The sequence below is a fragment of the Saccostrea cucullata genome, unplaced genomic scaffold (genome assembly GCF_032062105.1).
Source record: "Saccostrea cucullata isolate Sc308-1 unplaced genomic scaffold, CSIRO_AGI_Scuc_v1 ctg12913, whole genome shotgun sequence".
Classification (NCBI taxonomy): Eukaryota; Metazoa; Mollusca; class Bivalvia; order Ostreida; family Ostreidae; genus Saccostrea; species Saccostrea cuccullata.
The window spans coordinates 1-59,216 of record NW_026933630.1 but is presented as its reverse complement, the minus strand read 5'-3'; the positions used below and the strand labels follow the sequence as shown (position 1 = coordinate 59,216).

Sequence of the window (59,216 nt, the reverse complement as noted above, 5' to 3'; positions counted from 1 at the left end):
TTCAATTCATAATATAATCTAAATTATCGAAAATATGTTTTGTCATATTGCTTCCCTAACATATTCGATAGAAATACTTGGAGGGAAACATGCATATTGCGAATTCGCTGTAATGGTTATACGAATTCGTTATACGGATATAACGAATTACAGATATAGCGAAGTAAATTCACAGGATCCCAGGACTTCCCTATAACCGAGTTTTACTGTATTGATTACAATGTTTATACTTAAAGGATATTGAAATGTCTCTCTTTTTTACGTTCATTTTAATCCATTAAAAAAAATTTCAAGTTAAGAAAACTACACAATTCACTCATTTATGCATATCTTTATGAACATTTTTTTTACCTGTAGAACACCTCTCATCTCAAAGTAAGTAGTCTTCATCATCTTAGTCCAGCTTTTGTCTGTCCTAGCGAACCTCTTGGCCTCCAGTTGGAGTTCCTTGGCCGTCACAGAGTTACTCTAGATACTGCCACAGATCCTGAACCTGTAGCCACAGCTCCAACACCTCCATTACGTCCTTCAGCCTCTTGGTCCACAGCGCCGTGTCGTTCCTGAGGGGGGTGATGTATTTAGAGGTCAGCATGCTTGCCAGAAGAGCCTGGGCATCTTCCAGCTGTTCCAGTAAACGCTCTGTGGAGACCTTATCTAAAAACATGGGACACTCGTCTTCTGTGACGCGCTGTTTGATTTCCAGTTCCAGTTCTCGACTAGCACTCAGACAGATGTCCTCTATGTCAGCCTTGTGTCTATAAAAGTTTTTTTTGATTTACATTGTGTTATGAAATTATCATATAAGTATTTAATTTACTTCGTTGCCTATAAAATTGTATACATATGATTTTATTACTAATATGCTACTGTTTCTCAAACATTTAACATCTCATTTGAGGTCATCAAAGTAATATATAGTTTAAAAGTTAGACTGAGATCAAAAGTGAGCTCATCTAAGTTTTATGCCCCCCAGGCCAGAGCGACCATAAAGTGGAATTGCTCTGACATGATCTTAAATGGTTTAAGAAGTGGTGGCGGGTCTGGGACAGCAAATTTAATTTTGAATTGTACTTTTACAATGACTGGGTTCTCAAATATAATTACATTTGAGAAGCATTTCTGACGGTTCAAGCTATTTTAGTGAGAGTTTTAGAGAAGAAGATTGAAAACACTGCATGATTTTTAGAAGAAATATTACCTAAATTCAGATCTGATGCGGAGGAGATCAGTTTCACAAACGGTAGGGGGAATAGTTACGAGGACTAGGAGGAAACCTTCCATTGACGTCACACAAACCTAGAACTGTGAACGGTGTCAGGGGGGATCCAGTGGGGTGTGGAACTGTGTGAATTACTCATAGGATACATATGGAAACTCTTCATTGATTTCACACAAACCTAGAACTGTGTTCAGTGTGTGGAGGGAAATCCAGGTGTGGAACTGTGTGAATTACTCGTAGGTTACATTTTGAATATCTCCATTGACATCACATAAGCCTAAGTAGATATAAGACAGAGGAGCTAATCCGAGCTATGTCAGGTGAAATCCAGTGTGGTGTGAAACTGTGAGAATGTACTGGGGTATATGTAGAAATCGTATGGGAATTCTTGTGTTAAGAGGGATATACTCAGGACCAAAAATGTTAGAGAAAAGTGTCATATTCAAGTTCACAACGTGAAAGATTTTTTTTTTTTTTTTTACAAAAATCATTTTCATTAAAAAATATAGTGATACATGTGTATAATTATTGAAGAAAAGAAAATATTTATTTTGTAGATATATGTAATTTAATGAATTTGACCAATTTCTTTTCTTTCAAAATTCCTCATGTTTCCATGAAAGTTATCTCGTTACAGACTAATATGATCTACTGGTATGTGAATCAGGCAGAATTTTAATGTGTGTTTTGCAATCATAGAACGCGAGACAAGTCTTAAAATGACTATTTCTGATTTTTAGCTATACTGGTCAGAGACCAGAAGAACTTATGCAAAAGTAATGCGTCCAGCGTCCGTCCATCTATCTGTCTAGCTGTCCGTCCGTCTGTAAAACAATTTTTCAAAATGCTACTCCTCCTACAGTTTTGGTCTGTCTTCAATATTACTTGGCACACAAGGAGACTACACGAAGATACATTATTCTGTATATCGGTTTTTGATTCTGATGAATGGTGTTGCCGTGGTTACTAAAAATAGAATTTTCTGTGAAATTCAAAATGCAACTCGTCCTACAGTTTTGGTCTGATTTCAATATAACTTTGCACACAAGTGGACCCCACTAAGATACACAAATTCTGCATATTGGTTTTTGAATTGGATGAACATTACTGCTTTGGTTACTAAAAATAGAAATTCCTGTTAAATACTCTCAAAATGTTACTCCAAATACCGTTTTAGTTTGATTATGATATAATGTGGCATGCAAGTAGACTACACTAAGAACATTAACAGACCTAATCAAGGATCAATTTTCTATTTATTGCTGTTGTACAAGCAATTTGCTTTAAGTTGCTATATGTACAAACCAGTAGAGCTTCAGTCTCGACAGAAACTTCTGGTTTTTTCATTTGTTGTGTATTTATTATCTGCCCTATCATATATTTTGTTTTTAATAGTATATGTACATCAATTTAGAAAAAAGTTCTGATCATTCAGTGCAATTGATATCCAAGTTAACATGCAGCTTGCCATTGTTGTCTAGTATTCATTGATTTTTTTTTCAGAAAGTTTGATAAATGGTATTTCAAAATTTGCAAGTTATGAATGGAAAGAGAGTTACTATTTCAATGTATATGAGAAACACTTATAAATTTATTGAGCTCCAGACATAATGCAGGTCTATTGAACTTGAAAATATGTTAAAAAAAATTTATATTCTTTTCAAACAATGTTTTACATGTTGCCAGATACTGTGATATTGTGCATACAGGAATTCGTAAGATGTCAAATGATTTATATCACTAAGTTTAGGGGTTTAAATCTTTAGTTTTTATTCTGGGGTTTCTTTCTGAGCTAGTTTTTTTTAAAGGGGAGCAGTACCGGTTTGACCTACTTAATTGTTTTTTGTTTTGTTTTGATTGGATATTATTTGTTTATTTTTAGAGATAAGGAAGTTTCTGTATAGAGTACTGGAGTAACGTGATTTTTTAAAACAATTTCAAGACTTACTTGTAAAATAATTGGTTACATATTAATGACTAAAGTACCTAAACTTGGAAACTATCTTGAAAATGAATACATGCAGACCATATCTGATTCAATACGCTTTTGTTTATTGACTTTGAGAAGCTTTTAATGTTCACATAATTCAAGAAGAAGGCAAATGTTTAAATTAAGAGTTTACAAAGTATTGATCTTTTAACTAAAAATGTGACCAACAGATCTAAGAAATCCAGAAAATACTTCATAGTTTAATTAATGAAACATCATAGAATATTTTTGTGTTTACAGAAGAAGGCTGTAGATTTAGATATATCATTGACAGATGAACATCTCTTGATTATGACTACTCTAGAATTAAAAAAAATAATGATATGAGATATATTTATTGATTGAATTTTATTTGTTTTATACATATATCATATTTAGTTTTCAGGAGTTGATAGTTAAAATATTTATATCTGATAAAATACTTAATAAAATCTGATTTATTCCTTTATCAGATACTTAATGTGTTAAATAACTTAGGTTGCCGATGCATTGTTTCTGTGCTTTTCATTGTTTTCATCTTTTTATTATAATTAATAAAATTATTCTTCGTTTAAATTGGTATCTATCTTTCATGATATATCAAAGCATTAAAGCACTGACAACTAACCATTGACATCACAAGCTGATACACAACCATATTAATTTTCTTATTTTATATTCATTCATTCAATATTTTAGAACTTGTGCAGAATTGAAAATTTTTAACTTAGCATCATGTTGAAAATTGTAAAGTTACAAATAATATTTGTTTACTTTTTGGGGTATATGTTTTTAAAAATGATATTGATATCAAGAGACACAAAACTGTTATCAATTTGTGTTAATTAGAATTTGAAAATAAATTATTTTTAAATATTTGTCCTTTTTCTTATTTAAAGTTAATGCAGATTTGGATTAATAATTGAATAGATATGCTTTTATTGAAAGCAGAAATAAAGCTCAAAGATAATGAAGATCAATGTATCTGGAGGAAAATGAGCGAAGGCAACTAATTAAAACTACCAAAATAAAATACTTGTATGGAAAGTTACATGTACAAATATTGAAAACCAATACTTGTCCTCTCCAGAGGGATTGTAGAGGCCCAGGGATAGCAGTTCATTTTTTTTCTTTTGGGGGGGGGGGCAAACATTTTCAGTTAGGGAAAGGGGACACTACCTTGATAAGCAAAAGGAAATGATTGATTGATTGTATACTGTCTTACGTCCCGCTCCAGAATATTTCACTGATATGGAGACGTCACCATTGCCGGTGAAGGGCTGCAAATTTAGGCCTATGCAAAAGGAAATAATCGAACTTCTAAGCTATTGAGGGGCTATGATAAAGCAACTATGTGTTCTATAATGTATATATTTATTGAATACTATATATATATAAGAAAATCATTGAGGGAGATTGGCAATGCACACTTGTTCCTACGGACAGTTACGTTTATCAGCTTTATTCACCAATCAAGGGCCCTCAGGGAACTTGTACAATAGTTACAATATCACTGCAGTTAGATAATGTAAAAAATTTATTGTACATTTGTATATGAAATATTAATTAAATTTGTTATGGAGTTATAGGCCTACATGTCATACATGTACAGTTAAATTAAGGAATGAAAAGAGAAGGCAATGTGTGTAAAGAGAAATCACGGTATCTATAATTTAATTTTAAAGGACAGGCAATAAAATATGTGTTTTTAAAATATCAATGATACACTTAATTTTTTTTAATATTGAAAAAAAAAGAAAATTGTCAGAGTTCCTTTATTTTCAGAAACATAATTTCGGGATAAATAAGTCAAAACTTGTCTTATACATGTAGGCATATTTCCTTTAAATTGTACATGTATATTATTTGAAACTTAACGTGATATTTGGTGTTTATTTTACTTTCCAAATAAAAATCGCAATGTGCATTATAAAAGGGCTTAGCGATTGAAAGGGGGTAACAAGTATTTGAGTTAAAAAGGATATAAATACCGTATTGTCAGCCGTGAGTAACAAAACACTGATTTAAAACGCAGTGACGCTGCATCGATTTTGAAAGGAGGGGCAGCCAGAAAAAAATTGCTTACCTGAAAGAAGTTGAGAAGCAAAATAAAACAAACAAACCAAAAATGCCCCAAAACATCTTTCAGTATCAAATTTTCTCCTAACAATTACTACATTGTACCCTTCATTACTTTACTTTAGCCAAAAGTGGGTGCCTACCAGCCTTTCAATGAATATTTCAATAGTAAAAGTTATGATTGAAAAAAAGAAGGCAGTTCCCCTCCCCCTGTCAACAACCCCCCCCCCCCCCCCCAGTTGCTACTTGCCTGAAACTTTTGTTAAAGATATTTTGAGTTTGAGTCTTTTGATAGAGTTAACCAAAATTTCATTTCATTAGTTTATATCTATGATGATAAATAACAGGCATGGGTATTTAAATCTATATTTATCCCCAATTTATCAGGAAGTAATATTACAGATCTCGTTCAAGTCTCAACTAAAATCTCATCGTGACATTCCAAAATCTGTCAACAAAGACATCTGTAGGTCAATCATAAAGGTTGTAAGTACATGTACAATTAAGGACTTTTACGTATTTTAAAATCAACTTTTATGTGAACTAGTGAATTATGGAATAAAAACCAAGAATTGATTATTGATGTACTAGAATAGCAAATTGAATGCATAATATGATATCACTGTTGACATGTTTTCAAATAATTAATATCTGTTTTCCCCTAATTCTAGAAAAAAATATGGATAAGAACATATGTTTAAAACCAAGAATTGATTATTGATATACTAGAACAGCAAACTGAATGCATAATATGATATCACTGTTGACATGTTTTCAAATAATTAATATCTGTTTTCCCCTAATTCTAGAAAAAAATATGGATAAGAACATATGTATAAAACATACATTCCTGTTTTCTAATATTGTCAGATGGCGTTATCTAAAATTGATATTCCCCGCCGAGCCCAGCACTTTTTAGAATGTGGAATTGAAGACTGTGAAAGAAACTGTGAGTTCTATTGCAACCCTTGTCATCAAAGATTTTGTAAACATTGCAGTGAGGAACATCTGAAAAGTCCAGAAAACAAGAACCATGAGGTGGTCCTTTACCAGCAACGCAAACGACAACTTCCTGTGGAGAAATGCAAGATCCACCCCACTAAAGATGTGGACATGCTCTGTGAAGATTGCCAGGTTCCAGTATGTTCCAAATGTGCTACAAGGGGAGACCACCAGAAACATAAATTTGTTGATCTTGAAGAAGTCTATGCAGAAAAATTTGCACTCTTCCAACAGGAAATCTCCAAAATTCACGAGTATTTTCTCCCCACATCACAAGATTTACAGAAAGAAATTAAAAAAGATTCCTCAGAAATCAAACACATTATGGACAACATAAGAACATGCATGATGACTGAAGGTGAGTCCCTGAAAAGTCTGGTGGACACAGTCATATCTGAGAACATGAAGCAGTTAGACCAGATAGAGCATTCACTGTTAGAAGATCTAAACACCCAAGACAAGACCATGGATGATTACATCACTTATCTTAATAACCTTGTCAAAGAGCTCCACAGATGCCTGTCCTCTACAGAAACCCAGAAATTAATGTCTGAGAAGAAACCAAAGATCCGATCCATACCAGAGACAACAAAACCAGTCACACCAGGATTTACTGTGGGTCAATACAATAAAAGTGATGTCACCAAATTACTTGGTAAAATACAGGTCCCCAACACTAAAGCAGAGAAGAGAGAAATAAGGCCATTTGAAAGTGTCTACAATACAGAAATGAAACCCACACATAAACAGATGAAAGAAGATAGAAAGAAATCTGACAAGAAACAAACAATGTCTCTATCTGCCTCTGTCACCAAGGTCAGGGAGTTCACTGTACCAGGTGTTAATGATGTATACCATGTATCACTAGATCAATCAGACAGACTCTGGATCAGTGATGAGGAGGGTAATCTTGTCCAAACAGATCTACAGGGGAATGTGATACAGAAGATTAAAACTAGGGGTGAATCTGAAGGTTACCACACAGTCACACAGGACAGGGGTCTGATCTTTACAGACAGAAACAAGAAAGTCATCAATAGGATAACACAGGATAATAAAATCACTGAATTCATTAAAACTGGAGACTGGAAACCACTCAGCATATACTCCTCCCACATCAACGGGGACTTACTGGTGGGAATGAAAACATATACAGAGGATAAAGTTCAAGTCACCAGGTACAACAAGTCAGGAAAAAAACTGCAGAACATACAGAGGGATAACAAAGGACAGGGCCTGTATAGTATACCACTTTACATCACTGAAAACATCAATGGAGATATCTGCACATCAGACTTTTATAAAGGAGTAGTGGCGGTGAATAAATCAGGACAACACAGGTTCTCCTACACAGGTCAGGGGTCAGGGTTCCGTCCCTTTGGAATCTGTACTGATGTCCTCGGTCACATCCTGGTGTGTGATGATTACCTTGACACTGTTCACCTCCTTGATCAGGACGGTCAGTTTTTGTCTTTATTACTCACACGAAAACAAGGGGTAAACTGTCCCCGTAGTGTGTGTGTGGATGATGAGAACAATCTCTATGTGGGACAAGGTCACACAAACACACTGACAGTGTACAAGTATATAAACTGATTATTATTCTGCCATTTTGTCACAAAATCAGTTAATTGAATTAAACTTTTTAAAAACAAGAATATTGATTGTGATTATATATAGTCATCATTTTTGTATCTATTTCATTGTTCTAATTTTAAATAAAATGATGATGTTTATATTATATATTCATTCTGTAAAATAATAATCAATAGAAACATTAAATTAACTGTTATATATATATATATATATATATATATATATATATATATATATATATATATATATATATATATATATATATATATATATATATATATATATATATATATATATATATATATATATATATATATATAAGTAAATCATTGAGGGAGATTGCCAATGTACACTTGTTCCTACGGACAGTTACGTTTATCAGCTTTATTCACCAATCAAGGGCCCTCAGGGAACTTGTACAATAATTACAATATCACTACAGTTAGATAATGTAAAAAAATATTGTACATTTGTATATGAAATATTAATTAAATTTGTTATGGAGTTATACAAGTCATGCATGTACAGTTAAATTAAGGAATGAAAAGAGAAGGCAATGTGTGTAAAGAGAAGTAGTTTGAAATGATATGAAATCACGGTATCTATAATTTAATTTTAAAGGACAGGCAATGATATATGTGTTTTTAAAATATCAATGAAACACTTAAATTTTTTTTAATATTGAAAAAAAGAAAATTGTTAGAGTTCCTTTATTTTCAGAAACATAATTTCGGGATGAATAAGTCAAAACTTGTCTAATACATGTATGCATATTTCCTTTAAATTGTACATGTACATGTATATTATTTGAAATTTAACGTGATATTTGGTGTATATAAATACCGTATTGTCAGCCTTGAGTAACAAAACACTGATTTAAAACGCAGTGACGCAGCATCGATTTTGAAAGGAGGGGCAGCCAGAAAAAAATTTACTTACCTGAAATAAGTAGAGAAGCAAAATAAAACAAACAAACAAAAAATGCCCAAACTCCAAAATCCTAATTCGGGAGGGGGGGGCAAACATCTTTCAGTATCAAATTTTCTCCAAACAATTACTACATTGTACCTTTCATTACTTTAAAATAGCCAAAAGTGGGCGCCTACCAGCCTTTCAATGAACATTTCAATAGTTCCCCTCCCCCTGTCAACAACAACCCCCCCCCCCCCCGTTGCTACTTGCCTGAAACTTTTATTAAAAATATTTTGAGTTTGAGTCTTTTTATAGAGTTTACCAAAAATTTCATTTCATTAGTTTATATCTATGATGATAAATAACAGGTATGGGTATTTAAATCTATATTTATCTCCATATATCCAGGAAGTAATATTACAGATCTCGTTCAAGTCTCAACTAAAATCTCATCGTGACATTCCAAAATCTGTCAACAAAGTCATCTCTAGGTCAATCATAAAGACTGTAAGTACATGTACAATTAAGGACATTTACGTATTTTGAAATCAACTTTTATGTGAATTATGGAATAAAAACCAAGAATTGATAATTGATATTGTTATAGAATAGCAAATTGAGAATGCATAATATGATATCACTGTTGACATGTTTTCAAACAATTAATATCTGTTTTCCCCTAATTCTAGAAGAAAAATATGGATAAGAACATATGTTTAAAACCAAGAATTGATTATTGATATACTAGAACAGCAAACTGAATGCATAATATGATATCACTGTTGACATGTTTTCAAATAATTAATATCTGTTTTCCCCTAATTCTAGAAAAAAATATGGATAAGAAAATATGTATAAAACATACATTCCTGTTTTCTTATTTTTTCAGATGGCGTTATCTAAAATTGATATTCCCCGCCGAGCCCAGCACTTTTTAGAATGTGGCAATGAAGACTGTGAAAGAAACTGTGAGTTCTATTGCAACCCTTGTCATCAAAGACTGTGCGAACCATGCAGCAAGGAACATCTGAAAAGTCCTGAAAACAAGAACCATGAGGTGGTCCTTTACCAGCAACGCAAACGACAACTTCCTGTGAAGAAATGCAAGATCCACCCCACAAAAGATGTGGACATGCTCTGTGAAGAATGTCAGGTTCCGTTATGTTCTAAATGTGCTACAAGGGGAGACCATCAGAAACATACATTTGTTGATCTTGAAGCAGTCTACGCAGAAAAATTTGCACTCATCCAACAGGGAATCTCCAAAATTCACGAGTATTTTCTCCCCACATCACAAGATTTACAGAAGGAAATTAAAAAAGATTCCTCACAAATCAAACAAATTATGGACACCATTAGAACATCCATGAAGACTGAAGGTGAGTCCCTGAAAAGTCTGGTGGACACAGTCATATCTGAGAACATGAAGCAGTTAGACCAGATAGAGCATTCACTGTTAGAAGATCTAAACGTCCAAGACAAAACCATGGAGGATTACATCACTTATCTTAATGACCTTGTCAAAGGGCTCCACAGATGCATGTCCTCTACAGAAGCCCAGAAATTAATATCTGAGAAGAAACCAAAGATCCGATCCATACCAGAGACAACAAAACCTGTCACACCAGGATTTAATGCTGGTCAATACAACAAAAGTGATGTCACCAAATTACTTGGTAAAATACATGTCCCCAACACTAAAGCAGAGAAGAGAGAAATAAGGCCCATTGAAAGTGTCTACAATACAGCAATGAAACCTACACATAAACAGATGAAAGAAGACAGAAAGAAATCTGACAAGAAACAAACAATGTCTCTATCTGCCTCTGTCACCAAGGTCAGGGAGTTCAAGGTACCGGGTGTTAATAATGAAGTATACCATGTATCACTAGATCAGTCAGACATACTCTGGATCAGTGACTGTAAGGGTAATCTTGTCCAAATAGATCTACAGGGGAATGTGATACAGAAGATAGAAACCAGTGGTGGATTTGGTTACCACACAGTCATCCAGGACAGGGATCTGATCTTTACAGACAGATACAAGAAAGTCATCAATAGGATAACACAGGATAATAAAATCACTGAATTCATTAAAACTGAAGACTGGAGTCCACTCAGCATACACTCCTCCCACATCAACGGGGACTTACTGGTGGGGATGATTGGTAAAGTCACCAGGTACAACAAGACAGGAAAAGAACTACAGAACATACAGAGGGATGGCGAAGGACAGAAACTGTATAATGCACCACTCTATATCACAGAAAACATCAATGGAGATATCTGTGCATCAGACATTAATAAAAAGGCAGTAGTGGTGGTGAATAAATCAGGACAACACAGGTTCTCCTACAAAGGTCAGGAGTCAGAGTTACGTCCCTATGGACTCTGTACTGATGTCCTCGGTCACATCCTGGTGTGTGATCAGTACAGTAACACTGTTCACCTCCTTGATCAGGACGGTCAGTTCTTGTCTCTATTACTCACACGACAACAAGGGGTACAGTGTCCCTATAGTGTGTGTGTGGATGATGAGAACAATCTCTATGTTGGACAATATCTCACCAACACACTGACAGTGTACAAGTATCTACAGTGATTATTATTCTGTCACAAAATCAGTTACATGTACTTGCATGAATGAAACTTTTTAAAAACAAAAATATTTATGGTTGTTCAATTATAAGAACTTATTATTTGTATGATTACTTTATGTAAAGATAGAACTTTTCCGCAAATTACAAAATCTAAGTTAGTTGCGTAATAAAGATATCACAATGTAATTTGGATTCTCGGAATTTTCTCGGAAGAAAACACAAAAGATTTAAATAACATATTATAGAGAAGATAAAATTGTATTATTAGGTGAGACGAGGTGTTCTCCGTGTTCAGAATTGTATGAAAATCTTTAATTTAAATGTATTATCTATATTTCTTTAATTAATTTTGTATTTTTCAAAAATATAATTTTTTGATCAGTTACGCCATATATAGCTTTAAATATAGATTCACATGTTTGTAGTAATCTATTGTGTATCTGAAAGTAAATATTGCAGTTAAATGTTCTCTATCTCTAAGGATCAAGATCATTGTTAAGGTATCTTCTTACCATGTAGAGAACTGTAAAATCTTACTCATCTGCAGTGGAAAAAAGTTTCTACAGATGTTGTTTATATAGAAGAGAAAAGTGTGTAGACATTGATTTGATTTGAATATCAAAGGTCAACTGTATCAGTTTATACATATGTAGTAGAAAAAGAGAGATACACACAGAATATATGGCTGATCCAGGAATTGAACATGGGACCCCTGCATTATTTAATCAGGTGCTCTATCACTAAGCTTCCCAAGATCCATATAGCCTGAATGGCTACATTCCTCCCTCCTTAAGCAGTCTTTGACTGTGAAGACACAAGTTCATGGGTCTTGTCAGAATTACTTATCATCAAACCCAGGACCCTTGCATTATTAGTCGGTTGCTCTAACCACTGAGTTACCCAGATTGACACCATCAATCCATATAGACCATCTGCTTGAGTTGCAAAGAGCCAATATTAAAATAGTAATTACAGGGTCAAAAGGCCAAAGACATACAACTACACCTTAATATCAAGGGTGAATGGTAATTGCAACAAGGCCAGCTAGTGTAGGAATATTCAATATTGACTCAAAGGTTAGATGGTCTAAGGACACCTGTGTTTCTCACCATATAACCTATGAATTACAAATAGAAATGAGAAGTGATTCAACAAACACTGTGCCGAATTTTTCACATTTTTTTGAGTCAAGTTTTAAGACAATGGCAAAAACATTACAACAACAATCAAGCTTCAATCAAACTCAGCAGCATACAATATTTTGACTCATATGCATGAAAATCTTTAGAATAGAAATAAATTATATATATATTTCAATATAAACTCAATATCAACAAAAGTATAAACAAATACTTAAAGCATCACTGTCACAGAGAAACAAACCATAATAATTTAAATCTACTCTGTACACAACAAATGTAATCAAAGATTTAATGTGATGAGGACGGAATAATACTTGCCTTCAGCAAAAAAATACCTCTTTGCATTTTTGTCTATGTAATGCATTATGTCATACAGTGAAACTTCAATAAATCACAAGGTCAGGAAAAAAATATCAGATCTTATTCAAGAAATCACTCCTAAAAGTCATTATTTTGGATTTTTTAATACAACACAAGAAAATGTCTTTGGCAGTTTCTTAAATTAATAAGGCCATATTGTGGCTGTGAGCCCACGTAGTGCCCATCTCATGGGCGGGATACCCTCCTTTTTGATGTCGATTTCCATGATGGGGTCCCGTGGGGCTATTCTGGAGGGATAGAGGGGGCACTGGAAGGAGGGTTCCTGTAGGGCGGGTTTCTCGTTAATGGGGTAGCACTGTAGATGGAGGACAGGAAGGGGGGCATAACCCTGTCTGGAGGCCTGGTCCTGGAATTCATTGGTCGTCTTCTCAATGGAACATCCCCAGAGGTGGATTACATGGATGTACACGCCCTCAGGTAGAGGCTGAAGTAACTAAAGAAGGAAACGAAAATTTATCCATGAATGATACAATTAATATCAAATTCTGTTTCAGTCTATTGTTAGCTTTGGTAGCAAAAGGCAAGATTTGTACAATAAAAGGATTAGAGAGAAGGTATTGTTCTCACATGTCCAAAGTCTCTGAATGTTGTGTCTGTCTGGAAGGTGAATTGTTCAAAATTGCCGGACCTATCTCCACAGTAACTCTTGATGGCTTCCTGTTTCAGCAAGGCAAGAAGTCCTCTAGGATTGAAGAATGCTCCTAACCAAGAGGCTGGCACGGCCTTCCTTCCCTGTAACATGCAAAAAAAAAATTATAACGATTTGCAAGAAAAAAATCTTTTTATATCATAAATTTTTTAAGAAGAACGAAAGTAGGTTTGAAAGTTATTTTTTCTAATTCCGAAAAAAATGAATTCCAAAAAGGATATCCACTCCCCATGGATCCCCCACATTTTTTATTGATACAATACACACCATGCTGAGGATCTTCTCAAAGTGTTTCCAGCGGTCCTCTAGATCCCGGAGCCACTGAGCGGCGTTTTAGGTGTAGGGTGGTGCGGTTGTACCAGTCATCTTACACCAGATCCTGGGGATCCTTAAGTGGTAGAGGTCATCGGCCGCAGACAGGTAGTGGTCACTCAGCTGGTCACCCATCACATTGTTCTCACAGGCGTTCCTTATAACTGTAATGAAGGAAATGTATTGGTACCAAGATCAGCAAAAAGAAGTTGACGCCAGAATACAATACCTAGGACAGAGTTTCAGTAAAGTTAAGAAAATGACCTATTGAAATCTTAATCGAATATACGCTTCAACAATTTATACATGTGTAAATTTTTCAGATTATTCGGACAAGGAATTTATTTGGTAAATACAAAATAAGTGAAGACTTACAGTGAGTGTATTTCGGACTTCTGTTAACAGTACTAGTTGGTGAAGAATCTCATACTCTTTCATTATGAAGCCATTAAAGAGTAGTCTCCAGATAGTTTACGGATTTTCTCCACAACAACTTCACGGAATGACTAAAATCATCAAAGTTGGGATTTAATTACAAAATAATATAGTTCTACTTTCTAAAGTTATTAATCTGATAATTTACAAACAAATTTCAACTTATCCATGCCATTGACTCTGACATTGTATTGACAATACAACTGAATTTCACATTACTGACATCTGTTATACATTAAAGTTTTAAATGTAACAATTGTACTTACTGAGTATTTTTCCTATAGATGGTTTGACTTCCTCAATAAGTTTTAAGTAGTTTTGATAATTCTAAATATGCAGGTCACGCCAGTATGGAATGATGTCAACAAAATCAAATATTTAACAAAATTCAACGTTCAAGGAGAAATCATATGACTGTCATATCTGCCGGCGTTGCACCAGCCCAGATAGCATGACTACGTTGGGATAATGTTGGCCCAATGTAACACACTTTGTTGGGCCGACGTTGGCAGCCAACGTTGGCGCAATGTCTAGGTGCACTGTGGCCCTTTGTTGGCCCAACATGTTGGGGCGATGTTGGGCCAACGTTCTAATGTATTTTTGTAATCGTAGGGCCAACATTAGACCAACATTGTACATGGCATGTTATAGAAGGGCCAATGTTGGGCCAATACCAGTAATGTCACGTTAATATATTATCGCAATACCAACATTATGCCAACATACTTTATAGCATTTAAGTGAAGGGCCAACGTTGGGCCAACAATAAATAGCTGCGTAAGTATAGAGGCCTACATTTAGCCAACAATAAACATCTTACGGAGAAAGTGTAGGGCCAACATTGGGCCAACAATAAATGGCTAGGAAAGTGTAGGGCCTACAATGGTCCAACACGGTGGAAAAATTAAATTGATGACACAATGCATGACTAACATTTGATTTATAAAGAATAAAAAAATGCCATTTGCGGACAATCAGGGTAAAATACATGTATATTCATGTCATCCACAACATGGTTCGCATTATTCTAGTAAACTCCATTTTATGTGAATTTCGGATTGACATTCAAAATATTCTTTCTTGAATAATATGATTTTTTCAGGAATATTCTGATAAGAAAATAAAAAAAAATCCATGTATTGGCTATTGAATTTAATAGTTGATGATTTTATATTTTTAAATATGTCAAGCAATCCTTCATATTATTAATTTAAACAAAGTTTTCATTCTTTTTCTTTTATTTACTCAGTGTCATTTGCACTTTCTCCTCCTTTTTCATTCTCTTTCCTTTTCTCTTCATCTATCCTCTTCCTCTTTTCCCTTTTTCCATCCCCTTCCCGGTAACTGGCAGAGTGAAACCAATCTTTAACAATGGCGCAAATTTCGCTGCCTGTCGCTGCCGCTGTTAGCCTGTTTTTCGGACAGTCCTTCGAAGTAACAAATTTGTGGACATATTGATGACATACTTAATTTTATAGGCTTTAAGTTCTTAAATTTGTGGCCTACTGTTCATTTTGATCAGTTTATTTATACACCTACAACTGAGAGATGAAAAACAATATTTCCAGCTTTTTAAATGGGACAAAATTACAATTTATACGTTTAAATTTACTAATTAAAAATTTAAAACACTAAATAATTAAATAATGGGGGATTTTTTCACCCCTTCAGAATAAAGTAAATAAAATAATTCTTACTGGTTACTATATATCCTTGATTCCAATTGATCCGAAAGGCAGGGTCATTGGCAAAAAGGTAGGATACGAGTATTCTCACAGTGGACTTTACATTTTCTCCTCCAGTTGTGCATAAATTCTTTACCTAAAAGTAAATGCTAACACATTAATTGTGTATACATATAACTTAAAAGTTTTAAGACAAAACTTTCACCTTGAAATATTTGATCACCCTAATTATAATGAACCAGATCTTTTGTGTTTAAACTTAAACATTAATGTGCATATGTGTACGATGTCTGTACAAAAAGGCAGATTGCAAACACTGGACTGGAAAGTTTGACGAAATCAAAGCAAATTATAGAATATACTTACATATATTGTTAAGCGAAGCAGTATATCCAAATTCCTTTGTTCTCACAGTTCTCACAAATGCAATACGTGTGCACCAAGCTGCTCATATGCCAAATTGTGAAATGGTTACACGTGCTGGAACCATCCTAATATATCAGATTTCGCAGTCACCGAGGAAACTGGTCAGTCTCCTGCTGTGAGATGGAACCATCCTAATATATCAGATTTCGCAGTCACCGAGGAAACTGGTCAGTCTCCTGCTGTGAAAAGCAACGATGATGTCGACCTAATTATTTAAGCAGTGAATTTTGCTCTAATCTCAGAATATGCCCCCCCTAAAACCAGCACTTTAGCGCAGTTATGTAATAGATGTTCCTAAGATTTTATACAAGTCTGTAAATTGTTGATTGAACATTAACTAGTAAAAAACGAACACAAACTAAAAACAAACACAAAAATGAAAACAAAATAAAAAAAACAAAAAGAGAGAAAGAAAATTTTAAAAAAAATCATGTACTTGATAATTGCTCCCAACTGCAGTTTTAGCTAGGGTAAATATAAATTCAATAACGCTTAAAATCCTAGCTATAGATCATAGACCCCCTCCCTGGCTGGATCAGACTACCGGCTGGGCTAACACTTAATATTTTCTACATTCTTTTATTTCATATTAACGTTGGGCCAACGTTGGTAAATAGTATTATTCCAATGTCAGAATAGAAACTGTAGTAAAGCGCTAAATGCATAGTAGGGCTAATAATGGGCCAACGTTATATTTTAACTATTTTTTAAACACCATCATTTAGATATATTACATATACGTTGCGCCAACATTGGTACAGTGTGGTGAGCCCAACATGCAGAAAACTTAATTATAGCATATTCTGCACATGAAGGGTCGTCGTTGGACAATGGTTGTATACCCAATGATCTTGGTCACTATGGATAAGGGGACATTTAAAATGTTGGGCCAACGTTGGTTCAATGCAGTTATTCCCAACGTTAAAAAATACAGGAAAGCTCAGATTTATTATATAGCGCCATTGTTGGGCCAACATTGTCTTCCCAACTTACATTTGATCAAAATAGAAAAGCACCCTATTGGCAATGGCCCAACGTTGGGCCAACGTTAAATGCCCAACGCCAACCACCAGCCAACAATACAACCATTTACCAACGTTGGCCCAACATAGTCATGCTATCTGGGAGGACAAGGACTAATAAGTGTGGTATTCTGTTTCTCATCAGTTTGTTTATTAACATTAGCCCATGTGAATGCATCTATCTCCATCTAGTAAACAAACTACAGATAACTTTTACGTGTTCGACTTAGTCAAACTACTAAATCCAGAAATATTTGGATAAAAGTTTCTGTAGGCCATGAACATATATTGTAAGTATTAAAGAATACCATGTACATTATTTATCTAAAGCTTATTACTTTATATAATACAACACATATATAACAATGAAATTATGCCATATTATGTGTATCTTTCGTAAAACTCTTTATACCGGTATTTATGGAAACTTTTTACTTACTGTGAGAGATCATTTGTGGGATTTTAAGATCCAATTGTATAATTATTTTTCTTTATGGAATAAAACTTTATTAAATCAAACGATACAATTATATTTCCAGTACTTACTTAAACCGATGTCAAAGATGTACTAGTAAACTAGTTGATGTTTGACTATTAATCAATATTCTTCTTAAAACTAAAAAAAGCTTTTGGTATTACTTCAATAAAGTTATTCACTGCGAAAATGAGATATCCTTATTACTATATAGGAACATCATGATTTTCAGATGTCATTATCTAAAACAGCTTGCACTGTCCAGCTCTTTTTAGAGTGTGGCACTGAAGAATGTGATAGAAAATGTGAGTTTTATTGCAACCCTTGTCATCAAAAATTGTGCACACAATGCAGAGATGAACATATGAAAAGTCCAGAAAACAAGAACCATGAGGTGGTCCTCTACCAGCAACAGATGACAGAAGACAGAGAGAAACAGACACAGCCTCTATCTGTCACCAAAGTCAGGGACTTCAATGTACCAGATCTCCTTGGCATAATACATATAACATCATATCAATCAGACAGACTCTGGATCAGTGACAAATATGGCAATCTTGTCCAAACAGATCTACAGGGAAATGTGATACAGAAGATAAAAACCAGTGGTGGAGAAGAAGGTCACCACACCGTGACACAAGACGGGAATCTGATCTTTACAGACATAGTCAATAAAGTCATCAATAGGATAACACAGGATAACAATATCACTGAGTTCATTAAAACTGGAGTCTGGGTCCCACTCAGCATACACTCCTCCCACATCAACGAAGACTTACTGGTGGGAATGACTGGTTATAGAGAGGCTAGAGTCACCAGGTACAACAAGACAGGAAAAGAACTACAGAACATACAAAAAGATAACAGGGGGCGAAAACTATATAGTAAACCACACTACATCACAGAAAACATCAATGGAGATATCTGTACATCAGACTATACTAAGGGAGTAGTGGTGGTAAATAAATCAGGACAACACAGGTTCTCCTACAAAGGTCAGAAATCAAAGTTCCGTCCCTATGGAATTTGTACTGATGTCTTCGATCACATCCTGGTGTGTGATTATCACACTAACTCTGTTCACCTCCTTGATCAGGACGGTCAGTTCTTGTCTCTATTACTCACACACGAACAAGGGATATACGGTCCCTATAGTGTTTGTGCAAATGAAGAGAAAAATCTTTATGTGGGACAACTACAGGGCACACTGACCGTGTTTAAGTTTCTCCAGTGAGAAAAAAAAACAATTATACACTCTTTGAGTTCACATGAGAATATTCTTAATATAACTATATTTCAATCTTTAAAGATTAGACATTTTAAATCCTGCGTATGAATAATACTAGAGATACATTCTGAATATCACACTGTATAAAGTTTTAAAATTATCTATTTATCAAATGTGAATTCTTCAGCATACTGAATACCTACTTGTACGTGACATGGTGAAGGCAACAAACAGAGATCGATAACATATTGACAAACAATACAAATCTATGAATAGGGCAAAAAAACTCAGAACCTTAGAAGTTCCAGAGCTAGGATTAGATGTAACGTGCCAAAGAGGAGAAAACATTTAATGTTGACTAGACGCTGTAACAGGAAACCCTATGCATTATTCAGGCAAATGTTAACATTACAGTAGGGGTTGATGTTAAAGGGATGAAAGTCTTTTAAAGCGGAAATTATTTAAAGATATGTATGCCGTGTTAAACATTATTTTCGCACAGCTGAAGCCAAACAAAAATTTCTGAAGTATGAAAAGCTATAAAAAATGAAGCATTCTTGCAAATTCGACGAAATATTATTCAGTATTTACAAAAACACTGGTCGGGAAAAGAACACGGTGTTCTCATGCATATTTATAAAGGACTGACGTTTATGCTGGATCTGCGCATGTGCGCGGGAAAAGCATCGCAAGAATCATCAGGTCTAGAAACCATGTTTTGTGACGTCTGTTCGGTGAGGAACCAACATGACTTACAAATCGAGCAATCAGCTCAATGAGTTGCATTTAATGCATTTATGGTTACTACATAAAATACTACATGTGTTATACATGCATACACGTTATACGTGCTGCACTCAAGTAACTATAATTCCTTGGTACAAAAAGCTGTGCTCAAGTATTGACAATGTTTACAACGTGTACAACTTCGAAACATACAGTATGGTACCTTGCAATTATAGCAAAAGCCTTTTACACTATGTATTATAGAATACATGACAGAAATAGAAGATAAAAAATACCAATTAAGTATAAAAATCAAGGCAGTTTCTCTGAATGCCTGGATACCTATCGTTTTTCAAACCTAAAATATATATTTGATCAATTTGCAATCAGAAAATGTTTTGCTGATATTCAAATTCTCTTTTCCTGCAGAAATATTAAAGATATGACATATATTATGATTAACTATAATCTTTAACTTAAAAGAAATACTGTGGATAAATTTACATAACATTGTGGATTCAGAGATACTTTTATGAGTAGTTTTGATTTTTTAACTGCTAATGTTACAAACCTAATAATCTGACTACCTTAAATTAACATATAAAAAATTTGCTAGTTTGTAAATTCAAATATTTTCATTCATTTTTTTATTCTGAAAAATTTATTTAACAGAGTTGATGAATGTATACAAGTCTACTGGGTTTTGTTGGGTTAAGATGTTGATGTATATAATTTGGGAGCAATATTTATAATATAATGTTATAGTGTATATATACTGTACATCTAAACCTGTTCTCTTGGTTAATTTCCAAACATGCACATTGTCATATAGTTGTATTTGTTATGTAATGTGCATTGTTTCTAGTACCATATTTATGAGAATAAAGTATTGTCATGGCATAACATGGTACAATTTTGAAGTAGTGTGATGATGTTGTAATAAAACTAGATTATACTTTACATGTAAGGATAAAAGCAAATCCATGTTGTCTAATTTTAAGTTGGAGGTGGGGGTTGAAAGATTTAGGATATGATAATTGCGCATTAAATTTCGAAAATATGGTTAAATATGAACTATACTCACCGCCAATGGAAACGCAACACCCTAATTTTAGGATTAAAATTATATACAGGTTATAACTATGTACCAAAAAAGTTAGGACATCTTTTACTTTGCCAAATCAGTTATTTAACGGTTGAATGAATTTCTTTCCATTACTGGAAGTTGTTATTTAGCCCTCTTAACAGAATTCAAAATTTTCCATTTTTAATAAAATTTTAACAATATTTTGGGTTTCCAAGGTTTTGAAACTGTTAATCATAAGTATTGCACTAAAAGGCTGGGAAAAAATCCTTCTTTCTTTACCTAATGAGATGCTTATATTTCCTCAAAATGACTGATTTTCATTGCTTATACTAGAAATTCTCAAAATAAATAAAAAAAGAGCTGCATATGCAAATATACACTATATAACGGTCCATCAGGTTCATGTGTTTCAATAGCATAAATGGCAGTTTCTTGACCGAAAGTCAAAAAGTTGCTACACTACGCCAGGTTAGAGAAAATTCGACCGCAATATCTGAAAAACATGTATTTAAAATTGCCCAAGAATATTAATTTCGCTTAGATTAAAACATTAATAAACTTAATGCATGGTTGAAATCGGGCTGCATTTGTTGTATATGGCGGACTAGTACGTTTTCATTAAATGGTCGGAAGGGGGGATGTTTTAAGATTTAACGGGTATTTGTTTCTTTCTAAGATCTAAAAATAACATTTAATGTTTAAATGGAGCATTATTTTTTTGTAAATTTACTTTTTACCCAAATATATTCATTTTTTATGTTATCATTAAACTTTTGAAGGTAACATAAAACTCATAAATCATCCCCCCTTCTTGCTATCAGTCATTTTGAGGAAATATAGGCAGAACGCCCGGTAAAGAAAGAAGGATTTTTTCCCGGCCTTTTAGTACAATACTTATGATTAACAGTTTCAAAACCTTGGAAACCCAAAATATTGTTAAAATTTTATTAAAAATGGAAAATTTTGAATTCTGTTAAGAGGGCTAAAAGGCAACTTCCGGTAATGGAAAGAAATTCATTCTACCGTTAAATAACTGATTTGGCAAAGTAAAAGATGTCCTAACTTTTTTGGTACATAGTTATAACCTGTATATAATTTTCAATCCTAAAATTAGGTTGTTGCGTTTCCATTGGCGGTGAGTATATATTCCTTTCAGTCTGTTGTTATCGGTATTAGATATCAAAGTTGACATATCTGATGTTGTGACATGGCTCAGTCGTATCCACACATAAATTGAAAAAAAAAACTTGAATCTTATAGAGATTATACTTGTCTTTAATAATATTGACTTTTGTAGCTACTTAAGTTGGAATTTTTTTCAGGATCAGAATTAACGATTTTGTTGTTGTGGTTAGTGTTGTAGACTTGTGTGAAAATTTTACTTAAAACCTTGCTAGACAGGTTGTAGATGACAAGAAGCCAAAATCTACTCACTTGAGGATCAAAGTTTGAGATCATTGTCAGAATATGTTCCTACTCATGTCCTCAAAAAGATATATAGCATATATTATGTATACTTAAAAATTTGACTCAGTCTATAGCAACTTTAATTAAAGTGCTATAGATTTTGCATATTTAGAAGAAAAATTGAAAAGAGCCCATGCATTTGATGTTCAAATATCAGAAATGAGCAGTATCAATTCAAACATGCAGAATTTGCAAGGTGGCCAGTGTTATAAAAATACATAAGAATAGTTATAACAGTGTCAAAAGGTCAAGGACAATCAGATGGTCAAAAGTGAATGGTACATATATCACTGGATTGCTAGCAGGGCAGAATTGGAATATTGAATCCAAGGCAAAAGGTCAAAGATATATAAAATACATGGTAACTGTCTTGAAATATAAGCGATATTTGGGCGAGGGTTAGAAAACGTGATAGAGGGCAAGGCTTGCTGAGCCCTCTTCCGTTTTCGACCCGAGCCCAAATAATGCTTACATTTCAAGACAGTTTTCATGTATTTTGTTTATCCTGCAACATATTCTTTACATTTGAACGTCCAAAACTAGCTATTTTCGACAGATTTAGGCACGTCTTTGCCGTTGAAACTATGACTCAATGGCATAAACATTGCAATATACATGACGTCACAATGCTTTTAGAACGTCAGAATACATGCACGAGGCTTTATTAGGACAGTGACCGGATAAAGCTTTGGTTTATTAGGTTACCTTTATTGGGTCAATGCAAGGGGTAGTTGCAGGATAAACATCAGTATATCACTATAGAAGCCATTATTTACGAAATGAATATTTGTGTGAATAATTCACATTTCAGAGTTGCATGCTCTCTAACGGCAAGTGCTGGTGTCTCCATATGAGTAAAACATTCTCAAGAAGGACGTTAAAAATGTACAATCAAATAATCATGTAAACACAATGACAAAAAAAGATTACAACATTCAAGTTTTAATCAAACTCAGCAGTATACAATATTGACACATATGCATGAAAAGTCTTTAAAATAGAAATAAATATATATATATTTTAAAATAAAAAAAACAATATCAACAAGAGTATAAACAAATACTTAATGCATCACTGTCACAGAGAAACACAACCATAATAATACAAATCTACTCTGTACACAACCATTGTAATCACAGATTGAACGTGATGAGGACGGAATAAGGTTTGCATTCAGCAAAAAATACCTATTTATCTATATAATGCAATATGTCATACAGTAAAAATTTCAATAAATCACAAGGTCAGAGAAAAAAAATGTCAGATCTTATTTAAGAAATCACTCCTAAAAGTCATTATTTTGGATTTTTTAATACAACACAAGAAAACGTCTTTGGCAGTTTCTTTCATTAATAAGGCCAGATGGTAGCAGTGAGCCCACGTAGTGCCCATCTCATGGGCGGGATACCCTCCTTCTTGATGTCGATTTCCATGATGGGGTCCCGTGGGGCTATTCTGGAGGGATAGAGTGGGCACTGGAAGGATGGTTCCTGTAGGGCGGGTTTCTCGTTAATTGGGTAGCACTGTAGATGGAGGACAGGAAGGGGGGCATAACCCTGTCTGGAGGCCTGGTCCTGGAATTCATTGGTTGTCTTCTCAATGGAACACCCCCAGAGGGGTATTCAGTTGATATACACGTTCTCTGGTGGAGGTTGAAGTAACTAAAGAAGGAAATGAAAATACCAAAATCAATTTGTTCATGAATTATATAATTAATACCAAATTCTGTTTCAGTCTTCAGTCTATTGTTAGCTTTGGTAGCAAAATACTCTTGAGGGCTACCTGTTTCAGCAAGGCAAGAAGTCTTCTAGGATTGAAGAATGCTCCTAACCAATAGGCTGGCATGGCCTTTCTTCCCCGTAACATGCAAAAAATAATCCTTATTTAAAACATTAATTTTTTTTAACTAAAGATGAAAGACTTAGTAGGATAAAGTGTTAGTTATTTCTAAATCTGCATAAAAGGATTTCCACTCCCAATGGATCCCCCACATCTTTAAATGTACAATACCCACCATGCTGAGGATCTTTTCAAAGTGTTTCCTGCGGTCCTCCAGATCCCGAAGCCACTGAGCGGCCTTATAGGTGTAGGCTGGGGCGGTGGTGCCGGTCATCTTACACCAGATCCTAGGGATCCTTAAGTGGTAGAGGTCATCGGCCGCAGACAGGTAGTGGTCACTCAGCTGGTCACCCATCACATTGTTCTCACAGACGTTCCTTATCAACTGTTACCAAGTTCAGCAAAAGACGTTGACGTCAGAATACAATGTGTCAGACAGTGTTTCCGTAAAGTTTAGGAAATAACCTGCTGGTACCTGTATGTTAACCATCTTTACACTTCAACAATTTCATTGTTCATGAAGTTTCTTGGAGTATTCTGACAGGAAATGTGTTTGGTAGACACAAGGAAAAACTCACAGTGAGTGTATGCCGGTGTTGTAGCATAGACTTTCCCCCCGCATAGACTTTCCCCCCGGAAAAACGGGCCCGGGTTAGAGTTTCCCGCCAGAAAAACGGGCCTAGCACAGAATTTCCCCTTCGGAAGAAACAACCCGGGCCCGATTTTCCCCCCTAGGAAAAACCGCCCCAGTATAGAATTTCCCCCTGAATGCCAGTACGCTTTTTCCCCCTCCTTGCATTTTTTTTACTTTAAAAACCGTGTTTGGTTCGGCTATTAGATTTCTGTATTGTCCGTATTCTTAATAACTTATCAAATGTGCAGTATAAAATCACATATTTTCATTACTAGCATTGTTAATTTATAGTATAAAAAATAAATGAGTGTCATAAAAAGGAATGTTTGAACACTATATGAATTCATATTAGATTCTATTTCCATGACTAAAGCAAACATTTTGGATTATGCATGCACTTAAAGGGGCATAGACAGATTCAACTGAATTTTCAAAACTAATTTAAATGCTCACAATTTCAAATTAAGGCATCGTCTAATGATTAGCAAAAATTTGAACATCCTTTTTTGATTAACAAATGAGATACAAAACTAAAAGTTCTTCAAAACGTAAACAAGGTTCGCGCCCCGTTATTGTTTACATATTGGAAATGTCATGTTAATAACAAAATGAAATTCATTAAATTACTAGAAACTGTCTGAAAGTATTTATAATTGACCTCTTTATTGAAATTATCTACTTTAAACAAATATATTTTAGTATTTTAATCCATGTAATCAAAACATGACACAGGCCCTGTTTACATAACATATTTTTGGAGCTCTAAATCTTGTATTTTTACAACTGATTTTTAAAATTTAATGATCACTCAAATAATCATAAAAATTATGAGAGATAATTTTTTTTATTTTTTGTTTTGTTGATTGTTTTTTTTTTTTTTTTTTTTTTTTTTTTTGGCAAATCATATATTATATATATGATATCCTAAAATGATGAAAAACAAATCTGTATTACATTTATTTTTGGCATAAAAAAAATTGGTATATTAATTGTTAGAAATGAATTGGTCTTTCAAAGAACACGCACTTAAACGCACGTACAAGTACACCATGTTTTTACGTTGATTTTTGTTTCCGTTAAACAAAGCAACTATATAGTTTTCACAACAAGGCCAGTTTTTATAAATTATGCTCTTGATACTTTTATTCTTAATTAAACGCAGTGCTTGAAGATTGTAACATCATCTGCCTTAACTGAATTTAAACTAAAGCTTAAAAAATAAAGAGGAAGCAGATGAATTTATGATTTTTTTTCTCGCAAATAAAACAATGTTAAAGTCGGTAAATCATATCATTTGTAAAAAAAAAAAAATGACAGAAATAAAGGAATATCAAAATTTATTAGATTACTGATTACTTATCAGCATCGCAAATACAATTCACAGCAAGTAAAGCATTTTTAACACACTTGCTAGAACAAAACTGTAATAAAATGCAAAGTCCAAACAGTGCAAAACTGATAACAAAAACTATCAAATTCAATTGCGATATATGTATTAAAAGAAACATAAATTGATATTCATAGTTCTTCAATTCTGAAAATAATTCAGCCACTTTTATGTGTGTCTGTGTTCTCAACTAAATTCTATGTCTTTGTCGGGAATTTTAATTGTTATTTAAATATCTTCTACATAGTTGAAATGAACTCCACTTTCGTTGGTTAAGTATATACACATATTTGTGAATTTGAAGTTTCCAAGGGTTTCGCTTGAATATTTTACCCATCGCATAGATTTGTTACTATTCGACCTTCCCTACCATGGTTTACAGAAGAATCGCGTCTCCTTAAAGCACGTTGCAGGTCAGCGGAACGAAGATGGAGAGGAAACAAGACCCCGGATAATGACCACGCCTTCCGATGTGCTAAACGAGCCTACAGGAAAAATCTCAGATACAATAGGTATCAGCATATTAACTCAAACATAGCCGAATGTGGAAATGATTCTTCAAAAATGTATAAATTGATATTTGGATTGATTGGCAGAAAAAACAGCAATCCTATGCCGCCTAACGCCAGCGATGCATCACTGGCGGAGGAATTCAGTTCCTTCTTTATGGATAAAATTTTAGCCATTCGCAAAAGTTTAGACGATTTTGAAAAATTTGACCCAATCTTCGGACTTAAATGTACACAAGAGTTTAATACCTTTGATCCTGTTTCAGATGAGGATGTTTTACGTGTGATTAAAAGTTCTAAGCCCACTACCTGCCCAACTGACCCAATCCCGTCAAAATTAATAAAACAATATTCTGATGTGATATTGCCAACAATTGTTTTCATAGTTAATAAATCACTAACATCTGGTTTATTCGTTCGACCCCTGTTGAAAAAAAGCGGTTTAGATGTGATTTTGAAAAACTACCGTCCTGTAAGTAATTTAAGTTTTATATCGAAAATTGTGGAAAAATGTGCTCTGAACCAATTTATGAAATATCTGGAATCAAATAGATTACTACCTAGCTATCAAAGTGCATATAGAAGAGGGTTCAGTACCGAAACAGCTCTCCTGAAACTGTCATCAGACATTCTGTGGAAAATGGAAAAACAGGAGGTTACTGCCTTGGTCGCATTGGATCTCTCTGCTGCATTCGACACAGTCGACCATGCCATACTTAGCAACGTGTTAGAAACTACTTTCGGAGTATCTGAAGTGGCTCTTCATTGGTTTCAATCATACCTTTCGTTCAGGAAAGCCGAAGTGCATATCAACGCGTCTAAATCACAGCCTAGATGTCTGAACTTCTCGGTACCGCAAGGCAGCATATGCGGACCTGTGTTATATACCGTGTACGCGAGTACGCTACAACATTACATCAAAGATTCGGGTGTGTCATTATTAGGTTACGCAGATGACCACTCTGCATACGACAGTTTTAATCCGAAGAGTTTCGCTGATGAGAAACGTGTAACAACAAATTTAGAAAAAGTGTTGGTTACCATCAATGACTGGATGAATCTGAACAAACTAAAACTTAACCCTAGTAAAACTGAATTTGTACTATTTGGCAGTCAACAAATGTTATCTCTATCATCTTCCATTTCCCTTAATGTAGTGGATACGGTTGTTAATTCATCTCCTTGTATCAAATATCTTGGATGTTATCTGGACGAAAATTTAACTTTCAAAAAATTTGTCAGTGAAAAATGCAAAACAATTTCATTGAATTTGTTCTTGATTAAACAAATTCGCCAATATCTTAGTGATGATTCGTGTAAACAAATTGTACAGTCCCTTGTCACTAGCCATTTAGATTATGCAAATAGTGTCTTGTATGGATTGCCAGAGTGTACCATTAAAAGACTACAGTTGTTGCAAAATCGTGCTGCAAAGCTTGTGTTGAAGCTGAGGTCTACGGATAGTTCTACTGAAGCACTCAAACGACTAAACTGGCTACCGGTACACTACCGCATTAAATACAAACTTGCATGCATTGTCTTCAAGTGCATTAACGACAGTGACAGCCCACAGTATCTTAAAGAAATGCTCAGTTTACGAACATCATCATATGGCATTCGATCCGTAAATCCTGCAGCGAAAACATTGAACGTCCCGTCCGTAAGACGCAAAACTTTTGCCTCTAGGTCTTTCACGGTAGCTGGACCTTCGATTTGGAATGAGTTGCCAACAAACGTTCGAATGTTAACTGATTACTATATTTTTAAACGACATCTCAAGGCGTTCTACTACACCTGTGCTTTTAAATAACATTTATTGTGAACACTAGTATATTTTATTTAAACAGCCAGTGAACATTTAGACTTTATTTGATATTTTAACATATGCATTGTTTTTTTATCATATGTATATATGCTATTGTATGTACAGCGCCATTGATTGCATACTATATGTAAAATTGAGCGCTTTAACAAATTTTAATAATTATAATAATAATTTAATAAATAGATTTGCCGTACTGACAATAGATTTGAATGTCAGTATTCAACAAAGCTGCTATCGCTAGAATTTCAGCTTCTGTTGCCCATGTTCCGTTTATAATCATGTTAGAGCAGTCAATATAGCGGGTAACAAAGTGCCGTTCCACCTTCTCCGAATTGGTTTTCATCCATTTCACGACAGAGTTTCGTATGGCTTTATGCTGGGCCTGGCATCCTGTAAGAGCATAACTAATACATCTGAAAAAAACAGTTGCCGTCTCCTCTGACTTCCATAACTTTTAATGGACAATGGTTTGCTAAAGGTTTTTTTTTATTTTTCCACGGTGTCTTTTTCTCAAAGACACATTAACGTTATGCTTTGAAATTTGGTTTTCTTGCCAAGTAGCATCAACTGGAAAAAACGTATTTTTTAATTCAAAGCTTCCAGATACAAGTACCTCCTCCTCAACCCTTTTGCCATTCCCAGAAACATCATCAGCAGCAACATCAGCATCTGCTTCCTTGACACTTTCGTCATCCTTAGAAACCTCTTCGTCATCATCATCTGTTTTCTCCTCCTCTTCCTCCTCCTCATAGTCATCAACTCTTTCGTCATCCCTAGGAACCTCATCATCAGCAGCATCAGCATCTGCTTCCATGACACTGTCGTCATCCCCAGAAGCCTCTTTGTCACCATCATCTGTTTTCTTTTCATCAACATCAATGATTTCTTCAACAGCATTTGTGACTTTGTCATTAGCGTCACGTTCTATCCCTCCGATACTGTTTGATATCTTCTGATCAATGTCTGCATGGTTGTTAGCATTAAGACGAAGTTTTTCTTTTCTGTCAACACACTTCTTCAGAAGTTTCACATTGTAAGAACGCTTAATGAGAGAACCTTTAAGATTTCTCAATTTAACGCACCCTTTGCTTAGAACACTGGTAACAATGTACGGTCCTAACCATTTTTTTTCCTTTTTACCACCCTTTCTTGTTGATTTGTGGGTGTTAAATACAAATACCTTTGTTCCTTCATGGAATTGTCTGAGCGGTACTCGTTTGTCTTTGTAGTACTTTTTTTGCTTTGCTTGGGATAGTTCAACATTTTCTTTTATCTGTTCGTTAATGCTGTCTCTTGTGTTTTGGAGCTTTTCGATCACCTCTTCAAAAGCTGGTTCTGTATTATCCGTAGTATACTCGCTTTCAGATTGTTGTTTTCTTTGTGGAAATGCATTCCGTCCAAATATTGCCTCAAATGGCGAATATTTTGTCGTTTTGTGCTATAAACAATAAAATAAAATATGTAGATTAATTTGCTTTAATATTGTTAAAAAGCACAGTTCCAAAGCTTAAATCAAAGTACTGAAAGTACTGACAGTTGGTAAAATTATTTAAACATTCTGAAAGTAAACAGTCTTCTAAAATTTGTCGCCCCCTAGGTTTAAGCCGAAATTACATTAAAAGCATATTTGACTTTGGAGTGCTTATAAGTGCAGCCGAACAAATTATAGGAAACCATTTTGTTCCATGTATTCTTTGATCTTCATCTATTCGAATGAGTTATATCACTAGTCTAGTAAAATTATAAACAAAATTTAAATGTAAATTTAAAATGATACCTTGGTTGATCTGTAGGCAAACAAAACATCATCAATATGTTCGTCCCAATCACACAGATCTGCGCTGCTAATTTTAACTAGCGACTCCTGCAGAGTCCTGTTGAATTTCTCAACTAAACCATTAGTCTGGGGATGGTAAGCCGACGACAATCTTTGTGATCCAGAGTACTGGTTGATTAGTTTTTGTAATGTTAGATTAACAAATTCTCTCCCCTGGTCACTAGAGTAGACTGTGGGAAACCCCGTTCTTTTGCAAATCTTTAAGAGTTCAAATGCTATAGTTTCTGCTCGTTTATTTGAAATTGCGGCTGTTTCGGGCCATTTTGTAAAATAGTCCATTAATGTTAGGATGTAACAATTTCCGGATGACGACTTTGGCATGGTTATGAGGTCCATTCCTACGTGATACCAAGGTTTAACAATCGAAATGGGGAAAAGTTCTGCATCCGACTTTTTAAAAGCTCCTCCCTCTTGACATTCCAAGCATGAATTGACATATTCTTCAACGTCTCCTGACAAATTTTTCCAAAAGTACATCTCTGATATGGCCCACAGTGTTTTTTCCCGGCCAAAATGGCCGTTTTTGTCATGCTTGTCTTCCAAGATCCTTTTTCTCTCTGACAAATTAATGACCACTTGTCTTAACTCCCCCTTCTGGTTTTTCCAGTACAATATTTCATTTTTTATTTCGTATGCTTTACTCCTCGATCTGATTTTTCGTTTTGTGTCCTTACATACATTTGGAGGGTATACTTTACATTTTAGGTAATTGAAGACATTTGTCATGTCTTCGTCCATTTTTACTCCGTTGAGGGGGCATCCGAAAAACGTCCGAGGTTTCCTAGTCCATATAAACCATGTAGGAGTCGAAACTTTGACACACAGATAAAATATTCAGTTGGAATATATATTTGATCAATTGTGTAGTCTAAAAGTTTTTCTTCTACCTCACTGAACAAGTCAAGCAAAAAATCTGGGGCATCAACACATTCTACTGACCCTACCAATAACGTCTGTACAACATCGTAGAGTATAACACTAAAATGAATGTTAGTTTTCAGAATATCTTCAATTTCATACATATACTCCTTTATCTGTAACTTATACTGATCAGTTCCCGTAATGCGCAAAATATTATTCAATACTTGTATCAAGGCGTTACTTTTTGGGAGCAAACCTGTAATTTCTCGCTTTTGAATCATGTTGAAAAGCATGCTTTTATCAGAACTGGAAGTTTTCGTTTAAAAAGTAAACCAAAACCAAAATGCATAACAAAACGAATTCCGGAAAAACGCAATCCGGAATTATAAGGGGGGGAAGTCTATACTGGGGCGGTTTTTTCCCCCCAAGGGGGAAAGTCTATACTGATTTTGTTCAAAGGGGGAAATTCTATACTGGGGCGCTTTTTCCGCCCAGGGGGGGGGGAGTCTAACCCGGGCCCGTTTTTCCGGGGGGAAAGTCTATGCGGGGGGAAAGTCTATGCTACAACACCGGAATTCTGTCAACAGTTGATGAAGAATCACACATTCTTTCATGATGAAGTCATTGAAGATAGCGTAGTCCCCAGGTAGTTTACGGATTTTCTCCACAACAAACTCACGGAATGACTGAAATCACCAATGTCGGGATTTAATTACAAAATAATACATCTCTACTTTCTCAAGTTAAAAACTTAATACGTCACAAACAAATTTAATCTTATCCATTCCATTGACTCTGACATTGTATCGACAACACAACTGACATTACTGACATCTGTGATACATTAAAGTTTAAATGTAACAATTGTACTTATTTTTCAAAGAGGGTTTGACTTTCTCAATAAGTTTTAAGAAGTTTTGATAATTCTAAATATGCAGGTCACGCCAGTATGGAATGATATCAACAAAATCAAATATTTAACAAAATTCAACGTTCAAGGAGAAATCATATGACTGTCATATCTGCCGGCGTTGCACCAGGACAAGGACTAATAAGTGTGGTATTCTGTTTCTCAACAGTTTGTTTATTAACATTAGCCCATGTGATTTCATTTTTCTCCATCTAGTAAACAAACTACAGATAACTTTTACGTGTTCGACTAAGTCAAACTACCACATCCAGAAATATTTGGTTAAAGTTTCTGTAGGCCATGAACATATATTGTAAGTATTAAAGAATATCATGTCCATCATTTATCTAAAGCTTATTACTTTATATAATATATAACATATATACAATGAAATTATGCTATATTATGTATATCTTTCGTAAAAATCTTTATACCGGTATTTATGGAAACTTTTTACTTACTGTGAGAGATCATTTGTGGGATTTTAAGATCCAATTGTATAATTATTTTTCTTTATGGAATAAAACTTTATTAAATCAAACGATACAATTATATTTCCAGTACGTACTTAAACCGATGTCAAAGATGTACTAGTAAATAGTTGATATTTGACTATTAATCAATATTCTTCTTAAAAATAAAAAAAGCTTTTGGTATAACTTCAATAAAGTTATTCACTGCGAAAATGAGAAATCCTTATTACTATATAGGAACATCATGATTTTCAGATGTCATTATCTAAAACAGCTTGCACTGTCCAGCTCTTTTTAGAGTGTGGCACTGAAGAATGTGATAGAAAATGTGAGTTTTATTGCAACCCTTGTCATCAAAAATTGTGCACACAATGCAGAGATGAACATATGAAAAGTCTAGAAAACAAGAACCATGAGGTGGTCCTCTACCAGCAACAGATGACAGAAGATAGAGAGAAACAGACACAGCCTCTATCACTCAAAAAAGTCAGGGAGTTCAATGTACCAGATCTCCTTGGCATATTACATATAACATCATATCGATCAGACAGACTCTGGATCAGTGACAAATATGGCAATCTTGTCCAAACAGATCTACAGGGAAATGTGATACAGAAGATAAAAACCAGTGGTGGAGAAGAAGGTCACCACACCGTGACACAAGACGGGAATCTGATCTTTACAGACATAGTCAATAAAGTCATCAATAGGATAACACAGGATAACAATATCACTGAGTTCATTAAAACTGGAGTCTGGGTCCCACTCAGCATACACTCCTCCCACATCAACGAAGACTTACTGGTGGGAATGACTGGTTATAGAGAGGCTAGAGTCACCAGGTACAACAAGACAGGAAAAGAACTACAGAACATACAAAAAGATAACAGGGGGCGAAAACTATATAGTAAACCACACTACATCACAGAAAACATCAATGGAGATATCTGTACATCAGACTATACTAAGGGAGTAGTGGTGGTAAATAAATCAGGACAACACAGGTTCTCCTACAAAGGTCAGAAATCAAAGTTCCGTCCATATGGAATCTGTATTGATGTCTTCGGTCACATCCTGGTGTGTGATTATCACACTAACTCTGTTCACCTCCTTGATCAGGACGGTCAGTTCTTGTCTCTATTACTCACACACGAACAAGGGATATACGGTCCCTATAGTGTTTGTGCAGATGAAAATCTTTATGTTGGACAACTACAGGGCACACTGACCGTGTTTAAGTTTCTCCAGTGAGAAAAAAAAAACAATTGCCTTTTTCATTATACACTCTTTGAGTGTACATGAGAATATTTTAAATATAACTATATTTCAATCTTTATAGATTAGACATTTTAAATCCTGCGTATGAATAATACTAGAGATACATTCTGAATATCACACTGAATAAAGTTTGAAAATTATCTATTTATCAAATGTGAATTCTTCAGCATACTGAATACCTACTTGTACCTGAAATGGTGAAGACAACAAACAGAGATCGATAACATATTGACAAACAATACAAATCTGTGAATAGGGCAAAAAACTCAGAACCTTAGAAGTTCCAGAGCTAGGATTAGATGTAACGTGCCAAACAGGAGAAAACATTTAATGTTGACTAGACGCTCTAACAGGAAACCCTATGCATTATTCAGGCAAATGTTAACATTACAGTCGGGGTTGATGTTAAAGGGATGAGTTCCTCATTGACAGCATTCATGTTGTCTTTAGAGAGACAGTCATTTAAAGCTGAAATTATTTAAAGATATGTATTCCGTGTTAAACATTATTTTTGCACAGCTGAAGCCAAACAACAATTTCTGAAGTATGAAAAGCTATCAAAAATGAAGCATTCTTGCCAATTCGACGAAATATTATTCAGTATTAACAAAAGTACTGGTCGGGAAAAGAACACGATGTTCTCATGCATATTTATAAAGGACTGACGTTTATGCTGGATCTGCGCATGTGCGCGGGAAAAGCATCGCGAGAATCATCAGGTCAGGAAAACTATGTTTTGTGACGTCTGTTCAGTGAGGAAACAACATGACTTACAAATCGAGCAATCAGCTCAATAAGTTGCATTTAATGCATTTATGGGTTACTACATAAAATACTACATGTGTTATATACGTGCTGCACTCAAGTAACTATTCCTTGGTACAAAAGCTGTGCTCAAGTATTGACAATGTTTACAACGTGTACAACTTCGAAACATACAGTATGCTCAATACACGTTCTCTTATTAGCATGATATGAAATAAGAAGTGATTTGTGGTGCCTTGCAATTATAGCAAAAGCCTTTTACACTATGTATTATAGAATACATGACAGAAATAGAAGATAAAAAATACCAATTAAGTATAAAAATCAAGGCAGTTTCTCTGAATGCCCGGATACCTATCATATTTGTTGATCAATTTGCAATCAGAAAATGTATTGCTGATATTCAAATTCTCTTTTCCAGCAAAAATATTGGAGATTTGACATATATAATATGATTAACTATAATCTTTAACTTTAAAGAAATACTGTGGATAAATTTACATAACATTGTGGATTCAGAGATACTTTCATGAGTAGTTTTGATTATTTAACTGCTAATTTTACAAACCTGGTGATCATACTACCTTAAATTAACATATAAAAACTTTGCTAGTTTGTAAATTCAAATATTTTCAGTCATTTTTTATTCTGAATAATTTTAACAGAGTTGATGAATGTATACAAGTCCACTGGGTTTTGTTGGGTGAACATGTTGATGACATTGTATATAATTTGGGAGCAATATTTATAATATAATATTATAGTGTATATATAATGTACATCTTAACATGTTCTCTTGGTTAATTTTCAAACATGCACATTGTCATATAGTTGTATTTGTTAAGTAATGTGCATTGTTTCTAGCACCATATTTATGAGAATAAAGTATTGTCATGGCATTACATGGTACAATTTTGAAGTAGTGTGATTCTGATGAGATATGTTGTAATAAAACTAAATTATACATTACATGTAAGGATAGAAGCAAATCCATGTTGTCTAGATTTAAGTTGGAGGTGGGGGTGAAAAGATTTAGGATATGATAATTGCGCATTAAATTTCGAAAATAAGGTAAAATATGAACTATATTCCTTTCAGTCTGTTGTAGTCGATATTGGATATCAAAGTTGATATATCTGATGTTGTGACATGGCTCAGCCGTATGGACACATAAATTGAAAAAAATTAAAATTGAAAAAAGTTGAATCTTCGTTAGATTATACTTGTCTTTAATAATATTGACTTTTGTAGCTCCATAAGTTGGAATTTTTTTCAGGATCAGAATTAACGATTTTGTTGTTGTGGTTAGTGTTGTAGACTTGTGTGAAAATTTTACTTAAAAACATGCTAGAGAGGTTGTGGATGACAGGAAACCAAAATCTACTCACTTGAGGATCAAAGTTTGAGATCATTGAAAGAATATGTTCTTACTCATGTTCTCAAAAAGACATATAGCAACTTTAACTAAAAAGCTACAGATGTTGCATATGCAGAAGAATACTTAAAAAGAGCCCATGCATTTGATGTTCAACCCGTACCAAACATTCTAACAAATGCTCATGAGCAGCTCATGAGACTCACATGAGAATTAAGTAAGAATTGCATGCAAATTAGGTAGAACTGGATTTTGCTCATGTGCAGATTGTTAGTCTTTGTTAGGGAGGAAAATACTAACCAAAATGCACATGTGCAAAATTATGCTCACCTCAATGCTCATGAGCAAAAGTCTATTCAATTTGCTCACCTAAGAACAGCCTTACATTGGTAGTGATTATTCTAATTTCAGTTTCCTCACATGAGCAATAGGTGAGCAAGAGGTGTATATGCATTTGATTTTTCTATATTGACTGGTTTTTCATGACCAATGGACCATGACCAATGGAACTTTGAAAATATACTAACTTAAACTTCAATTTTTTTGCAGATAAAAGTTGGAATCAAAAGATCTGCAGATTAATAACGGACCCTAGCTGCATGAGCTAATTGCATGTATACATGACGGAGTTCTGATGTCCAGGCACTCATTTAAAGGAAATGCAAGGAAAAAGATTGGAACAGGATGAATTGATTATGATTCTTATGACCACTGGATTATTTTACACCCAAGTATGACTGCATGCCACTCATAAATTCAGCAAGGCAGAAACATCTGCTTTAAGCCTCCAAGACAACTTTAATCCATCTAGTACTCATTTAAGTGCAGTCAAAAATTTTGACTAGACATTTACATTGGATGTATGTTCTACTGGAAATGGAACTATTGGATAATAATACTATGATTGATGTGTACTGTACATAATTATAATTAAGTTAAATTTTTTGTGTCATTTTAAGTTTAAAATAGGATGTTCACTGAAAATAATTATGCATGCATCTATTTACATGTACATGTTGCTCAAGAGTATTTAAAATGAAATTGATTGAATCAAATTCAAAACTACATGTATAATTATATAATGTTTGTAATCTGAATTTTGTTCTATTTTTGCTTGTTCAAGTTAGCAATTGTTGCACATGAGTTTCATGAGCCTCACGTGAGCAATATTCTAGGTGAGCAAAATGATTCCTCACATGAGCAAAAAATGCTAAAGTGCAGAACCCTGCTCACGTGAGCATTTCACCTAATTTGCATGTTAAATTGCACATGAGACTCACGTGAGCAACTCAGGTGAAGAAATCTGGTTAGTCCTAACGTGAGCTGCTCATGAGCAAATTGTGAGAATGGTTAAGTATGGGAAATATCAGACATGAGCAGTATCAATTCAAACATGCAGAATTTGCAAGGTGGCCAGTGTAATAAAAATACATAAGAATAGTTATAACAGTGTCAAAAGGTCAAGGACAATAAGATGGTCAAAATGAATGGTACATTTATCACTGAATTGCAAACAGGCTACTATTGGAATATTGAATCCAGGGCAAAAGGTCAAAAGACACATCTGTGTTTATCACTACAGAAGCCATGATTTACGAAATGAATATTTATATGAATAATTCACATTTCAGAGTTGCTGGCGTTTCCACATGAGTGAACAATTCTCAAGAGGGACGTCAAAAATATACAAATGATCAAGTTAACACAATGACAATAAAGATTACAACATTCAAGTTTTAATCAAACTCAGCAGTATACAATATTTTGACACATATGCATGAAAAGTCTTTAAAATAGAAATAAATATATATATTTTAAAATAAAAACAGTATCAACAAGAGTATAAACAAATACATGTTCATCACTGTCACAGAGAAACACAACCATAATAATATAATGCATCGGTGTCACAGAAACACAACCATAATAATACAAAATTAATCTACTCTGTACACAACCATTGTTATCACAGATTGAACGTGATGAGGACGGAATAAGGTTTGCATTCAGCAAAAAATACCTATTTATCTATGTAATGCATTATGTCATACAGTAAAAATTTCAATAAATCACAAGGTCAGAAAAAAAATGTTCGATCTTATTTAATAAATCACTCCTTAAAGTCATTATTTTGGATTTTTTAATGCAACACAAGAAAACGTCTTTGGCAGTTTCTTAAATTAATAAGGCCAGATAGTAGCAGTGAGCCCACGTAGTGCCCATCTCATGGGCGGGATTCCCTCCTTTTTGAAGTCGATTTCTATGATGGGGTCCCGTGGGGCTATTCTGGAGGGATAGAGTGGGCACTGGAAGGAGGGTTCCTGTATAATATTTCTCGTTAATCGGGTAGCACTGTAGATGGAGGACAGGGAGGGGGGCGTAACCCTGTCTGGAGGCCTGGTCCTGGAATTCATTGGTTGTCTTCTCAATGGAACACCCCCAGAGGTGGATTCCATGAATGTACACGCCCTCTGGTGGAGGTTGAAGTTACTAAGAAGGAAACAAAAGTACCAAATCAATTTTATCCATGAATTATACAATTAATATCAAATTCTGTTTCAGTCTATTGTTAGCTTTGGTAGCAAAAAGCAAGATTTGTACAATACAAGGATTAGAGAGAAGGTATTGTTCTCACATGTCCAAAATCTCTGAATGTTGTGTCTGTCTGGAAGGTGAATTGTTCAAAATTGCCGGACCTATCTCCACAGTAACTCTTGATGGCTTCCTGTTTCAGTAAGGCAAGAAGTCCTCTAGAATTGAAGAATGCTCCTAACCAATAGGCTGGCATGGCCTTCCTTCCCTGTAACATGCAAAAAATAATCCCTATTTAAAACATCAATTCTTTTACTAGAAACAAAAGACTTAGCAGGATAAAGTGTCAGCTATTTCTAACAATGAAAAAATATCAAATCTGCATAAAAAGGATATCCACTCCCAATGGATCCCCCCATCTTTAATTATACAATACACACCATGCTGAGGATCTTCTCAAAGTGTTTCCAGCGGTCCTCTAGATCTCGGAGCCACTGAGCGGCGTTGTAGGTGTAGGGTGGGGGCGGTGGTGCCGGTCATCTTACACCAGATCCTGGGGATCCTTAAGTGGTAGAGGTCATCGGCCGCAGACAGGTAGTGGTCACTCAGCTGGTCACCCATCACATTGTTCTCACAGGCATTCCTTATCAACTGTAACGGAAAAAAAATGAATTTTTTACCAAGTTCAGTACAAAAAAGTTGTCAGAATCTATTCATATACAATGTGTCAGAAAGCAGTTCAATCAAAATTCATATTTAAATGGCTTCATCAAAGTCAAAATTTAATTACAAAATAATATAGTTCTACTTCCTCAAGTTAAAACCCTAATACTTCTTATGCATGCCATTGACTCTGACATTGTATCGACAATAAAACTGAGATTTACATTACAGTTTTAAATGTTACAATTGTACTTATTTTTATAGATGTTTTAACTTTCTCAATAAGTTTTAAGTAGTTTTAACAATTCTAAATATGCAGGTCACACCAGTATGGAATGATATCAATAAAATCAAATATTTAACAAAATTCATCGTTCAAGGAGAATTTACATGACTGTCATATCTGCCGGCGTTGCATCAAGACAAGGACTGATAAGTGTTGTATTCTATTTCTCAACATTTTGTTTATTAACATTAACCCATATGATAGCATTTATCTCCATCTAGTAAGCAAATTAAAGATAACTTTAACGTGTTATCGTAATTCTAACTCCCACATTCAGAAGTCGTTTGGATCAAAGTTTCTCTAGGCCATAAACCTATCATTGTAAGTATTAATGAATACCATGTCAATTATTTATATATATCATGTATAATACGATGAAATTATTCTTTATGTTTCTTAAAAATCTTCAAACCGGTATATGGAAAACTTTTTAATAACTGCGAGAGATCATTTGAAGATTTTAAATGCAATTCTGTAATCTTTTTTATTGAATAAAATTTTAATAGATCAAATGATACAAATTACATTAATTTCAAGTACTTGCTTAATTTCAACAAATGTCAAAGATATACTGGACAGCTACATGTAGTTGATGCTTGAATATTAATCAATGGTCCTCTTAAAAATCAAAATCTTTGGCAATCAACTTCAATAAAGATATTCACTGTGTAAATGAGCAAAAAAATTATAAGAATTATATAAGAATTTCATGATTTTCAGATGTCATTATGTAAAGCAGCTTGCTCAGACCGACTTTTTTTAAAGTATGGTATTGAAGAATGTGAAAGAAATTGTGAGTTTTATTGCAATCCTTGTCTTCAAAGATTGTGCAAACAATGCAGAGATGAACATCTGAAAAGTCCAGAAAACAAGAACCATGAGGTGGTCCTTTACCAGCAACGTAAACGACAGATGAAAGAAGACAGAGAGAAACAAACACAGCCTCTATCTGTCACTATAAGGTCAGGGAGTTCAATATACCAGATGTCAAGGGTATATTACATATAACCATCATATCAATCAGACAGACTCTGGATCAGTGACAAAAATGGCAATCTCGTCCAAACAGATCTACAGGGGAATGTGATAGAGAAGATAAAAACCAGCGGCGGATCTGATGGTTACCACACAGTGACACAGAATGGGGATCTTATCTTTACAGACATAGTCGATAAAGTTATCAATAAAATAACACAGGATAATAATATCACTGAATTCATAAAAACAGGAGTCTGGGTCCCACTCAGCATACACTCCTCCCACATCAACGGGGACTTACTAGTGGGGATGACGGGTTATAGAGAGGCTAGAGTCACCAGGTACAACAAGACAGGAAAAGAACTACAGAACATACAAAGAGATAACAGGGGGCGAAAACTATATACTTAACCACACTACATCACAGAAAATATCAATGGAGATATCTGTACATCAGACTATACTAAGGGAGTAGTGGTGGTGAATAAATCAGGACAACACAGGTTCTCCTACAAAGGTCAGAAATCAAAGTTCCGTCCCTATGGAATCTGTATTGATGTCTTCGGTCACATCCTGGTGTGTGATTATCACACTAACTCTGTTCACCTCCTTGATCGGGACGGTCAGTTCTTGTCTCTATTACTCACACACGAACAAGGGATATACGGTCCCTATAGTGTTTGTGCAGATGAAGAGAAAAATCTTTATGTTGGACAACTACAGGGCACACTGACCGTGTTTAAGTTTCTCCAGTGAGAAAAAAAAACAATAATTTATGCATAAAATTATCACACAAGCCAATCCATTGATCACCTTCATGAATTTGAAAAATCTGACAGTTATTCCTTATATTTACATGCTTTGATTCTGTCAATCCACGGACTCCAAGACTGCTTCTCTCTAGGTGTTGTCCCGTGTCGCATAATATTCGTTCCGGGTGTTTCGCGTTCCGGCCGGAACCTTAAAATCATAATATTGGTTCCGGATTTTACTGTAATATAGGTTCCGGCCATGAGTTCAATCTTTGAATCGCGGTATCTGTCCAGATTTCATTCCACATTGAGTCATGGAAGTAGTGGGGTTTTTTCTTGAGGTTTTAGCATGACGCAGCGACATTCTATTTTCGTGCATCGCGCAATGTTTTGTACTTACCAATTTTAAAAAAATAGATGAATATTAAATAGTACTCTTTCTGATACATATGACTTTGGTCGTATTATAAGGCTTTGTTTATCTTATGTATACAAATCGGTTATCTACAACTCAATTCCTTTTGTTTATTTAGTGCATGCCAGGTGTGAATCTCTCGCTTCAATGCACGCAAACCCGTAAAGACAGGTTAAGAGAATGGTTAGGAGATAAACAATTTAAGACTGGGTTTACGAAAGACTAACATTTAAAGAAACACAATGTCAAAGAATTAATTAATTGATAATTTTTTTTTCATTTCAGAATTCGATAAAAGTAAAGAACAAATATTGATAATTATATATTTACGGAATTAAATTCTCTGTTTAAATGATATTACACGTGTTGACATTTCACCAAGTCGAGGCTCAATCACGGCTTCCATTCCTAATAATTAAAGATTTTTTTTTTCATAATTAGATATTATTGATGAAATGGCATGATAATATGGTTTATATTCCATTTGAAATATGTATATGATAATTCACTGTTGAAGAATGCTACGTATATGGTTTATTTTCTTCTAAATTAATCTTCATACTACCGTACATGTAGGTACAGTACATGTATTTCATGATGATGTGATTTATTCTGTAATGAAATAAACATAAGAATACGGGTATGGTTTATTCCCTTTAATACCACAAGCACGTGTAATTAATGAAAATGATATTTTTTTGTAGTCGTCGGAAGAAAAAAAATAGTAATTGAGATATGAAAAGTCAAGACAATATATGTTAACTGGCTCGGCTTTTTATTTAATACGATCAAGTTAAAAAAAAAATCATTTTTTTTTCTTTTACTTTTCTTTCGTCCTTTTTTTTTTTTTTTTTTGCTATTTGTTTGTTTTAAAGGAATTAGAATGCACATTAGTGTTACCTCGAGGAATGTCCTAACCACCAACCGCTTAAGATATGTGGTAAAAAAAAATTATTTCTGCATGGGTGTTTGAATACATAAAACACGATGAAGTTGATAAAAATATGATCGTTTTATACATGCCATTCATAGGCGTGGGAACCGGAGGGGGTGGGGGTAGGGAGGTTTAGCCCGCACTTTTTTTTGCAAAAAGACATAATATAGACATCGTACATTGGGGCGTAGGTTTACCATCCCCCCCCCCCCCACACACACACACTTTTTCAACCGACACATTGCAGTTGAGTTTAAAAAGGGGAAATGGTAGTGTTTGGAAAAAATACTGGCACTGGAAGAAGTTCTATCATAACCCCCCAACCCCAACCCCCACGAAATAGAATTTTCGTGTTTAGACAATTGACACATTTTCTTTTTTTGCTTGTCAAGAATTTTTTTGTAGGTTTGATTTTTTCTTTCACTTAAGCCCCCCCCCCCTTTCAATTTGCTTCTGACGCCAATGTCATTATGTTGAAATAATCTCAACTGCTTCGGAGAAAAATATTAAATAAATACACGAAGGTTAAAAAATGCACGTTTACACAGGTACATGTAGGTTAAAGGTAAACTGCAATAATGTTCATGTAGCTGCGCTACGTGTTTTAAAAATCTCACCCCTTCTCCAATTTAAAAGAAAATGGAGATTTTTTTCAACGTCCCCACAAAATGAAAAGTTGTTAATATTTTAACATTTTGTTATGGGGGAGTTTCAATTATAACAGTTGCAAAAATGTAAAAGTTTTATTTAATTTTAAATTATTAATTTGCAAAACATGGAATAGAGTTCTATTTATTTTTTCTGGAGCATCTCTGTTGTAGAAAAGAAGAAAATTACGTAGCACGATCATGGCATCATGGATCATGATATTGTAGATGCTAGTCTGCACAAATCGTGGCAATTGAAGGTAAGACGGGACCACAATTTATAGGGAATAAAATTATATTTTTTAATAAAAATATTATACGTGCAGAACAAAATGGATCCGTAGAACCAACTGGGATAGCGGAAACAAGTGTCTAAGGGGAGTGATTTTTGGGAAAACTGAAGCTAACATGAAAATACAAGTGTAAAGAAAGAAAGGTCATGCAAACATGATTTATAAAACAAGCTAATTCAGAGAATCTATGTCCCCCGCATTACGGAAAAGAAGAGCATGCACGAACCGAAGGGGGGGGGGGGGGGTTAAGACGGGTGTGTTTTAGGGAGTTATGGTATGACATTTCAATGCAAAATCGTAAACGCTTCTTGAGATATCGTCCATGGCCAGAAATGAAAGTTTTACACCCAGAAAGAATATACAAATACATGTATATGAATTAACGATGTTGACCTTTGAAATTTTGACCTCAAAACCAATAGTTTAGAGGTCTTCCTCATAACTAGGACATAGGAAGTTGTGGTATAAAATTCCGCTCAAAAGCTTCTCTCCATATATATCGCGTGGAAACGAAAATGTTAAAAATAATTTATGAATTCATTACCTTGACCTTTGACCTCAAAATCTTTAGTGCTTTCTTTAGGCCATAGGTGGTTTTTAAAATTTCTTTCCTATAGCTCAAAGGTTTTTTGTCTGTATACCTGTATTTCGGGCTGTCTGTCTGTCTTTTCCAATCTTTGACTAAGTATGATAACTCAGACTGGAACCAAAATTATGGTCATATTTCTGGATGACTATTACTTAGAGTTATTTTTAAAATCTTTTGCTATTTTGAAGTTTCTTTTTTGTGTCGAAGATAAGTTAGCCCATAACCAAAATTATGATCATATTTAACGTTCCGGGTTAGCATTACTGGGTGCATTTTCAACTATTTTTTTTGCTACTTTGATTTTTCTTTTCCACTTAATGATGAAAACAAGTTAGCCCGGAACCAAAATTATTATCATATTTAACGTTTCGGGTTAGCGTTACTGGGCGCATTTTCAACTATTTATGCTACTTTGAAGTTCTTTTTCCTTTTCATGACGAAGTAAGTTAGCCCGGAACCAAAATTATTATCATATTGAAAGTTCCGGGTTAGCATCACTGGGCGCATTTTCAACTATTTTTGCTTCTTTAAAGTTCTCTTTCCTTTTTATGACGAAGATAAGTTAGCACGGAACCAAAATTATATCCTCATAATAAACGTTCCGGGTTGCATTTACTGAAAGATATTTCATATCTATTTGCTACTTAGTTGTTTCATTTCCAGTTTTTGACGAAGCTAAGTTAGTCCGGAACCAAAAATTATGTTCATAATAAACGTTCCGAGTTGCAATTGCTGAAAGATATTTCATACATTTTAGCTACTTAGTTGTTTCTTTTCCATTTTGTTACGAAGCTAAGATAGCCCGGAACCAAAAATTATGCTCATAATAAACGTTCCGGGTTGCAATTACTGAAAGATATTTCATATATTTTTGCTACCTAGTTGTTTCTTTTCCAGTTTTTGATGAAGCTAAGTTAGCCCGGAACCAAAAATTATGCTCATAATAAACGTTCCGGGTTGCAATTACTGAAAGATATTTCATATATTTTAGCTACTTAGTTGTTTCTTTTCCAGTTTTTGACGAAGTTAAGTTAGCCCGGAACCAAAAATTATGGTCATAATAAACGTTCTGGGTTGCAATTACTGAAAGATATTTCCTATATATTTGCTACTTAGTTGTTTCTTTTCCCTTTTTTACGAAGCTAAGTTAGTCCGGAACTAAAAATTATGCTCATAATAAACGTTCCGGGTTGCAATTACTGAACTTCCTATTTCAAGTTACCATTATGTGTAGACGTAGAAGGGCGGGGGTGTTAGCTCCCCTTAGTTATTTAAAGAATTTAGTTAAAACAATCGAATTAAATTTTGATCCACTCGCATACTCGCTACGTTTAGTGTAGCTCCTAGCGAGTATGCGAGCAAATCTAGCATCTAAAACCATATTCGAATACATGTTTTGTATAATCATAGATGTGATCCCCCCTCCCCCAAAAAAAATCCGGTTTGGAGACGATTAAAGTTTTTATTTTCCTTATTTATTAAGAACATTTCTGAGTTAGTACTTCTTTATTGGGTGTATCCCTATTCCTTTTTTTAAAAGCATGTTTGAATTTAAGACTGATATGTTTAAGTATTTTTTTTAAATTCATTTTAATCGATTTCTATTGAATATATCTTTAGCAGATTAGTCCATTTTTATCCAAGTTTTGTGTAAAAAAAAGATTAATATAATAGAGTTATTTGTGTATACAATCTAGTTTACATTTAGCAGAAACAGAAAAACGGAGCTACATGGTAATATACAAGTAACTTTTCTTTTCATATAGTTGTTTGTATTATTGGATTAGTATTTTAGAAAAGATATAAGGCATACATGTAACATCTTTTCTTGTTTTTTGTCCAAGTTGGTCAACTCTCTCTCTCTCTCTCTCTCTTCCACGAAGAGGAAGTCACCTCTATAAACTTTCTTTAATTTTTTGAATATGTGTTGTTTCTCTGCTGTTTTTATTATTTACATCGGCTTAAACCAATAAATGCAGCAGATTGGTTTAGATCTTTTGAATGTATCTGCCCTATCCCTCCGTTTTTTGTCCCAATAAAAAACAATCAATTGTATATTTTTATCTACCTAGAAAGTGGTTGAATAAATCTTTTTCAATGTTTTAATCTTTAAATGCATACATGTCAATGAGCGCATTCTTATTAACTGTTCTCTCCATTTCTATTTGTAAAGGTATATACATATATTTACACGGTATGATGTTCATAAATGGATTTAGTTCATTAAAGAAATCATTAATTTACAGTAAATAGTTGATTTATTTAAACGAAAAACATTCTCAATTGTTTTCCTGACACCAGCGTTTCTTGAAATCACCTAAGATATGACATGTCCGCAGTCATCTTAAAGTTAGGACTAAGATTAGGAGGTCTCCTAAGATAGGATAGCTTCGATGGCCTCACTTAAGACTAAGATATGTCGTAAGTTCATCTTAAGAGATCTCTTAGTCCTAAGATAGCTTCATAAGCATGCCTGCAGGTTTTCATTTTAAATTAAGATTTTACATTCCCATCGAGTTCTAGAGCGGAAATACACGTTTTATCAGAATTAAAGAGAAACGTTTTCTTCTTTTCCAAATAATCATAGTTTTTGAAAGTTCGTAAAAAAAAAAAAAACCATTATATCTATAGGAAAAGTCATTCAAAGATGTCTTTTGAAAAATCAGGTAGGCGATAGAACAAACGTTCGCGGTTGCCTTCCCCACTAAGACTCCTTTGTTTGTTGAACACATTCAACAAATTGTTAATTAAAATATAGAAAATTTCATACCAAGCAAATCAAGTTTTTTGTCTATTGTTCACTGCAGGGGAAGGGGGGTGTGAGCAGACTTCACAATGCTATTCATATAAATAGTAAAATACAGATCTGTGTCTGTAATACATTTCTTCTTCAGTGTTATTTTTACAAATGAATACAAATGTACTTGTACTTACGTGCATAAATAAAAATGAGTTGAATTTTATTCAAAAGTTTTTAGCCGTGTCATTGAAACATTTCCAAGTTGATCATGTGCATGTTTTGTTGACATATAACATTAAAATAAAAAAAAATTAAAAAAGAAAAAAAAATTCACCTGACGAAGAAAAATAATCAACAAACGGGAAACACTTTTCCTTCGTATTAAATGGTTAAATTATAAATTCCCTTTTTAGATCCGGCATGCACTCGTTTCCCATTATGTTCTTGTATTTTAATTTATTAATATATTTGGTTTTAAAAAAAACGCAACTACATGTATGGGTGTTTAAAAAATTGTAAGGAAATTAAAATATTACCTAATAATTAAAGTATTTTATCGTAAATATAATTAATCTATCACCATTATCATCTGATCAGGGTGGTCATGTGTGCTTACGGCGATTCGCAAGACTGAGCAATTATTCGTATCGATAGAAGCCAAGTGTGTCATAAAACAGCACGATGGGGGTATATCAATGTAAACAAGTTTCACACCTTCTTTTGTTTACAAAGAATCAAAATAATCAACTGGAATTTCGTGGATTAATATAATATTTAAATCAGAGACATCAATAAATATATAATGTCTCTGGTAAAAAGACCGCATATTCTGACTTGAAATGTAAACATATATGTATGTCTTACGATTAAATCCTACTGTATCATATACGAAGGTATAAACGAAAGAAGAAAATTAAAATTAACAGCCAATATTAAATATAAATAGAGAGTTTAATAGGGTGCTTGGTTGCCCGGAACGTTTTTTACGGCCGGAACCAATCTTACGCGGGCCGGAACGTTTATTATGGCCCGGAACCAATGTTATAGGTATTTAGCGTTCCGGCCGGAACGCCAAGTTACCCGGAACGTATATTATGCGACACCCGCCCTGCACGTGTTTTTTTTTTTAACTGCGCCAATTCATTGATGGGGAAATAAAGTTCATTTACAATTTGTAATTTTATCCCGGACAAAGACATTGGAAATGTAAATATAATATGATTAACTATAATCTTTAACTTTAAAGAAATACTGTGGATAAATTTACATAACATTGTGGATTCAGAGATACTTTTATGAGTAGTTTTGATTATTTAACTGCTAATTTTACAAACCTGGTGATCGGACTACTTTAAATTAACATATAAAAAAAGACAAGATAGGGTAAGACCAGTATTTGGCCCCCGATTTTGGGTGTCTTTCAGAATGATCCAACAGTTTATCCATGAAAACCTGTTTTCACCCCTGCCACAAAATGAGTACTGGTTTTAAGATTAAGAATATACAGAGGTCGCAGTGAGGTCAGGAAATAGGTCTATTTTCGAAATTTCTCATTTTTATGCAAATTTTCACTAATTTTACAGCACATTTTCTTTCGGAAAACATAGAGCACACGCTTGCCTATCTACCAAATTTATATATTTTATACACTTATATCAGATGTAGTATATGTGTAAAAATCTCAGATAGGCAAGCGTGTGCTCTATGTTTTCCGAAGAGAAATGTATCCAAAATATGATGAAAATCCACCAGAATTGAGAAAATTCGGGAAAATTTCCTATTTCTGAACCCTCTAGTGGCTTCCATGTAGCCTTTGAATCAAAATTAATGCTTGTCTTAGAGTAAGCATCATTTTAACTTCTTAACTACAAACTATCACAGTTTTATCAGTGTTCTGATTTTTATATCATAAATTCGGCTGTTACCCTATCTTGTCCTTTGCTAGTTTGTAAATTCAAATACTTTCAGTCATTTTTTATTCTGAATAATTTAACAGAGTTGATGAATGTATACAAGTCTACTGGGTTTTGTTGGGTTAACATGTTGATGCATATAATTTGGGAGCAATATTTATAATATATTATAGTGTATATATACTGTACATCTAAACCTGTTCTCTTGGTTAATTTTCAAACATGCACATTGTCATATAGTTGTATTTGTTATGTAATGTGCATTGTTTCTATTACCATATTTATGAGAATAAAGTATTGTCATGGTATAACATGGTACAATTTTGAAGTAGTGTGATTCTGATATATTTTGTAATAAAACTAAATTATACATTACATGTACGCATAGAAGCAAGTCCATGTTGTCTAGATTTAAGTTGGAGGTGGGGGTGGAAAGATTTAGGATATGATAATTGCGCATTAAATTTCGAAAATAAGGTTAAATATGAACTATATTCCTTTCAGTCTGTTGTAATCGGTATTGGATATCAAAGTTGACATATCTGATGTTGTGACATGGCTCAGTCGTATCCACACATAAATTGGAAAAAAAACTGGAATCTTTGTTGGATTATACTTGTCTTTAATAATATTGACTTTTGTAGCTCCTTAAGTTGGAATTTTTTTTCAGGATCAGAATTAACGATTTTGTTGTTGTGGTTAGTGCTGTAGACTTGTGTAAAAATTTTACTTAAAAACTTGCTAGACAGGTTGTGGATGACAAGAAGCCAAAATCTATTCACTCGAGGATCAAAGTTCGAGATCATTTTGTGGTTTCCTATTTGTTTTGTAGACTGTGAATAGATTACTTCAAGACTTGCTAGACAGGTTGTGGATGACAAGAAGCCAAAATCAACTCACTCGAGGATCAAAGTTCGAGATCATTGTCAGAGTATGTTCTTACTCATGTTCTCAAAAAACATGTATAGAAAACTTAAAACTTTGACTCTGTCTATAGCAACTAAAATTCTACAGATGTTGCATATGTAGAAGAAAAATTAAAAAGAATTCATTCATTTGATTTTCAAAAATCAGAGTTGAACAGTATCCATTCAAACATGCAAAATTTGCAAAGTGGTCATATAATACTACATAAGACTAGTTATTACAGTGTCAAAAGGTCAAGGACAATAAGATGGCCAAGAGTGAATACTACATATATCACTGAATTGCTAACAGGCCAGTCTTGGAATATGGACTCCAGGGTCAGAAGGTCAAAGACACATCTGTGTACATATCACTATAGAAGCCATGATATACAAAATGAATACTTGTGTGAATAATTCACATTTCAGAGTTGCATTCTCTCTAATGGCAAGTGCTAGCTGGCGTCTCCATACGAGTGAAAAATTCTTAAGAGGGACGTTAAAAATATACAATCAAATACTGTAAACGTATTACATTTGGCTGTGTATTCTTTTTACCACCTTTCGCGGAAAGCAGCCTCAGCTAAATCAAGTACATCGCCAAATGCTTTGTGTATAAAGGTTTCTGCAATGCACATTCAAAAAGCGCTAAATCAAATCTACGCCAACTTGTTGAAAATTCAATTTCCGCCAAATATCGTATACGCCAAATATAATACATTTACAGTAATCATGTCAAAAAATGACAAAAAAGATTACAATATTCAAGTTTTAATCAAACTCAGCAGTATACAATATTTTGACACATATGCATGAAAAGTCTTTAAAATAGAAATAAATATAAATATTTTAAAATAAAAACAATATCAACAAGAGTATAAACAAATACTTAATGCATCACTGTCACAGAGAAACACAACCATAATAATACAAATTGTATAGAATTAATCTACTCTGTACACAACCAATGTAATCACAGATTTAACGTGATGAGGACGGAATAAGATTTGCATTCAGCAAAAAATACCTATTTATCTATGTAAAGCATTATGTCATACAGTGAAACTTTCACAAATCACAAAGTCGGAAAAAATGTCAGATCTTGTTCAAGAAATCACTCCTAAAAGGCATTATTTTGGATTTTTTAATACAACACAAGAAAACGTCTTTGGCAGTTTCTTTAATTAATAAGGCCATATGGTAGCTGTGAGCCCACGTAGTGCCCATCTCATGGGCGGGATACCCTCCTTCTTGATGTCAATTTCCATGATGGGGTCCCGTGGGGCTATTCTGGAGGGATAGAGGGGGCACTGGAAGGAGGGTTCCTGTAAGGCGGGTTTCTCGTTAATCGGGTAGCACTGTAGATGGAGGACAGGAAGGGGGGCGTAACCCTGTCTGGAGGCCTGGTCCTGGAATTCATTGGTAGTCTTCTCAATGGAACACCCCCAGAGGTGGATTCCATGGATGTACACACCCTCTGGTGGAGGTTGAAGTAACTAAAGAAGGAAACAAAAATACCAAAATCAATTTTCTCCATGAATGATACAATTAATATCAAATTCTGTTTCAGTCTATTGTTAGCTTTGGTAGCAAGATTTGTACAATAAAAGGATTAGAGAGAAGGTATTGTTCTCACATGTCCAAAATCCCTGAATGTTGTATCAGTCTGGAAGGTGAACTGTTCAAAATTGCCAGACCTATCTCCACAGTAACTCTTGATGGCTTCCTGTTTCAGCAAGGCAAGAAGTCCTCTAGGATTGAAGAATGCTCCTAACCAATAGGCTGGCATGGCCTTCCTTCCCTGCAACATGCAAAGTATTATAACAATATGCAAGAAAAAAAATATTTTTAAATCATTAAATTTTTAAGAAGAATGAAAGTAGGATTAAAATGTTATTTTCTCTAATTCCGAAACAAAAATTGAATTCTGAAAATGATATCCACCCCCCATTGATTCCCCCACATTTTTTAATTATACAATACACACCATGCTTAGGATCTTCTCAAAGTGCTTCCAGCGGTCCTCTAAATCCCGGAGCCACTGAGCGGCGTTGTAGGTGTAGGGTGGTGCGGTGGTGCCGGTCATCTTACACCAGATCCTGGGGATCCTTAAGTGGTAGAGGTCATCGGCCGCAGACAGGTAGTGGTCACTCAGCTGGTCACCCATCACATTGTTCTCACAGGCGTTCCTTATCAACTGTAACGAAGACAAGGTCCTTTTACCAAGTTGTCAAAATCTACTTCTATACAATGTGTCAGACAACAGTTCAATCAAAATTCACATTTAAACAACTTCAATATTTCATAAAAATTTTCAGATTCAACAAGTAAAAGGTGAAAACTTACAGTGAGTGTATGTCGGACTTCTGTCAACAGTTGGTGTAGAATCTCACACTCTTTCATGATGAAGTCATTAAAGATAGGGTAGTCTCCAGGTAGTTTACGTATTTTCTCCACAACAAACTCACGGAACGACTGAAATCATCAAAGTCATTTTTTGATTACAAATGTAGTTAATATATAAACTACTCAGTCTAACATAAAATTCTTTAGGACTGGAACAACATTCAACATAAACTACCCCGTGTACTGATCCTGATTTTAACCCGAATAGCTATTTGTTTCCCCCACCCCCTTTTCATCCATAACTGACAATCTAGCATAATTTGAGCAAGACATAAATGAATAAATGGTCATGTATAAATTTACCAAGCATATGAAACCTTGCAGTGAGAGCATCATCAGAAATTTGTCAAACGAGGATCAGCAGAAATTTGTAGAGAGAGAATTAATCAGAGGATAAACTAGATAAGTTTATGTAGTTGTCGCCTTGAGTACTTTACCTTGCTGCTATTGCCAATCTTTGGAGTTTTTTGCAGCAGGTCGTTACAGATTTGCCAGAGTTCCACGTCTTTGAAGCGGATTTTGTGCGTGGCATAGCTGGCTGTGGAGAACACTCCCTGATGAACCACAGAGGGGTTGTTACTAGTTTTACTGATACCAGCCTGGGCAGGTCCTGAAATAGAAAGAAAGAGGCATTGTGATATAATATTAGATGAAATTCAAGTAAATCAAGTACAATTGATATTCAGGTGTTGGTTTGTAGGTATACCATCAAATAGCGTAGGGTCGTGGAAATATCAAGTGATGCATTGGACATAATCATCAAATTGTGTAGGAGATACTACCCTGTAAGTAACTATGATTTCCTGTTACTTCCCATCAATTGGTATAGGAAGTGGTATCCTGAACCAATTATCACATGGCATGCAAATTGGTACCTTGAAACTTCCAATTAAATGGTTTGGGCAATGGTACCTTGTAACTTATCATCAAATGGTATGGGAGATGTTACTCTGTCTTATGATCAAATGGTGTCAGAAATGGAACCCTGCAACTTGCAATCAAATGGTATGGGAGATGTTACTCTGTCTTACCATCAAATGGTGTCAGAAATGGAACCCTGCAACTTGCAATCAAATGGTATGGGAGATGTTCAAATGGTGTTGCAGATGGTACCACTTTACAATCAAATGGTGTGAGAGATGGTATCATATTACCATCAAATGGTATGGGAGATGGAACCATATTACCATCAAATGGTGTTGCAGATGGTACTATATTACAATCAAATGGTGTGAGAGATGGTACCATATTACAATCAAATGGTGTTGGAGATGGTACCATATTACCATCAAAACCATCAGGAAAAAGAGCACCAAAGACCCAGATTTTGACATCATTTCCTGGTTGAACAAGATGAAGCAGAGTAATAAATGGGTAGGCTTTACCTGATTGGCTGAATTGAGGTATGTAAATATTTTCATTTTAAAGTAAAAATATTAATGTTTGAAATAAATGATGGAATGTGGGAATATTACAAAAATTCTAGAAATACCAGGGGAGATTGTAGGAGTGGGGATTGATATTTTTGGCAGGGTGTCATTTACTGCCGATCTCTGTAAGTTCTAAATAACTGCAAATTTGACCTATAAACGCCGCGGAACGGTATATTTTTTTTCGTGTTTTTAATAAGTGCTTAGAACGAACTTTCAAATAATACCAGTGATTTGTTTGAACGGGAATTAGTAAATTACTTGGAGGGCAAAAGGTTTGTATAGAGTTCTATGGGAAATTAATTGGTACTCTTTTCCCTATAGAGACCCCATTTTTTAATAAGTAAAGTGAAGTGAAAGTCATGAAAAGTTATTTTTAGCAATTTATTTGAATATTGAAGACATTTCGAGAGAAAAATTAGCAAAAATTTGAATTATTTATCTGTGGAATTAGGGTTAGAGGTGATTTTGGGTCTTTTGTAGAGATAGGGGGGGGGGGGGTGTTACAGAGGATGGAAATTGGTAAAACAATGTGTAGTTGACTTGGCCATAGGAGAAAGGTAAGTTAAGAAAATGTATCAGATTGATCTTATAATAAATGTTTGTATGTATTCATAAATTTATGTATGTATTTTACATGTACATGTAATTGTGTATTTATATGATTTGCTATATATGTGTACTTTTGGAAGTGTAGGATCGTGGCCTGGTGTTAATTTTTGTTTAGTTTCTTATATGTCTGCACGTTTGGTATCTTTTCGAATAATTTATTCGGCCCTTAAAAGTGCGTTTCGTGGTGTTCATGTGAAAGGAGGTCATTTTCTGTCTTGACGTATCATGTCGGTAGTGTATGTGATCCTCTGGATTGCCTCCCTTTGACTGCGGGGGGATCAGTTTGTAGTTTGGTTGTTTCTATATTGTAGCTACACAAAGGTATGTGTTTTCCCTCTTTTTGCTCTTTGTAGTTCCATCAGGGTGACTCTCTGCAACTCATTTTCTACTGCTTTCCAGTTTTTGTACTTAGAGTTACTTCCCTTAGACTAGCTAACCAAATATGTAGAATTTCAACATGATATAATCTTAATTATTGTGACCTTAGGCTTCTGATTTTGTTTTCTTGAATTATTGGAATGGCATTACTGCATGTATCACATTTGACTTTTCTAATATTTACATGTAATTACATGTAAAATTGTAAAACATGTATTCCACCCTTGACGGATCCATTTTTTAAACATTCGGCCATGTAGAAGATATGTAATTTGGTAATTTTTCAGAAAACTTGAAAAATATTGCTGTTTTCTTTTTGATTTATGCTTAATTTGACTAACTTTATTGATTTATTTTCATTTAAAGACTATAGAGAACTTTCATATTTCAGCTTCCTGGACCCGGGAGAGCTTGGTATCTGATCGGCGGGGGGCATTTTCTCTATATAAGAAGAAGATGGAGACTCGCTACCCACCCGATATATTTTGTCGGACAGATTTCTGTACATTGCAGGTAAATTTTTCATTTATTAACTTTTCAGCCTCTTATTGTGGTGTACATTTTGGGGTTTTAAGTCAATTATTGCATTTCTTAATTTTTTACAAATTAATCTGAATTCCCCTTTTTAAAGCATGAAATTCAATAATGTAGATTATGGTTGTACTGTATAAGACTATCAGACACTGCACTTTGATTTGTTATCAAAAGTATTAATTTTCTCTTGACTGAATTAATTGTAAACAAATATAATAGGGGGCACCTGCTATTTCTCTAAGTGTCTTTCACTGGGGGGTGGGGAAACTTTTTTGTATATACTTAAGCAACAGGAGGGGTTAGATAAGAATCATTTAGTATATCAGAGTCTCAAACAATTTACTTTTCATAAGCATAAGAAAATTTCTATATCAGTCTTTTTAAAACCTTTTAATTTTGCTTAATTAATTATGATTTATCAAATTTTGGACCTTTTTTCTTTATTCTGGGTAGATTCCACCCCTATGAAAAAATTGACACAATTATGACTTTATATCATTTTATTAACATCAAAAAACAAAATCATGTTACTTTATAAATATTTTATTCATTACAGTGACAACTGTATCCAGATTTCATCACAGGAATGAAAGTTTTTCACTCTTTGGAAAAGCACCTGCAGCAGGGAGGGGACATTCATTAAGATGGCCACAGATTCCAAGACACTGAAGTGACAGGCCTCAAATTTCATACATGTATATTGGTAAGTATAAGGTCTTTGAAAATTACAAAATTGACTAATTCTGGGATAGGTAAATATGTAAGTATAGGAAAAAGAGCACCAAAGACCCAGATTTTGACATCATTTCCTGGTTGAACAAGATGAAGCAGAGTAATAAATGGGTAGGCTTTACCTGATTGGCTGAATTGAGGTATGTAAATATTTTCATTTTAAAGTAAAAATATTAATGTTTGAAATAAATGATGGAATGTGGGAATATTACAAAAATTCTAGAAATACCAGGGGAGATTGTAGGAGTGGGGATTGATATTTTTGGCAGGGTGTCATTTACTGCCGATCTCTGTAAGTTCTAAATAACTGCAAATTTGACCTATAAACGCCGCGGAACAGTATATTTTTTTTCGTGTTTTTAATAAGTGCTTAGAACGAACTTTCAAATAATACCAGTGATTTGTTTGAACGGGAATTAGTAAATTACTTGGAGGGCAAAAGGTTTGTATAGAGTTCTATGGGAAATTAATTGGTACTCTTTTCCCATCAAATGGTGTGAGAGATGGTACCATATTACCATCAATGGTATGGGAGATGGTACCATATTACCATCAATGGTGTGGGAGATGGTACCCTGTAACTTACCATCAAATGGTGTTGGAGGTCGAGGAAACATCTTGTGAGATAAAGTATTGGTAGACGGCATGCTGTCAAAAACTTTGTTCAGTCTGGTGAAGACATACTGGTCATCTCCCAATAAAGTCTGTTAGCAAAATAAAATATCTATTAGTGTTAAACATTTCAAATTATTTACAAGATTCTTAATTTTTCAGACACAAATTGTTCATTTTTAAACATATTGATGACCTAGCAGGTCTGTAATGACTTAATTTGTATTGTTACATTTGGTATCACTTAAGAATTCAAATCATAGCGGCAATACAATATTCACTAAGGAAAAACAATTTTTGAAAAAGCAAAATTCTATATGATGTAAAAGGACAATGTGCATGCTACCTATATAATCGGTGTTGATTTATTCGATAATTTCAGTGGAAAAGAGAAAGCTCCACACACTTATCAAACACATTAAAAAAAGATTCTCTACATTGCCTATGAATTCCTTGTTCATTATTAGTTAAGCATTCATAAACTTCTTATCAATTTGAGAAGGATCCAGTTTTGATGTTCATTTTCAAAAAAAGGGGGGGGAAGGAAAAACATTTCTTTTTTCTCTAAATCAAATTAATACATTTTAAAGAAATGAGTATTGTCATAAAGCAATTGAGTTTTTTCATCCCTATGCACTAAAACTAATCTACCATTATCACAAGTAATATAACAGTCCTTTAAAAAGTAGTTTTCAGTTAGAGGGTGTAAACTATACTCACCGTCAATAGAAATGCAACACCCTAATTTTAGGGGTGAAAATTACATACGGGATATAACTATGTACCAAAAAAGTTAGGACATCTTTTACTTTGCCAAATCAGTTATTTAACGGTTGAATGATTTTCATTCCATTACCGGAAGTTGATTTTTAGCTCCCTGAACAGAAATAAAAAATTAGCATTTTTAATAAAATTATTGACAATATTTTGGGTTTTCAAGGTTTTGTACCTGTTAATTATAAGTCTTGTACTAAAAGTCCGGAAAAATATCCTTCTTTCTCTTCCAGATGTGATACCTGTATTTCCTCAAAGTAACTGAAAGAACGCATTTTCATTGCTTATGTTGGAAATTTTCAAAATAAAGAAAAGGGAGAGCTACAGATGCAAATACACACTACATAATGACTTTTCGGGCTCATGTGTTTCAAAAGCATGAATGACAGTTCCTTGACCGGAAGTCCAAGGGTTACTACACTCTGCCAAGTTAGAGAAAATTCGACCTCAGTATCTGAAAAACAGGCATTTAAAAAAGGACAAGAATATTTATTTTGCTCAGATTAAGACATTGATAAACTTAATGCATGGTAGAATTCGGGCTGCTTATGCTGTACATGGCGGACTAGCACGTTTTAATTGAATGGTCGGAAGGGGGGGATGTTTCAAAAGTTATGTATTACTTTCTAAGGTCTAGAGATAACATTTAAAGTTTAAATGAAGTATCATTGTCTTGTAAATTTACTTTTTACATTTATGTATTCATTCTTAATCTTATCTTTAAACCTGATAAAGTAACACATAACTCTAAGACATCCCCCCTTCCAACCATTCAATTAAAACGTGCTGGTCCACCAGGTACAACATAAGCAGCCCGAATTCTACCATGCATTAAGTTTATCAATGTTTTAATCTGAGCGAAATAAATATTCTTGTCCTTTTTTAAATGCCTGTTTTTCAGATACTGAGGTCGAATTTTCTCTAACTTGGCAGAGTGTAGTAACCCTTGGACTTCCGGTCAAGGAACTGTCATTCATGCTTTTGAAACACATGAGCCCGAAAAGTCATTATGTAGTGTATATTTGCATCTGTAGCTCTCCCTTTTCTTTATTTTGAAAATTTCTAACATAAGCAATGAAAATGCGTTCTTTCAGTTACTTTGAGGAAATACAGGCATCACATCCGGAAGAGAAAGAAGGATATTTTTTCCGGACTTTTAGTACAAGACTTATAATTAACAGGTACAAAACCTTGAAAACCCAAAATATTGTCAATAATTTTATTAAAAATGCTAATTTTAGATTTCTGTTCAGGGAGCTAAAAATCAACTTCCGGTAATGGAATGAAAATCATTCAACCGTTAAATAACTGATTTGGCAAAGTAAAAGATGTCCTAACTTTTTTGGTACATAGTTATATCCCGTATATAATTTTCATCCCTAAAATTAGGGTGTTGCGTTTCTATTGACGGTGAGTATATAAATATATGTGCCACTACCTCAAAACAACAACTTCCTTTGTATCCCATGAAAACAAAATTCTACCAGTAGTTAATGAATTAAGAATTCAACATCTTATATATACTTCTGAGTGAGTCCAGCATCACACATACATGTTTTATAAAGAATAACAACAAACAAAAACTTAATTTCTAAGCATAAAAAGAGACCAATTCTTTATCTTGATATGAATTGTAGCAAAGAGTTTCTAATTTTATTGCAGAATTTGCTACCTCACTAGGATTTTAGCTACCACAGTCTTTTACATTCTTATTTACCTCTATTGGGTGTGAACCCTGGGGAATGTATATGAAGCATTAAAACAAGGAGACTTCAAATTTACGCAGTTTTTAATGAATAAATGCTACACTTAAGAATTCAATTTGAAAGAATGAGCAACCAAAATGGAAAAAATAAAATGAATCGTTATTCATTACAAGTTTGCAATCATGACATACATGTAGGCATAAACACTATTAGTCCAGGACAACTTTGTCTTAAAATATATTTTCTAGGGATCATAACCAATGAAGAATTTTATCTTGAA

At 34.2% G+C, this 59,216-nt stretch overlaps 3 protein-coding genes, 1 long non-coding RNA gene and 4 pseudogenes across 8 annotated transcripts; 5 read left to right on the top strand and 3 right to left on the bottom strand.

Annotated features, from left to right (window-relative positions):
- The first annotated feature begins 5,687 nt into the window (after window positions 1–5,687).
- Window positions 5,688–11,403, top strand: LOC134238770 (uncharacterized; annotated as a pseudogene).
- A 1,487-nt stretch (window positions 11,404–12,890) lies between these two features.
- LOC134238769 (dynein axonemal heavy chain 8-like) lies at window positions 12,891–14,038 on the bottom strand (annotated as a pseudogene).
- A 3,584-nt stretch (window positions 14,039–17,622) lies between these two features.
- On the top strand, window positions 17,623–19,138 carry LOC134238767 (uncharacterized). Its single transcript, XM_062720891.1, has 2 exons — window positions 17,623–17,719; window positions 18,137–19,138. The coding sequence occupies exon 2, from the start codon at window positions 18,137–18,139 to the stop codon at window positions 19,136–19,138; it is 1,002 nt and encodes a 333-aa protein (XP_062576875.1). The 5' UTR covers window positions 17,623–17,719.
- Window positions 19,139–33,074: 13,936 nt separating this feature from the next.
- LOC134238774 (uncharacterized) lies at window positions 33,075–33,938 on the top strand. Its single transcript, XM_062720893.1, has one exon. The coding sequence runs from the start codon at window positions 33,075–33,077 to the stop codon at window positions 33,936–33,938; it is 864 nt and encodes a 287-aa protein (XP_062576877.1).
- Window positions 33,939–38,050: 4,112 nt separating this feature from the next.
- Window positions 38,051–56,543, bottom strand: LOC134238766 (dynein axonemal heavy chain 8-like). 4 transcript variants are annotated; one of them, XR_009986079.1, is made up of 7 exons: window positions 56,431–56,543; window positions 52,596–52,768; window positions 52,099–52,227; window positions 51,740–51,949; window positions 51,389–51,553; window positions 50,871–51,248; window positions 38,051–38,218 (listed from the first exon to the last, which is right to left on the bottom strand). XR_009986079.1 is itself a non-coding variant. In XM_062720888.1 (6 exons), the coding sequence occupies exons 1-6, from the start codon at window positions 56,489–56,491 to the stop codon at window positions 50,937–50,939; spliced, it is 1,050 nt and encodes a 349-aa protein (XP_062576872.1). In that variant the 5' UTR covers window positions 56,492–56,543; the 3' UTR covers window positions 50,711–50,936. The 4 variants fall into 4 exon arrangements, 3 of the variants coding, with proteins under 3 accessions (XP_062576872.1, XP_062576874.1, XP_062576873.1); XM_062720888.1 differs by lacking the exon at window positions 38,051–38,218 and having other exon boundaries at window positions 50,711–51,248; XM_062720890.1 differs by lacking the exons at window positions 38,051–38,218; window positions 56,431–56,543 and adding an exon at window positions 53,346–53,354 and having other exon boundaries at window positions 50,719–51,248.
- On the bottom strand, window positions 38,216–39,282 carry LOC134238768 (dynein axonemal heavy chain 8-like; annotated as a pseudogene).
- On the top strand, window positions 40,571–41,322 carry LOC134238772 (uncharacterized; annotated as a pseudogene).
- On the top strand, window positions 53,465–56,200 carry LOC134238773 (uncharacterized). Of its 2 annotated transcripts, none has more exons than XR_009986081.1 (3): window positions 53,465–53,561; window positions 54,970–55,091; window positions 55,669–56,200. It is a non-coding gene; the product is annotated as an uncharacterized LOC134238773 (long non-coding RNA). The 2 variants fall into 2 exon arrangements; XR_009986080.1 differs by having other exon boundaries at window positions 53,465–53,863.
- Window positions 56,544–59,216: the final 2,673 nt, after the last annotated feature.

Bases quoted from the DNA above. Each gene is read 5' to 3' on its own strand.
- LOC134238767 (XM_062720891.1), top strand. From the start codon at position 18,137: ATGTCATTATCTAAAACAGCTTGCACTGTCCAGCTCTTTTTAGAGTGT.
- LOC134238774 (XM_062720893.1), top strand. From the start codon at position 33,075: ATGAAAAGTCTAGAAAACAAGAACCATGAGGTGGTCCTCTACCAGCAA.
- LOC134238766 (XM_062720888.1), bottom strand. From the start codon at position 56,491: ATGCCGTCTACCAATACTTTATCTCACAAGATGTTTCCTCGACCTCCA. The intron at 52,769-56,430 runs GTAAGTTACAGG...TTTCTATTTCAG, and splicing joins ACCTCCAACACCATTTGATG to GACCTGCCCAGGCTGGTATC. The intron at 52,228-52,595 runs GTAAAGTACTCA...TGATGATTTCAG, and splicing joins AGATTGGCAATAGCAGCAAG to TCGTTCCGTGAGTTTGTTGT.